Here is a 70,812-nt window from a genome sequence, read left to right on the forward strand (position 1 = left end):
CCACGGACCCGCCTCCCGCAGTCTGGGCTCAGCTGCAGAGCCCGCTGCTTCTTGAAGTAGTAGCTGGGAGGAGAAAAGTGGGGCAGCCGCCTCAGACCACCTCCCTCATCCTTTCCCTCTCCCAGATGGGGAAAACCAAGCAGGACAGGAAGCCACTGGTCTTTGGCTTGGGGAGACTTGGGGTCCAGGAAACTGCCTCAGAAGGCAGAGCTCCTGTCTCTGGGGCAGGAACATCAGAGCCTGCCCGCAGGGGAGAGACTGCTGCGGGGCCCTGTGCCCACCTCATCACCTCCCGCGCAGGCTTGGAGGGCACGAAGCCCTGGCTTAGCAACTTGAACACCATCTCTAAGAACAAGGTCTGCAGGCCCTGGGAGTCGTAGACCCGCCTCTTCCGCACTTGGCCTGGGCACAGTGAACACAGTGGGGGTGAGGGGGGCCCCTGCCAGGCCCTCTTCTGCCGCACCAGCCTTGGCCCTCACCCATGCACAGAGCGAAGCTGTGGTTGTCAGTGAGGACCCCCAGGAAGTCTTTGAAGCTTACGATTCCATCACCTGGAGGGAGAGAGAGAAGAGGGTGCCCTTGGGTGCCTGCCCCTGCACACACAGATCCCAGGGTCCCCCTGCTTGCGGTCACCTGGCTGCCTGTCCCCCTCTTGACCCTCAGCTCTGCTATTCCCAACTGTTCAGCCGCAGCCCAATGGGCATGGCATGCGATAGTCACCTGGCTCCACGGGACAAGCCAAGGGTGGACCCCAGTTTGAGTAAGGGAGTAACAGCCCTCAGCGTGGGGGAGCCCTACTCAGGATGAGGATTAATTTAGCAGTGATGTTCAAGCCATGAGGTAGGGGTGTTGATCAGGGCAGTCTTCCTGGAAGAGGGAACTTTAAATAGGACAGGCTAGGGATTTTGTGGGCAGGGCAGCATTCATGCGTGCACCTGGAGGCGGGAGAGGCCTGGGGGCAGGTATGGGGCACCCACCATCCAAGTCTGCCAGCCGAAGAGCCTCACACATCTCCTGTGGACCCAGTTGGATGCCCACATTGCGCAGGGAAGTTTTCATGCTGTGCATATCCACAGTGCCCGTTGGACTGCAGCTGAACAATTTGAAGATATCCTGGAAGGCTGAGGGTCGAGGGGGCAGGCGGCAAGGTGAACCACACAGGTGGGAACCCCGAGATCTTCCCTCTTCAGCCTCAGGTGGCATGGACAGCTTGGGCTGTCCCCCTGACATCATAATGCCAACCTCCTGGCATTATAACTCTCAATCTGAAGAACAACAGTTGTGTGTTGGCACCTGAGAGTCCATTCAATCCTTGCATGTGTGTATAAAACGCATTGCAGCCGGGCATGGTGGCACACCCTTGTAATCCCGGTACTTGGGAGGCTAAGACAGGAGGATCTCTGGTTCGAGACCAGCCTCAGCAACTTAGTGAGACTCGCAGCAACCTAGCAAGACCCTGTTTCAAAACAAAAAATAAGCCGGGCATGGTGGCGCACGCTTGTAATCCCAGCATTTGGGAGGCTGAGACAGGAGGATCGCGGTTTGCTGGTGGCCTCAGCTACTTAGTGAGGCCCTCCGCAACATAGTGAGACCTTGTTTCAAAATAAAGAATAAAAAATAGGGCAGGGTGTGTAGCTTGGAGGCGGAATGCCCCTGAGTTCCATCCCCACCTACAAAACAAACAAACAAACAAACAAGTCTAGGGGTGTAGTTTGGAGGTAGAATGCCTCTGGATTCAACTCCCTAGTACCACACACAACTCCCTAGTACCACACACTCAAGAAAAATTTGGAGAGTAAAAAGCTTTGAAAACTCGTGTCCAAGGTCACAGTTGGTTGTCTGGTTCTGAAACTACAGTGCTTTGGAGTCCTGGCATGTAGCCAGCACTGGGAAAAAAAAAAAATGATACTAGGTATTGAACCCAGGAGCATTCTAGATCTGAGCTACATGCCCAGCCTGGTTTTATTTCTTATTTGGAAACAGGGTCTTGCTAGGTTGATGAGAATCTCACTACACGTGGAAGCAGTCCTTGAACCTGTGATTCTTCTGTCTCAGCCTCCCAAGTACTGGGATTACAGGTGTGCGCCACCATACCTGAGTTATATTTTTGTCTTGAAATGGTCCCACTAAGTTTGTGAGGGCCTTGTTAAATTGATGAGGCTGGCCTCAATCCTGCAATCCTCCCATCTCAGCCTCATAAAATTGATGATGCAGAAAATAATTCTGAGCCAGGCATGGTGGTGCACGCTTGTAATCCCAGCATTTGGGAGGCTGAGACAGGAGGATTGTGGTCCGTGGACAGCCTCAGCTATTTAGTGAGGTCCTTTGAAACTCACTGAGATCCTGCTTCAAAATAAAGAATAAAAAATAGGGCTGGAGATGTAGCTCAGAGGTAGACTGCCTCTGGGTTCCATCCCCAGTGCTGCAATAAATAAATAAATAAATAAATAAATAAATAAATAAATAGAAAAACAATTCTGCTTTGAGGGACCTTTGAAGACCCCTGGACAGTGAATAATTCTATCTTACCCCAAAACCCTGCAACCCTGACCTTTGGTAGTAAATGAACTTGCTTCTTTGAACCTTTCTCCCTGGATTCCTCTTCCTTTCTCCTTTCCATCCTCTCCCTCCATCTAAATATTTTCATTTAGTTATTCACCAATCTGTCTAGTTTGCTTTTTCTTTACTTTGTGTACACACACACACACACACACACACACACACACACACACACCTGGGCGCTGGCACATCAGTGAGTCCTCAGTTGTAGAAATGAACTTAGACTGTCATGAAGGGAAAGTTAGAAATGCTGGCTTCTTGCAAAGTTTGTAAGTACTGACCCCTCCTCGAGGCAGGCAACCCTTGCCGTTTTGCTCTGAGCACCCCTGACTTCCCTCCCTACTCCCAGCCCTGAGGCCCTTACCTGCCAGCTGCCGGGGTGTCAGGGGCAGTAGGTTCTCATCTGTCAAGCTGCCCCAGGGACAAGAGGTTGGATAGGCCTTTGCACCTGCTGCAGAGAGATGCCAGGGCCAGGCAGGCCTTACCCCAAACCCCGCGCCCCTGGTCTGGCTTGCAGACCCCGCCCTCACCTCTGAGACCCGGTTTCTGAGCCTGACCAAGCTGGGTGGGTAGCCACGTGGCCCTTGAATTCTCTTGCCCTCCACATGGCCTGCTCAGCCTTGGTGGCCATGCCGTCTGCTGGCTCCAGCTGGGTCGGCTGGGTGGTACGCACCAGTAGCTTCCCTTTCCGCATCCTGCCGGCCTGCTCGTCTCCTGGGTCTCTTGTGAGCCGCCTTCGAGGCTTCTGTGGAGGCCTTAGAGGCATGGGGAAGACAAGGCAGAGGGGCCTGGCCCACCAGGGTACTCAGACTCCAGAGGACCAGGCCTGTGGGGGTGCAGGTCCATCTCTTCCCAGGCTGCGCCCACAGCCCTCCCTCCAGGGAGAAGGACCCTCCTCGGGCCCTGCCACCTGTACCTTCTCTGTGTGGACGGGGATCTCTTGGTCTTCTGCCCTCTGCTGTCTGAAAGGCAGAGTCACAGGCTTTGAGGCTGTTCAGGGCCTCAAACCTGCAGCCTCAGGCCGCCTCCTGATGGGTTTTCTCTTTTGGCAAGAGATGTTCTTACTCCCTTACACAGGCCTGCGTCTCCCTACAGAGAAGCAGCTTGATTCTCAGAGAAGCTCTATTCTTCTGAATTTCTGCCTCTCTTACGGCATTTGACCTTGTGAGTCTACTCTGGATGCTACAGGATGGTTTAAAGGGTGGGATCCAGCCCAATATTAAACCCACCTAACACATTTTTAAAAATATTCCACCCTAGGCCTGGTGGTGCACACTTATAATCCCAGTTCTTGGGGGCTGAGACAGGAGGATCGTGGTTTGTGGTCAGCCTCAGCTACTTAGGGAGGCCTTTTGTAATTTAGTGAGAACTTGTTTCAAAATAAAGAATAAAAAATAGGGCTGGGAGTGTAGCTGGAAGGTAGAATGGTCCTGGGTTCCATCCCCAGTACTGGAAAAAACCAAACCAAAACAAAACAAAAAACAAACCCTCCATGAAGCCTTAAAAATCAGTGTCTGCTCCAATATAACAATGGGATTAAAGTAGAAATCTACAACAGAAAAATAGGAATGCAGGTCTTGTGGTACATGCCTGAAATCCTAGCTACTTGGGAGGCTGGGGCAGGAGGATCAAAAGTTTGAGGTCAGCTTGGGCAATTTAAATCTCATTTTTTTTTTTTTTTTTTTGCGGGTCTGGGGGTGGAACCCAGAGGCATTCAACCTCTGAGCCATACCCCCTGCCCTATTTTTTATTCTTTATTTTGAAACTGGATCTCACTGAGTTGCAGAGGGCCTCACTAAGTAGCTGAGGCTGTCTGCAAACTGCAATCCTCCGGTCTCAGCCTCCCAAATGCTGGGATTACAAGCGTGCGCCACCACGCCCGGCTTAAATTTCATCTTAAAGTGAAATTGTAGAACAGGGATGAGGAGGTAGCTCAGTAGTTGAGTTCATTTTTTTTTTCAAAAATATTAGCAAATTGAATACAAATGTATTAAAATTATATATCATAATCAAATGGAATTTATTCCAGGAATGAAAATATGTTTCAACATTTGAGAATTACTATAATCTATGACATCAACAGGTTAAAGTCACATATTCACATAATTATGTAAATAGATGCAGAAAAAGCATTGGCCAAAATTCAATACTCATTAATAATAAAACTCTAGGATTAGAGAAGAATTTCCTCAGCTTGATAAGGAGCATCTAAAAAGACCTACGGTTAACATCAGACAAAATAGTGGGGGAAAAAAGCTTTTCTACCAAGATGAGGAACAGGGCAAATATATCCTTTTTAATCATTGTTTTTTTGGGGTGGGGGAATTGAACCCAGGGATATTCTAACTTCAAGCTACTCCTTCAGCCCTTTTATTATTTTGAAGAAGGGTTTCACTATTGTTGAGGCTTCACTTGAGCCTGTAATCCTCCTGTCTTCCCTCCCAAGTATTGGGATTTCATGTGTGTGTCACCACACCTGACTCTATTCACGGCCTTTAACATTGCACTGGAACTCCCAGATAATGCAATAAGACAAGAATATGAAATAAAAGGAAGAAAGAAATAGAATTCTTTGCCAATTTTTTCACAAAAGAAAATGAATCTAGACATAGACCTTCTACCCTTCACAAAAATTAGCTCAAAATAGTTAACAGAACTAAAACTATAAATATCCTAAAAGAAAACACAGGGGAAATCAGTACATGGGATTGCATGAAACTGAAGAGCTTCTGTTCAGCAAAGGAAACTGTCAAGAACCTCAACCAAGAGCCAACAGAATGGGAGAAGATTTTTGCCACCTACACCTCCGATAGAGGACTAAGATCTAGAATATACAGAGAACTCAAGAATCTCAACACTAAAAAAAAAGGCATCCAATAAACAAATCATCCAATAAAAAATGGGCAAGCGAACTAAATAGACACTTCATGAAAGAAGAAATTCAAATGGCCAATAAATGCATAAAAAAATGCTCAACATCACTGGCAATCAGAGAGATGCAAATCAAAACTACCCTGAGATTTCACCTAACTCCAACTAGAATGACCATCATTCAAAACACAAACAACAACAGATGCTGGCGACGATGTGGAGAAGATGGAACTCTAAGACATTGTTGGTAGGATTGTAAATTAGTGCAACCACTTTGGAAAACAGTATGGAGGATCCTCAGAAGAATGGGAACAAATCTACCATTCAATCCAGCAATACCACTTCTGGGTATCTACACAAAAGATAAGAAGCCAAACTACCAAACTAATGCATGTGTATCTATGTTCATAGCTGCACAATTCACCATAGCCAAACTATGGGACCAGCCAAGATGTCCATCAACAGATGAATGGATTACAAAACTGTAGGATATGTACACAATGGAATTTTACTCAGCCATAAAAAAAAAACTCAATTACATCATTTTCAGGGAAATGGATGGAACTGGAGGACATTATGCTAAGTGAGATTAGTCAGGCACAAAAAAATAAGAAATCAGATGCTTTCCCTAATATGTGAGAGTTAGGGAGAAATGGGTCATAGGAGGATCTCTAGATGAAAAAGGAAATCCTATAGAGGAGCAAACAAGGCAACCTAAAGGAGGAGAAAGGAGGGGTAAGAGGAAAATCTCTAAAACACACAATGTACTTAAACATATCGAAGTCAAACACCAAGCCAAGCAAGGGAGGGAGGGAAGGGGAGGGAATGGGGTGGGAATGGGGTAGGGGTTAAATAAGTGATGTGTACATGTATGTCCACAGGTTTTTTTTTTTTGCCTCAATATGATGTATGAATATAATGCACCAATAAAAAATAAAGAATAAATAAAAAAAGAAAACAGGGGAAAATCTAAGCAAACCTGTTTATAGCAATGACTTTTAAGATACAAAACCAAAGACATGATCTGTGAAAGAAATCACTGATAAGCTGGACTTCATTAAAATTAAAACTTCTGTTCCACAAAGGACAATGTCAAGAGAATGAGTAGACAAATGAGACTGGGAGAAAATATCTGCAAGCACACATTTGATAAAGGACTGTTCTCCAAAATACACAACCCTTAAAACATGTCAACAATAAAATGAACTTATCAATTAAAAACGGGCTAAAGATGTGAGTAGATGCACAAATGGAAAGTAAGCGCATGAGAGGACGTTCAACATCATCTGTCATCAGGACATAGCAAATTAAAACAATGAGACCCAGCCGGGCGGGTGGCGCATGCTTGTGATCCCCCCCCCCCCCCCCCCGCTTGGGAGGCGGAGACAGGAGGATCGCGCGGGTTCGAAGCCAGCCGTGAGTGCTTGCTTAGGAGACCCTGTTTCCAAATAAAAATGTAAAAATAGGTCTGGGAGTGTAGCCCGGAGGTAGAAGGGCTTCCAGGAACCCCAGTACCACAATAAATAAATAAATAAATAAATAAATAAATAAATAAATAAATAAAACAATGAGACCCAGTCGGGCGTGGTGGTGCACGCTTGTAATCCCAGCATTCGGGAGGCTGAGACCGGGGGGATCGCGGTTCGCGGACAGCCTCAGCTACTTAGTGAGGCCCTCTGCAACTCAGTGAGGCCCGGTTTCAAAATAATGAATAAAAAGTAGGGCAGGGGGTGTAGCTTGGAGGTTGAATGCCCCTGGGTTCCATCCTCAGGCCCGTAAAAAAACCAAAAAGAAAACAACCAAAACTGAGACCCACTCAGTACATGCCTATTAGGATGCCCCCATCCAAAATACTGACGTCACCCAGTGCTGATGCCGATGTGGAGTGACAGGAACGCTTACATTGTTGGTGGGAATGCAAAATGGCATAGTTACTTTGGAAGACAGTTTGGCAGTTTCTTATACGAGTGAACAAACCTTTAGCATATATGTGATAAAGCAATCACATTCTTTGGTATTTACCCAAATGATTAAAAAAACTTAAGTTCACATAAGAACCTGAATGTGGATGTTTATAGCAGCTTTATTCATAATTGCCCAAACTCGGAAGCAACCAGGATGTCCCTGAGTAGGTGAATAAATAAATCATGGTGTGTTCAGACAATAGACTCTTACATGTTAAAAAGAAGTGAGCTGTCGTACCATGAAAAGATATGGGGGAGCTTTAATTCCTATTTTTAAATGAAGAAGCTAATATGGATATGAGAAAGCTACATACTCTATCATTCCAACTCACTCAGGAAAAAGCAAAACGAGATAGTTCATAGATCAGGGGTTGCCCCTCAGATAGGGGAAAGGAGGGATGAATAGGCCAGGTACAGAGGGGAGCTTTGCTAAACTGCCGAGGCTGGTTTTGAACCTGCGATCTTCCTGTCTTAGTCTCCTATCTACTGAGATTACACGTGTGTGGCATCATGCCCAGCTACAGTGACACTGTTCTGTATGATGCATGTCACTGTATATTTGTTAAAGTCCATGGAATGTATAACACCAAGAGTGAACCCTAAAGCCGGGCGTGGTGGTGCACGCTTGTATTCCCCGCGCTTGGGAGGCTGAGACAGGAGGATCGCACAGGTTCGAAGCCAGTCGCACACGCTGGCTTAGGAGACCCTGTTTCCAAATAAAAATGTAAAAATAGGTCTGGGAGTGTAGCCCGGAGGTAGAAGGGCTTCCAGGAACCCCAGTACCACCAAAAAAAAATTTTTTTTTACTTGATTTTATGATTTATTTATTTGGTACTGGAGATTGAACCCAAGAGTATTTTACCCCCAAACTACATCCTAGCCTTTTTTATTTTGTTTTATTTTGAGACAAGATCTCGTTAAGTTGCTGAGGCTAACCTCAAACCTGTTTCAGCCCCCAAGTACTGGGATTACAGGTGTGCAACACAGCACCCAGCTAATAATGTATTTTTTTAAAGAGCAGTTTTAGGTAGTAAAACTAAACTGAAAGTAGAATTACTATATATCCCTGTTCCCACCCCATACACGCACCCTTCCCCTCTATTGACATCCCCATAGTTTAGGGTTCTTTTTTTTTTTCTTTTGGTGGTACTGGGGGTGGAACCCAGGGGCTTTCTACCTCCGGGCTATAATCCCAGACCTATTTTGTATTTTATTTGGAACAGGGTCTCACTAAGTTGCTGAGAGCCTCACTAAGTAGCTGAAGCTGGCTTCGAACCTGTGCGATCCTCCTGTCTCAGCCTCCCAAGTGCGGGGAATACAAGCATGCACCACCACGCCTGGCTTTAGGGTTCACTCTTGGTGTTATACATTCCATGGACTTTAACAAATATACAGTGACATGCATCATACAGAACAGTGTCACTGTAGCTGGGCATGGTGCCACACACGTGTAATCTCAGTAGATAGGAGACTAAGACAGGAAGATCGCAGGTTCAAAACCAGCCTCGGCAGTTTAGCAAAGCTCCCCTCTGTACCTGGCCTATTCATCCCTCCTTTCCCCTATCTGAGGGGCAACCCCTGATCTATGAACTATCTCTTTTTGCTTTTTCCTGAGTGAGTTGGAATGATAGAGTATGTAGCTTTCTCATATCCATATTAGCTTCTTCATTTAGAAATAGGAATTAAAGCTCCCCCATATCTTTTCCCGGCTCAAATAAAATTTATATAAAACAAAAACTCTAGAAAGATGGGTCTCAAGATCCTAAGGACACTCACCTCTGCCACTGTCCCTCCTTTCAGTCACCTGCGGTCCCTCCCATTCTCAACCAAAATCCCACTCCTGGGGACTCTGGACACTGCCTTCCTTGGCCCCTTTCACACTCCTGAAGATGTGCAGGAGCCGGCTTTCCCTTGGCAGGGAGTCTGACACCCCGAGCAGGCCGGGAGGCTGGCCAGAGTCCAGGCTGGCCACTTCTCTCTCTCTCCCAGAATTCCTTCCCACACCCATGCCAACCACACTCCTGGTTCCGTTCCCTTCTTTGCCGCCATCTTGCTTCTGCCAGAAGCTTGCCCGCATTGCCTCTCCCCTGGGCCTCCAAGTCCCAACCCCGGACACAGCGAGGGAAGCTTGTGCATTTGTTTGCGTGTTTTGTGCGTGTGTGGAGCTTTCTCTGTGTGCATGAGTGTGTTTTGCAAGGGCTAGGCTGGTGGTGCCGTGTGCATGCACATCTGGGTGGCGTCCCATTAAATGTCCGCTCTCCCCTACAATCTGGGGTCCCTCCAGCTCAAGGCTGTGACCCCCTAAAGGACCAGTTCCTTGGGCTCCCTCTCCCTCCTTCAAGCCCCCAGACACCTCCCCTTTTCCATACTGGGCCTTCCCCTGGGGAGATGCAGGGAGCATATAGACGAGTTTCTCCCTGCCCAGTCTCACCCCAAGGCCCCCTCCTCAGAGGATCCCAAAGTGCCCCTGACTTCAGGCCCAAGAAACTGAAGCCTTGGAGAGGGCTCTGAGGTCTCCCCAACGGGGTGACAAGCCCTCGGAGGGCAGGTGGGGCTGGGGCATCTAAAACATGGGGGTGTCATCCCTAAAAAATCGAGACCAGCATGCGGCAGCCAGGTGAGCTGGCTGGTCTGGGAACTTTTGCACAAAAAGTCTGAGCCGGGGCCAGCACTGGAGGCTTTACTGGTTTTGTCTAGTCATTTCTCTGGGGTTGAGGGGGATGACAGCTTAAAATGGATTTTCAGCAATAATGGATTCCCTTTCTTGGTTCCCGGCACCGAGCTGCAACACAAAAGAGAGAGTGTCATGGAGTCCAGGGAGGGGGCTGGGAGGGGGCGAGCTGGGGCCTATCCAGGGAAGGAGGTGAGGTAAGGGGGCCTTCGCTGTGCGCTGCTGGGCCGCTGGCTCCTGTTCTGCTCTGTGTCTGCCTGCTCCCTCTGCCCTCACACCAGTGTCCTGGGCCCAGGAAGCAGCTGTAGGCTTTGAGCGGGGCAGACACAAGCAGAACATTTGCACCTACTAGGGCCACATGGCCTTTCACACTCTGAACCCAGGTCCCCGCCCCAGCCCCCGGAGAGCTCACCCTCCATGGTCCCCAAGCCTCCTCTGGCCCTCGCCTTGGCCCTTCTCCTCAGCCCACTGGAACCTTGTTTCCAGTAGCCTTTATGAGGTCACTGAGGCCGAAGTGTCACTGGGGGGCAGCGTTCCCTGTCCAGCCCCCATTCCTCTGCTTGCCACCCCCACCTGGCGGTGGAGGATTGACCCCTCCCCACACTCTCTGCCCCCGACTCACTTTTCCTTGGCTTCCTGCGGCTGGGGGGACATGGCCTGTGGCTGGAGGAACTTCACCTCCCCTTCTATGGTGGTCCTCTTGACCCCCGGCTTGCTGAAGTCTAGGAAAGGGCAAGGGAAGCCCTTGTTCTCCTGAGCCTGAGCTTTCTGCGGCTCGGCGGCCCCAGGAGCTTGCTCTAGCAGCTTTGCCTTCCCCGTGGCCAGCTGGACATTCCGTGGAGGAGCCTCCGGCGACTTGTAGGGTGGGGCTTTGATCATTTGCTCCAGGCAGGGCAATTCGATGCTGTTGGAGGACGCAATGGCCAGGGAAGACGCGAAGTTGATCAGTTCCTCCAGGCCGATGGCCGGTGGGGGGCTGGTGGAGGGCAGGCCGGGGCTGGGCATCATCTGGGAGCTTGTGGCCGGGGGGTCCGGGTGGGCGCTGAGGGTCTGGGGTTTCCCAGAGCTCGGCGTGTCCTTGCCGGTGGGCTTCGGCTCTGGGGGGCCGGTGGGCTGCTCTGCGCCGCTCTTCCCGCACTGCATGTGTATTGCCCGCTCCAGGCTGTGCTCTGAGGCCTGGATGAGCTTATTTGCCCAGAAGAGGTGCTTGGAGGTCTGTGTGCGGATGGAACGGTGCTCGGGGGACGGCCAGCCCTTCTCTCTGGAGCACAGGTCGCTGATGCTTGAGCTACCGCTCCACTGCTTCGGAGGCAGCCTCTCCGTGTAGGGCTGGAGAGACGCTATCCGGTAACCCTGGTGCTCAGAGTTTTTGCTGCTACACTCCAAGACGGTCACTTTCCACTTGGGCTCCGTGTCCCCCTCGGGTTCAGGACCGGACTCCAGGATGTCCTCTGCAGGCTCAGGACTGGATGCCAGGTTGTCCCCCTCAGGCTCAGGACCGGACTCCAGACTGTCCCCCTCAGGTTCAGGACTAGACTCCAGGTTGTCCCCCTCAGGCTCAGGACTGGATGCTGAGTATAGCTCTGGTTCTATTTCTAATTTCTCCTGATTCGGGCCTGGATCTGGATCCTCGTCCAGGTCTACTTTGAGCACGGGCTCCTGCTCTGCTGATTCGTCCTCCAGCTGAAAAGTTTCACTTAAAAGCTGAGCAGGCAAGAGCCGGGCATCACCACCCCCCGGACCCCCCTGGCAACAAGTCCTGGCTCCATCATTGCCCCGCCCCTTCCCCACTCTTGCCTGTTCCCAGAGACCTGCCTGGGGCAGGGAGGCTGTATGGGCAATGGAGAGGAGGAGGTGTGTGTGTAGCATGCCCATACTGGGCTGGTACTAGGTCTCAGAATTGTCACAGATAAGGGATGGTCAGGGTTTAGGAAAGATGGGCCTCAAAGAACCCTGTCCTTTGCCTACTATCACCCCATAGGAGTGACCCCAACATCCTCACCTCTGCCTCCTCCTCTTCTTGTGCCGCCTGGGGATGGGTCTGGGGGCAGTTGATCTCGTTCCTAAGATGGAAGGAGTCAGAGGGGGTGATAGGGATCCGTGGGGAGTGCGGCGTCAGAGGCAGAGGAGGATGTCTGAGGCCCTCAAGGACCCCTGTCTTGTATAGGGGCTGACAAGATGCCCCCCAGATCATCCACTCCCCACTCCCACCAAGGTCTTCAGGGTGGTATTCTTAAGCTCTGCTGAGCTTCGAAGCTCCTAGAGAGCTTACCAACTCATCCCCACCCCCAAAGAAGGATTCTTGTGGTTGGAGGAGACATGAGAATCTTCATTTTATCAAGCATTGCAGGTGAGACGATGCAGTGCACTTTGAGAACCAGTGCCCAGAAAGTGGCTCCCTAAGGAGGGGAAGGCCCAGAGCCATGCCCACCGCCCACCTGCGCGACCCCCGCTTGGCAAGTCGGAAGAGCCAGAGACAGGTGTGGGTGTGGAAGTCTCCCTGGTCCCCGCGGCCTTTGTCCTTAGTGCTTAGCCATCGTGATCCCTGCTTCCTCCCTCGGCACCGCCCGCCCTCCTTGCCCAGCCCCATCCACAGTGATGGGGAGGCTCCACACGGTCAGCTCCTATCTGGTCCCCAGTGTGCGCAACCACCTGTCAGCCTTCCTCCTGTACCAGGGACTGAAGGCAGAGGCAGGGGGGATGGTAGCTCCCCTCCCCCAGCCTTTTGGCTTGAATACTGGCCCTGGGGGGAGCTTGAAAATGGGGAAAATGGGGGGAGGGAGGGTCTAGGTGTGGGAGGTGCATGGTGTCAGGGACAGAGGGCTGGGGTCCTAAGATGAGGGGACTGGTTCTCACGGCATCTCCACGATCTCCACCGCCTCTTTGCCACAGCAGGGGAATCCACTGGCACCTGGCAGGGAGAAGGATTTGAGGGCGGGAGCCGCGGAGTGGGGACGGTCCCCAAGGGATACTGGTGCCAGGGCGGGTGCTGCTGCTCCAACACCTCCTCCACCCAGCCTGTCTGCGCTCCCTGCTCCCATCATGCCCTTCCTCTCCTCGCTCGCTCACCAGCTCCACCAGCCCTGGCCTCCGCATCCCCTTCCCTCTATTTGCCATCTCCCCCACCACAAGGGGGACAGCTGACCCAACTCCCCGCCGCCCAGTGCTCCCACAGCCCAGCACTTTATGCGCCCGTCTCATCGACTCTGCACAAAACATTAGCTGGGCTTCATTTGCCCGTGGCCCCACGGCCAATGGTTGCTAAAGTGAGGACAGGAATGAAGAAACCTTCATTCCTTGCCCCTGCCGCTGTCTCCCACAGGTGAGCCTTCCTCATTCCCATCCTCGTCTGTTCCTGCTCTTCTGCCGCCTCCTGCTGGGCCACCTGTGCCAATCTGGTGAAGAGCCTCCTTCCAGGTGTGCTATTGGAGGCCGTGCCAGCAACTTGCTCCGGGGCTTGGTGAGCAGAGGGGGCTGAGTGACCCCTGGGGGCTGTCCCCACACCAGGCCTTTCCCTGGAGGCTATATCTTCTAGTGCAGACGCCGCTCATCTCCCGGGGCTGGGGGACCAGGCTGTCCTGTTCTCTTCTCTCCAGACTCCAGGGTAAGGACTGGCGAGGGTGTACAGGGAAATCACGCCCCATGATCCAGGAGTGGGGCAGGAGGTGACAGCCTGGTTCTGGCTGAGGCGGCTTTCTCCCAGGATTTTACCAAGAGCATGAGACTGTGCGTGGTCTCTTCCTAGAGATGCAGAGGCTGGAGGAGGGCTGGTCCTTGCAAGGCTGATCTTGGGATTGCGATTTGGGTACATCTGTGCTTCGGCCTGGGCCTGGGGATCTTGGATCAGCTGAGTGGTGAGCTTTTGAGGGCACACACCACCTGCATGCTCAGGACTCCAACAGCCTCCCTGACCACTTGGTTTCCTCCATATGTCTGTCTTCTAAATCTCCAGCTCTCCCTACCCCCACAGGCACCCCCTGCTCTTTTGCAGTCTCTGCCCACAGAGCCTTAAAATGGTTGCTTTACAGGTTTCCTGGGCAATCTGACCGACACCCACAGCTTCAGCCCTTCTGTAAACTGCAACTGAGTATGGATAAGAGGAGAAATTACTATGGCTTGTAGAAGCAGGAAGAAAGCCTGAGATTGAGCAGGGTAGGGAGGCACATGACTATAATCCCAGTAATTTAGGAGGCGGAGGCAGGAAGATGGCAAGTTAGGGGCTAGCCTGGGCAACACAGTGAGACCCTGTCTCAAAATAAAAAATAAAAGGGGTTGGGAATGTGGATCAGTTGACAGAGTGCCCCTGGGTTTACTGAAAAGAAAAAGAAAAAGAAAAAAAAAAGGTCTTAAGGTAGTTTGGGACCTCTGTGCTTGATTTAGGAATGTCCTAGTAAGGATTCAAGTGACATTCTGTGGCATATAAATAGTTATAATTTCCAGTTGTTGCTAGTTTATAGAAATAGACCAATCTTATATTCTGCTACCATATTAAAATCTTTCTGATTCTAGCAGCTTTTCTTAAAAATATGTATTTTGCAGGATTTTCTACAGACCATAATGTGTCTGAATCAAAACAGTTTTATTTCTTCCAACCTGGGTTTCTCTTCCTTTTTTTGCCTTATTGCACTGGAAACAATCTATATGGCGGTGAATAGAAGTGAGTGGGCATCCTTGATTACTTCTTGAGTTTGTGGTGGAAGGGGAGGTATACAGTGTTTCACCATTAAATGTGATGTTAGCTGTATTTTTTTTTTTTTTTTTGTAGATGCTTTTTAACAGGTTGAAGAAGTTCTTTCCTGGTTTGCTTAGGTTTTGTTGTGTTTTGTTTGATACACGGGATTAAACCCAGGGACATTCTACCTCCAAGCTACACCCCCCAGTCCCCCCCTTTTTTTTTAAATTTTGAAACAGGATCTTTCTGAGCTGCTCAGGATCTCTGAGTTGCTGAGGCTGGCCTGGAGCCTGCAATGCTCCTGTCTCAGCCTCCCAAATACTGGGATTTCAGGCATGCGCCAAATATCTGCTGCTTCTTGAATGAGCTTCTGGAATTTGTATCTTTTAAGGAATTGGTCCATTTTATCTAAGTTGTTAAATTTCTCTGCCAAGTTGTTGAGTATTTCCTTAGTATTCTTTTCACACGCATAGACTCTGTAGTGATATAATTCCTAACAACTCTCATCACCTTTCTTCTTGGCTAGGGATGTCAATCTTAATGATCCCAAAGGACCAGTCTTCAGTTTCATTGCTATCTCTATTATCTTTTTTCCCATTGATTGTTACTTAGATGTTATTTTTCTTTTGTTTACATTGGGCTTCATTTGATTCTTTCATAGTTATATTCCTTCCTTCCTTCCTTCCTTCCTTCCTTCCTTCCTTCCTTCCTTCCTTCCTCTTTATGGTCCTGGGAATCCAACCCAGAACACTTTACCACTGAGCTGCTACCCTAGCCTTTTTGTTATTTTATTTTATTTTATTTTATTTTTTTGTGGTGCTGGGGATTGAACCCAGGAGGCATTCTACCTCCAAGCTACATTCCTGGCACAGTTTTTATTATTCTTCTTTATTTTGAAACAGGGTCTCACTAAGTTGTGGAGGGCCTCACTAAGTGGCTGAGGCTGTCCGTAAATCCAAATCCTCTTGTCCTAGCCTCCCAAGTACTGGGATTACAAGCGTGTACCACCACACCTGGATTTAAAAAAAATTATTATTTTGAGATAGATTCTGGCTAAATTACCTAGTCTGGGCTTGAACTTGTAACCCTCCTGCCTCAGTGTCCCAAGTAGCTGGGATTATAGTCATCTGCCACCATGCTCAGCACCCCCCTCTAGTTTCTTAAGATGGAAGCTGTTGTGGTTGGTTTGGTGGTACTTCTTTTCTAACACAGGAGTTCATTGCTGTTACTTTATTATTATTACTCCGTGGTACTGGGGACTGAACCCATGGGTATTTTATCTCTGAGCTATACTCCTGGACCTATTTTATTTTATTTTTGAAACAGGGTCTCATTAAGTTGTAGAGAGTCTCACTAAGTTGTTGGTTACAGTACTGGAATTATAGATTTATTTATTTTTACTGAAGATATAATCCAGGGACATTCTACCTCTGAACTACATCCCCAACTCTATTTTATTTATTTTGAAACAGGTCTCTAAGTTGTTGAGGCAGGCCACAAACCTGTTATCCTCCTGTCTCAGCTTCCCAAGTACTGGGATTATAGGCATGTGCTACCATGCTCTGCTAGTTATTTTTATTATTTAAATTTTTTTTGGTGCTAGGGATGAAACCCAGGGGCATTCTACCTGTACCACCAGGCCGGCTTAGCTATGACTCTTTATCGTTGTTTTAGTTGCTCTGTAACATATATCTTTAACTTATCATAGTCTCCCTTCAAATGACAGTACACTGTTCTGCATGTAGTGTAGGAACCCTGCACAGCATGTCTTCATTTCACCCTCTTGGCCCAGCATTTAAAATAAACCTTACAAAAATGATAGACAGCTTATAAACTCCCAGTAATTAAGTAAGTCAGGGGACCAATAGCACACAGCCCACAAGAGAGGTCATCTTGTTTTTTTTTTTTTTTGTATTGGGAATTGAACCTGGGCATTCTACTTCCAAGCTGCACCCTCCAGCCTTATTTTATGTTTTATTTTAAAATGGACTTTTAAAATGGAGTCCATGGAGCCGGGTGTGGTGGTGCACGCTTGTAATCCCAGCGCTTGGTAGGCTGAGACAGGAGGATTGCGCAGGTTCGAAGCCAGCCTCAGCTACTTAGTGAGGCTCTCAGCAACTTAGTGAGACCCTGTTTCCAAATAAAATATAAAATAGGTCTGGGAGTATAGCCCGGAGGTAGAAAGCCTCTGGGTTCCACCCCCAGTACCACCACCAAAAAAAAAAAAAAAAAAAAAAAAAAAAAAATGGAGTCCATGTTGCTGGGGGTCTTGTTAAGTTGCTGAGGCCAACCTTGAACCCCTGACCCTCTTGTTTCAGCCTCCACGACCTGGGATTACAGGCAGTAATGCTAGCTCCTGGCTATCCTATGTGTTAGACAGTGGCTAGCAGCGGAGTCGTACCTGGTGAAGTGGTGTCAGAGGTAACTAGCTGAGACGGGGAGTGTTACGTAGGCAGAGAGCGAGCCAGTCACCTCTGTCCAGGTGAGACCCAGAGGTGCCGACACAGAGGCCAGACATGACCAAGGGGCCCCACGGGCTGGAAATGCACCTGCCGCGCTGCGGGTGTGTACTCACAGCCGCGGGGTGGCCGCTATCCAGGTGACTGCCACAGTCTGGCACTGGGGAGTCCCCCACAGTGTCTGGCTTCTTCTTGGTCACCCTGAAATGATCTGTGCCAGGAAATAAGTCCTGCAGCCGCGGGGCTCCCACTCAGCTTTCTTATGATTTCACTCTCGAACACGGACAGCCAAGGATCACCAGGCATCGGATCGCCACGCCAACTTGCCAGTGACAGACCAAGAGAAAAAAGATGAACCCAGAGGACCGCAAGTAACTTGAGAAACAGAAGAGACTTACACGGCAACTAAGCACTGCCAGAGATTCAAGGATAAAGGTATTCAGTAAATACTACACAGAAAAAAAAAAAATAAGAACAGGATGCTGCCAGGCATGGCGGCAGAGACAGGGTATTGCAGATTTGAAGCCATCTCAGTAATTTAGTAAGAACTTCAGCAACATAGCAAGACTCTGTTTCTAAGAAAGAAAAAAAAAAGACTAGGGGTGTAGATCAGAGGTAGAACCTTGGACTCAATCTCTGGTACTGGAGCCGGGCATGGTGATGCACGCCCATCATCTCAGTGCTTGGGAGGCTGAGTCTGGAGGATCACAGGTTCAAGACCAGCTTCAGTAACTTAGTAAGGCCCTCTGCAACTTAGTGAGACCATGTTTCAAAACAAAAATAAAATAGAGTTAGTAGTTCTACTTTAGCTGAGAGGTAGAAAGCCCTCAATGCCACACACACACACACACACACACATACACACACACACACACACACCCCAAAACAAAAACCAGGATATGATGACAATTCTAGAAGGAAATAACTTTTGGTAAATAGAACTGGAAAATAAAATGGAGAGTATTTCCAGAAGTGGAATCAAATATCAAGATAAATTGAGAGAAAATAATAAGGGGTCCATTTTTGTATTCTAGAAAGGAGCTAAAAAAATAGAAAACATGATAGCTAGGTGGTGCGTGCCTGTTATCTCAGTAACTTAGGAGACTTAGGCACAAGGATCATATATCTGAGGCCAGCTTGGGTAATTTAGTGACATCCTGTCTCTAAATAAAAAAATTTTTTTTTGTGGTACTGGGGGTAGAACCCGGGGCTTTTCTACCTCCAGGCTATCCTCCCAGACCTATTTTTATATTTTATTTGGAAACAGGGTCTCACTAAGTTGCTGAGAGCCTCACTAAGTAGCTGAGGCTGACTTTGAACCTGTGTGATCCTCCTGTCTCAGCCTCCCAGGCGTAAGGATTACAAGCATGTGCCACCACGCCCGGCACAAAATAAAAATTTAAAACAGGTTTGAGGAAGCAGCTCAGTAGCTAAGCACTCTTAAATTCAATTTCTAATAGAGCAAGAGTGAGTGAGAGAGAGAGAGAAGAGTGAATTTTAACTTTTCCTGAATTGAAGGATAAGAATGTCATTGGCTTAAAAGATTCACTACCCGGCATGGTAATCCCAGTACTTGGGAGGCAGAGACAGGAGGATTACAGGTTGCATGATAAAAAATAAAAGAGTCTGCGGGTAGAATGCCCCTGGGTTCAAATTCAGTACCACCACCACTACTGCAAAAAAAAAAAAAAAAAAAAAAAAAAAAGAGTTCAGTGACTCCTACTTCTTTTGACAGATGTCAAAAGATCCTTGCTGTGAATGCTAATTATACCAAAGAACAAATAAATGCTTCTAAAGGGGAGAACCCAGTACCTATAGGGGAGGAATCCCATGAATCCAGTAACCTATAGGGGAGGAATCACATAACAGAAGCAGAATCTTTTTTTTTCAGTACCGGGGATGGAGCCCAGGGGCATTCTACCTCTGCGCTACACCCCCAGCCTTATTCTTTAGTCTTTATTGTGAAACAGGGTCTCACTGAGTTGCAAAGGGTCTCACTAAGTAGCTGAGGCTGTCCTTGAACCATGAACCTCCAGTCTTAGCCTCCCAAATGCTGGGATTAAAGCGTGCACCACCATGCCCAGCTTGGAGAATGGGTTTTAACCTAGAATTTTATAGCCAGCCATGGAAAGAAAGAGAACACTTACTTCTCTCTCTCTCTCTCTCTCTCTCTCTCTCTCTCTCTCTCTCTCTCTCTCTCTCTCTTTCAATACTGGGGATGGAACCTAGGGCATTCTACCTTTAAGCTACACCCCCAGCCCTATTTTTTTCATTCTTTATTTTGAAACAGAGTCTCACTGAGTTGCAAAGGGCCTCACTAAGTAGCTGAGGCTGTTTGGGAACCATGATCCTCCTGTCTCAGCCTCCCGAATGCTGGGATTACAAACGTGTGCCACCACATCTGGCTTTACTTTCTCTTTTTCAGGAAATTATTTGAGGATGTGCTGAAGTAAGATGAATTTTGTGCAACAAGGAAGCCCGGAAGGAAATGATGTGTCCACTCCAGAAAATCAGACACGTCCCAGACATTTACTGGACAGAGGCCTATAACCAGTTTAGATTGATACAGGAGGATGAAGGTTTCTGGATAGCAGATCTGAAAAAAGAAAACCTGAGAGAATAGTTGACTAGATGTACAGGTCCAGGAAAACTCAGAGTATGATAAAGCCAAATGGTATATATATTAAAAAAAAAAAAGGCAATTTGAAACTCCAGGAAAAACAAAAAGCTACAGAGCAAAGAAAAGGTAATTGTGGTACCTTTCCTAGCACTGAAATGAATAGAAGTTAGTCATGATGAAGTAGACCTTATTAAGTTTCAGGTTTTACACTCAATATGTAGACAATATTTAGAAAACATGATTGTACTCATGGAATAATGTAAATGTCATCACTCTTGATATTAAAAGAAACACACAGGTTAGAGTTTGGGGAGGAAGAAGGCAGAGAGGAAAGCTCCAGGGAAGGGCAGAAGGACAGAGGCACGCAACAGCACCTTACTTTGTGGGACATCAAAAGATACTGTCTAGCGGCTGTGGTGGCACATGCCAGTACTTGGGAGGCTGAGACAGGAGGCTCTCAGGTTCACAGCCAGCCTCAGCAACTTAGGCCCTCCACAACTTAGTGAGGCCCTGTTTCAAAATAAAGAATAAAATAGGGCTGGGAGTGTAGCTCAGAGGTAGAATGTCCCCTGGATTCAACCACACACACACACACACACACACACACACACACGATATTGTCTAAATTTGATGAGAAAAGGCTATTCAGGTTATTTAGGAATCAGCAGATCTATAGCAATTGATGGGAAGACGGGGAAAGCAGTGCCTTGAGAGCAGGAAGTCGGTTGTTCTCTAGAACTGATGAACCAAGAAGGAGCCTGTGAGCTTGTAGAGACAAGAGGGTAACTCGGCAGAAAAACAGTTCGAATGAATCAACCACTCTTGCTGTGAGGAGCTGACTGGGGGATGTGGGGAGCCTCGTGTTTCTTCACTCAGAACGCTCTTCACTACTCTTGAGACATCTGCAGAGTTCTTTGATCAGGTTGGAAGAAAATGTTGTCACCAGCTAGAGGCCAGGCGCTGCACGGGGCTGGGCACCCGGCCAGGATCAAGCGCAGGCCCGGCCTCACGCTGCTGTCAGGCTGTGGCTGTGCTCTCAACTGTTTCTTACTTGCATTTCCCCTAAGCTCTAGACCCAAACTGCAGTTGGTGGTGGCTCATTTTTCCCTGAAGGGCCCTTAAAGTCATCATTTTCAAGACAATACACATTCTTGGTCTCTCCTCCTCCTCCTCCTCCTCCTCCTCCTCCTCCTCCTCCTTCTCCTCTTCTTCTTCTTCTTCTTCTTCTTCTTCTTCTTCTTCTTCTCCTTCTCCTTCTTCTCCTTCTCCCTCCTCCTCTTTTATCTTCTCCTCCTCCTCCTCCTCCTCCTCCTCCTCCTCCTCCTCCTCCTCCTCTTCCTCCTCTTCCTCCTCCTCTTCCTTCTTGTAGTACTAGAGATTGAACCCAGGGGCATTCTACCTCTGAGCTATACTCCTAGACTGATTTAGACTGATTTTTTTTTTTTTTTTTTGGTGGTACTGGGGTTCCTGGAAGCCCTTCTACCTCCGAGCTACACTCCCAGACCTAGTTTATACTTTTATTTGGAAACAGGGTCTCTTAAGCCAGCGAGGCTGGCTTCGAACCTGCGCAATCCTCCTGTCTCCGCCTCCCAAGCACGGGGATTACTAGCGTGCACCACCATGCCTGGCAACTGATTTTATTTCTTTTCAATACTGGGGCTGTTCTCGAACCTGCGATCTTCCTGTCTCAGCTTTCCAAGTACTTGGATTACAAGTGTAGTCTACCACGCCAGGCTTCACATCCTTGTTGAGTGCGAGCCGTCTCCTTCTGGAATGTTCCTGGTTTCCTGTTGTGAGCGCTCACCATCTCCTGGAGGCCTTCCTGACCTCCCCCCGTCATGCTAGGTTAGGGGCTGCTTCTGCAGTTCCCCCAGGCACACCCCTGCGGACCCTCTGTGCGACCCTTGGTGGAATGTGTGTTTGCTTTGAATCTCAGATTCTCAGCTCAGAGTCTGGCATGCAGTGGATGCTCAGCAAATGTCTTTGCAAAAACAAACTAACAAAACCCCAGAATTCTTGGGCTGGGATGTAGCTCAGTGGTAGAGCAAGCCTAGTATGGGCAAGGCCCCAGGTCTGATCCCCATCACCACACACAAAAAAGAGAAAAATGGAATTCCTTATTTCTCTCACTCTGCCAAACCCTGCGGTTTATTCTACACTTGGTACCTCCAGTTCATACCCTGCACATCCCGACTCTAGCCTGGCCAACAATGTTCTGCGTGGCAGAAGCATCTTCCTTTCCAGCGTCATGTCCTGCTATCCAACCCGCCTCGCTCAGATTCATCCTTCATCCTGTCACCTAAATTAAACCCCGGTCGCCCGCAGCTCCCCCTCACCTCTGCAGCCCTGACCTTGCTGACTCGGATCCTTGGCTACCTTTCTGCATCTCTCCTGGTCTCCCAGTACTAGAGCCAGCATCCATTGGGCTCCCTGCCTGCTGGCCCTGGGTGCTGAGCGTGGGGCTTCCCTGTGCTCGGTGGCAGCAACTCTCCTTGAAGAGGGAACACGTGCAAGGTCATGCCAACTATTAAGAGCAGCACAGGACCTGAGAGCAGGTCTGGCTGGCTCTCACCTCCAGGACGCTAATCACAGGGCTTCAGAAATTCCTCCAGGCCTCCAGCTGGATCACTGCAACCCTGGGCTTTTCCTCCAACCTGGGCTTCTCCATGGTCCTGGAGAGAGCAGCTATACGCTTCTCCATGGTCCTGGAGAGAGCAGCTATACACCTGCCATGTCACGCCTAGACCTGGTCCTGCCGGGTCTAGCCTCTGCCTTCTTTTTACATCCCGGCATCCTGCTCCCTGACCTTTGCTCCAAGCTCTGCAGGCCCCTTGGTGACTTTCCACATTTTTTTTTTTTTTTTTTAACCTCCGGAAAGCCCAGTCCTGGCAAAAGCCTACACATGCCCAACAGCCCAGCTGCAGCCTCTGGTGTCACCTTCTTTGATAAATCTAGCGGTGCCACCTACATCTCAAGCTTTGTTTAGTCAACCCAATAGAGGCAGGGCCTGGCACAAGAGGGAGCCCTAAAAGAGGTGCAATAAATGTCAGAGTTGGAGCTGGGCGAGGTGGCCCAGTACTTGAGAGGCTGAGCTAGGAGAATCACTGGTTCCAGGCCAGCCTCAGCAACTTAGTGAGACTGTTTCAAAATAAAAAGGGGGTCTGGAGTGTAGTGTGGAGGTGGACTGCTCCTAGGTTCGATCCCCAGTACACCCTACCCCCCAAAATATTATAGGAATTTAAGGTGCCTGATACTTTCTTGCCCCATGGATTCTGGGAAGGGAGAGAGCTGCTCTCTGGTTGTTGCTGCTTGGCACATTTTTAATATTGGCTCATATCCTGAAAGAGACAGTTTCAAGAATAAAGTCCTGATTTCAGTGAAGATCTGAGCCTGAGACGGAAAGGGCGGGCAGAGGGGAGATCTCTTGGCACACGGGCACGGCTTAGAAAAGCCCAGGGCACCACGGAGGTGAGCAGTAAATACTTGTTGAAGAAGACTGCTCCTCCCTGCAAAGAACGCTCTCAGCACCAAGCAAGCACAATCCGCTGCGAAGGTTTTGGGGGCGGATGTGCAGTTTGGGATAATTCATGAGTCGTTTCCTGGGCACACGGCCACTGCTGCTGTTGGCGCAGAACCCCTCCCCCAGAACGCGCTGAGCTCGGCCCAGGGTGAGCGCGCGGGTGTGCACACGCGTTTGTGCACCTCAGTGGGGCGGGGGAGCTGTCTGGGCTGGGGTCGACGCTCCTTTCCGGTCCTTCCGTGCCGCCCCCTCCCTTTCCCTTTCCCTTTCCCCGCCCGGCCCCGCCCGGTGCGCGCCTGCCCCATCCCACCTGTCAGCCCCATGCTGACCGAGGCTCTGTCCTGGAGGCGGGGAGCGGGCTGGTGGCTGCGGCCCCTCCTCCCCCAGTGCGCTTTGCTGGGCGGTAGGGGGCGCTGGAGATGCTGGGGGCCCTGGCGCCTGTGATGTCGAGGTGAGGTCTCTGTGACGCGCTCGGGATCCCGGACGGCGTGGGTGGGGGCGGCCTGGGGAGGCTCCGCAGAGGCAGCTGGGCGGCCAGGGTCGCGTGGAGACCCGGGGCTGCAGGCGCCTCTGCAGCAGGCCGAGCGTGGGGAGGGCAGCCCGGGGAAGCGGGACTGGATTTTGCACTGGCTCTGGGGGCAAGGTCGATGCCCTTCCGTGGGCCCAGGACCCTCTGGATCAACCCAACGCGCACACACTTGTGCGTGGCTTTCAGGGGTGGAGCCAGATCAGACGTCCCCCCGCGTGCCTGTGAGTGATGTCCGTCCTCAGCCAGCCCTGCTCCATTACCAAAGAACTCTCCAGCAAAGCCATCTTCCATCCCATGCAGGTGCTCTGGGGGCGGGTGGAAGGGGAGGAGCCTCACCCAAATTCGGTTCTTTTTCTTTTTTTGTGCTAGTGATGGAACCCAGGGGCATTCTACCTCCGAGCTACACCCTCAGCCCTATTTTATTTTTATTTTCATGTATTTTTGCAGTACTGGGGATGGAACCCTGTGGGATGGAACCCTGTTCTGGGGATAGAACCCTGGAGCATTCTACCTCCAAGCTACACTCCCAGCCCTATTTTTTATTATTTATTTTTAAACAGGGTCTCACGGAGTTGCAAAGGGCCTAAGTAGCTGAGACTGTCCAAGAACCATGATCCTCCTGTCTCAGCCTCCCGCATGCTGAGATTACAAGCGTGCGCCACCACACCTGGCTTTATTTTTATTTGTGGTACTGGGGTTGGAACCCAGCTTTGCTACCTCCAGGCTATACTCCCAGACCTATTTTATATTTTATTTGGAAACAGGGTCTAAGTTGCTGAGAGCCTAAGTAGCTGAGGCTGGCTTCAAACCTGTGCGATCTTCTTGTCTCAGCCTCCCAAGCGCTGGGATTACAAGCTTGCGCCACCATGCCTGGCTCTTTATTTTTAAACAGGGTCTTGCTAGGTCGATGAGTCTCACTACTTGCTAAGGCTGTCCTCGAACCTTGGACCCTCCTGTCTCAGCCTCCCAGGTACTGGGATTACAAGGCTGTGCCACCACGCCCTGCTTAAACTCCCCTGGGAGGGGGCAGGCCTCAGGGGCGGAGGTGGTAGCGGAGGCTTGTGCCACCTACTGGTGCCTGTCCGTGCCCAGCATCCCGCCTTTCTTCCCTTCTGGCAGTACTGGGCTGCTGGCCCTGGCAGTGTGTAGGACTAGTGTCCCTCCCACCCCCGGCAGGCGTCTCGTATAACTGGTCTGAGTGGATAGTCCAGAGGGGGATGGGAAACAGCCAGTGGGAGGAGACTTGAAGAAACCCGCCCAGGGGGTGAGGCAGGCAAGAGAAGAGATTCCAAGGCCTAGACAGGTTGTCACCCCAAACTTTATTGCTCACAGAGTTCTTATGGCCCAACGCGGCAGCACCACGCCAGCCCACGTGCGGGGCTGGCCTCTTCCTGGAGCAGTCTGGCCCCGTGTGGATAGCTGGACAGAGGCCACCTGGGCTGTGTGGGGGACAGTCTTCTTCTGAGGAGGGCCTCAGGGCCCCTCCCCACAATGATTCACAGTTGATTTAATGCTACATGAGTCCTGAGTAGCTCCCTTGGAGAACAGGCTGGGCTGGGGCAACGGGAAGGGAGCGCTCACCTTCAATCTGAAGAGGTTTGAGTGGTCACAGGCGTGTGGACTGGTTCCCCGCTGGGGCCCAGGCAGAGCCACCGCCCTCCTGGAGGGCAGCCAGGAAAGTGCTTTGAGGTTGCTGAGTGCAAAGTGGAGCTGGCAGTGCCCTGGGACCGGGGCAGGGCAGAGCGTGTGCGCTGGACAGGACGGTGTGGCCCGGGCTCAGAGGCAGCAGCACCCACGTCTGCCACTTTCTCCAACATCAGTGGTGCCCCATCCTCAGCTCTTGTCAGCTGGGTCTCACGACCCTTTTTTTTTTTTTTTGCAGTACTGTGAATTGAACCCAGGGGCATTCTACCTCTGAGCTCCACCTCCAGCCCTATTTCATTCTTTATTTTGAAACAGTCTCACTAAGTTGCGGAGGACCTAAGTATCTGAGGCTGGCCGAGAACCTGTGACCCTCCCATCTCAGCCTCCTAAGTACTGGGATTCTAAGCATGCGCCACTATGCCCACTGCACCCTTTGTTTTTATAGACCAAGGAATGAACTGCCAGTTAGCTAGGGCCAGGGTGTGGTGTGTGCTGCTCTGGGGAATGGTGGAGGCCAGAAGGGGAGGGACATGAATGTGCTTGGGGCTCAGGACCACTTCACTGAATGCCTTTTCTTCTTGGCTAACTGGAGCTTGACTGAGGACCTGGGTTGCAGCACCCGTGAGGTGGCATATTCTACCAAGGGGCCTTCCCAGTATCTGGCGTTCCTTCTTCCTCCATCCCCAAAGGGTCCATGCCAGGAAGGCCGGGCAAGGAGTCAGAAGCCCCCTGGCCCGTGGCCCCCTGGGTGAGGGCCCTCAGACCCTCACAGCAGGGCCCCCAGGGCTCTCCTGCCCCAGGCTGGAAGCTGCTCTCCTGACTGCTGGCCACCGATCCACAAAGGTCAGGCCAACTTGTGTGGAGCAGTGCAGAAAAGACCCTCTCGGTCCCCGAGGAAGAGTCCTGCCGTCCTCCTCTGTCTTCTTGGGGGCTGAGCGTTCTCTTGGCAGGGGCAGCAGGACTTGAGTGGGAAGTCCCAGGGGGCTTCATCTGCCCCACTCTGCTGCTGCCAGCCCAGGTTCCCCGCTGAGCAGGGGAGGCAGGCCCCTGGGTCTCAGGGCAGCACCGATGGCGGACGGCTGCTTCGGGCAGCGCGACATGAGGTGTGAAGGCAGGGCTAGGGCCTGTTCTCCAGCTGGCCGTGCTTGACCCTCCAGCTCCAGGCAAAGCTGCTGTCGGGGGCCGGGGTGCACTGAAGGTCGATGCCCGAGTCTGGCACCTCCATGTCGTAGCGAACTGGCTGCCCGTCTTTGGTCACCAAGCTGAAGGCTGTGGCTGGGATCTGGGGGTGTCGGGGACCATCGGTCAGGAGCCACCTAGAGGTCTAGAGCTGATGGTCCCCGACACCCAGAGCCCCGAGGGCACCCATGTGTGGTCCCGAGCACCCCTCAGTCGCCAGTGCCAGTCTTGCCCACACCCGGGGCACATCAGAGACCATATCCAGCCATTCCCTAGGGGGCCATTTCTATTTACTCAAAAGCCTCCCTCCTGGAGGACGGGGACTCTACCCTTAAGCGCGCCCCTCTCACCTGGCTGCTGATGCCGGTGGCGATGTCTCCCACCTTGACCCGGTGGAACTCCCGAATGTGTAGGTGCTCGCCAGTGAGGGACTGGATCTGGACTCTCACACCTAGAGGGCAGCAACTGAGTCAGGAGAGTAGCCGCTGGCTCTCCAAGGGGGGGGGCTGGCAGAGTGTGTGTGTGTGTGTGTGTGTGTGTGTGTGTGTGTGTGTGTGTAACCTTTTGTTAAGTCACTCTGCCCTCTGAAGAGGGGAGCATGCTGGCTGTGTGAAGCGGCAGAGGTGATATTTAGGTTGGAGCGGCTCTAATATACAGCTGCCCGCTCTTCCCGGCCGCCAACACCTGGAATTTGGCCTGCACATTGGAACTGAGCTTACTTTCCAGGGGTAAGGAGCACTCCAATTCAGAGCAAAACAGAAGACAACGGAACATAAAAACTCTTAAATCAGATTGCAGGCACTCAGACCGCTCCTTGAGCGGGATGGCCTCTGGCCTGGGCAGTGGGCCTGGCCCTGTGAGTTACACGGGTCCTTGGGGAGGGCGGGGACTAACGGAGGAAACCCTAGTTCTGGCAAATTCACAACATTGCCTTTGCAATCAAGCTTGGAAATGAAGAAATGATAGATTGTCTTTCTCATCTTCTGACCTCAAGTCCCAGGAGAGGATTCCAACAAACTTGTTGCCGACTTCTTGATTAAAATGCTCATGGGTCCTTTTCCTTTCGTTTCCCTTCAGAAGACATTAATGACTTCTTTTCTTGTCTCCAGGCCAGGAGAGCCTGCTCTCCTTCCCAACTAGGGGGCCTTCTGGGACCCCATCAGCAGCCAATACGGGACAGTGGTCCTTTGCTGTCCCTTGGGAAAGGCCTGTGGACGACTAGGACCTTGGCTTTAAGCCCGACTCCCTGGCCAAGGATCCTGTTCTGGGCTCCACTGTGTCAGGGGCCCTGACCCCATCCCTGGTCCCAGGAGGCTCAGCTGCTGTGGGGGCTGCCGAGCAGGGAGAAGGGGACTGTACCATTGAAGTAGCTCGGGGGGTCAGTGGGCCGCCCCCGGGCCAGCACCATGTTGCAGCTGGAGCTCCGAGCCTCCGCCTGGCTGCTCCATGAGTGTACGCCAGAACTCAGGGTGTCCCGTGAACTCTGCGAGGCCTTGGATGAGTTCTGAAACGCAAGAGTGGGCTCAGGGGGCTGCCTCTGGCCTCTGCCTCCTTAGGGACAAGGGGCCTGGGCCCGCCCCTGCGGGGACCTGCTCGTGTCCTCTGCCAGGGAGGGCAATGCCTTTCCATGGGGGTCGAGGCCTGCCTCCCACTCTCCTTCGTCGCTAACCCCTTCCTGATTCCCAGGTATGTTGAAGATGGGTTGTTTCACTTTGAGAAACCGTGACCCCTGCCCCAGCGGGGACCCCTCCCAGGAGAAAGGGGTGACCCCATCACCCTCCCTCTACCCGCCGCATGAACACAGCCCATCCCCTCTGCACTGGGGCTGGTCCACGGCCAACTCACCTTCTCACTGTCGTCTGAGAGGGAAAGGCTGTCGATGCTGAGGCACGAGAGGATTTGCTCCTGTTCTTCCAGAGAAAATGGCTGTGACAGGCTGTTTAGGAAGAGTTCTGCAGGGGAAAGATGAACGTGAAGGCTGAGAGGAGGCTCTGTCCTGGGTTTTTCCTGTGTGTCTTGTAGGAGCTGGAGGTCGGTGCCTGGGGCCCGGGCCCTGGCAACAGCTGGACGCCTACCTATCTCCAGCTGCTGCAGCTCCAGCTCAGGGACGGCTGCTCTCCGCTCTGGCGAGCTGGTGCTCCTGGCAGGGGCTGGGTACAGGGAGGACAAAGGCAAGGGTTCCCAGGTGCCAGATTCCTCCTTGCTCAAGTTCGGGGCTGGAGACTTGTTCCGCTCTGGGGGCTCTGGTGGTAGAGGCGGCTGAAGCTTAGGGGCGCCGCCGCCCTCTGCTGGCAAGTTCTCCCTTGGCTGGGCAGGAGGGCTCTGGTCAGCCCTGGCGTGATCTGGCGGTGGATGCCTTGGTTCTTTATATTCTCCCCGCCAAGGGCTTTTCAGACCTCCCACTGTAAGACAGAGAGCACACAAGTGAGGGGAGCCATGCTGGCAAGGACAGGAGGGGGGCTGGAGGCGCGTGAGGACTCCCCTGGAGGCAGCAAGTGCGCTCTGAGGGAAGTCTCTTCCATAAGATGACTTAAGTGAACAGGCTGTACTTCTGCCTTTATTCCATTTTCCTTCTAGGTATGAATTAAAAAACTTTAGAATCAGCTCCGGGGACTAACTTTGTTGAGAAAAGAGAAAATAGAAAATTTCAAAAAGGCCGGGCGTGGTGCTGCACGCTTATAATCCCAGCATTTGGGAGGCTGAGACCGGAGGATCGCGGTTTGCAGACAGCCTCAGCTACTTAGTGAGGCCCTCTGCAATTCAGTGAGACCCTATTTCAAAAAAAAAAAAAAAAAAAAAAAAGAGAGGACTAAAAAATAGTAATGGGCTGTGGCTCAGAGGTACAATGTCCCTGGATTCCATCCCCAGTATCGTAAAAAAAAAAAAAAAAAAAAAAAGAAAAGAAAAGAAAAAGACTCTGAGGGCGGGATGTGGCTCAGTGGTGGACGTGAGCGCCTGCCCTGTATAAGTTTGTCCCTAGCCCTGGGTCCATCCCCAGCAACGCAGAACAAAACACAGCTCTGGTTCTGGGCAGGGTGGCCTCCCTGACCCACCATCCCTCCCTGCTTCTCCCCTAGACAGGTGCTTCCCAGGGCGCAGTTCCTCTGGTGGGGGAGCTCACCCGGGCCCACCTTGTAGCCGCTGCTGCCTGGATGGGGGTTCTGCCTTTCCGCTTCCCACCACCAGGGGAACATGCTGATATTTTTCACGTGTCATTTTTGATTTGTTCCTTGCAAAATGTGTGTTGTTCTCATTTATTGATTTTCCCCCTTTTTTGTGGTATAGGGGATTGAACCGTGGGCCTCTACTACTGAGCAACATTTGCAGCCCTTTTTATTTTACTTTGAGCCAGGGTCTCTCTGTACACTGCTCAGGCTGACCTTGAACTTTCCTTCCTTCCTTCCTATGCCTCCTCAGTAGCAGGGTTGTAGGTATGCCCAGATCATTTGTGGATTTTTGATTTACAATAGAGGCATCAGGTTCCTGGTTTCCTGCAGGTTCCTTTTTGTTTAGCATGATGCCCCAGCATGGGTCAGTCTTTGCTGCTTGTGAACATGGAGTGGCACTGAGAGGTACCCCGCCCACCACCTGCCCCTCCACTCTCCAGGTGAGGGACCCCAATGCCCTTCCCATGGATGAGGCTGCGTGTGTCCCCCCATGGAGCTGGTGGAATTCCCTTGGCAGTGCACACCGGTGTGGAGAGGCCGGGTCCCAGGCCTGGGTCCAGATCCGTGTCCACGCACCCTCAGCAGTACCCAGGGATCCGCTGACCCACAGCCCCACCAGCACTTGGTGGTACCAACTTCCCGGTTTTTCTCAGTAGGATGGCTGTCAAATGGTACCTGGTTTATTCTGCACTCTCTGATCCCTCATCGGCTGGAGCCCCCTTTCCATGTTTCTTTGGTTCTCTACCTCCTGAGCGCTGCCTCTGCTCTAGGCATGCACACACACACTTCAAAGTTGCCAGTACCCCGGAGTCCAGAGGGTGAGACGGAGGCTCCTGGAGGCTGAGTAACCTGTTCTTTTTGTCATTGTTCATACTGGGAGTTGAACCCAGGGGCATTCTACCTCCAAGCTACACCCCCAGCCCGATTTTATTCTTTTATTTTGAAAGAGTTTCACCAAAGTTGCTGAGGCTGGCTGTGAACCTGCAACCCTCCTGTCTCAGCCTCCCAAGTACTGGGATTACAAGCCTGTGCCGTGATGCCTGGCTACCCCTGGGGCATTCTACTTCCAAGTCGCACCCCCTTAAGGTCTCACTAAGTTGCTGGGGCTGGCCTTGTCTTAGCCTCCCAAGTATTGAGACTGCAGCCATGCAGCACCGCTCGGCTCCTAACCCGTCCCTGAGCACCCTGCCCTCTGCCCACGACACTTACCCTGCTGCAGGGCCCAGCCGACCTTGCCCCGCAGCTCCACGGCAGAGGCTCGGTGGGCCGGCTCTTTCCTCAGCCCCTCCCGGATGGCGTGTGCTGTGAGAGGGGAGCAGGCGGGTGGGATCTCCCTCAAAGGGGGAGGCTCGTTGGCAATCTGTAGGCCAAAAGACAGCGTGTGAGGCCTGCCTCCTCTGGTGCCAGCATCCAGCCTTCCATTCTTTCTCTCTGCTACTTCCCTCCCCCCATGCTGGGCCAGCATCTGCTACGAGGAAGGGAGAAGCCTAGAACAGAGCCAGGGCTGGGGCTCTTCCCAGAAATGGGAAATAAGAAACTGGGCAGAAGACGCCACGTCCTCCACTGGTGGACAGGAGGTGGCCAGTGAAGAGGGTCCGACTGGCCATGAACTAGGAGACCCCCCCAGATGTGGGTGGTAGGCGTTTTCATCGGGATCTCCCTTTTAGAGTGAAGCCTGCTCCTGCTCACGGCTGCCACAGAGGAGTGGCCTGGCAGCGAGCCAGGCCCCTGCTGGCGTGCCCCCGCTGTCCCAGAGCCACCGACCTTGAGGCAGAGCGGCCCTCGGAAGTACTGAGTCCAGGGGTGGCAGCCGTTGAGCATGTGCAGCATCATGCAGCAGCTGCTCCAGATGTCCACCTTGGCGTCACAGGGCTTCCCCATCACCACCTCCGGGGCCATGTGGGTCTCTGTGCCAGGGATGTAGTCCCCTGAGAAGGCCAGAGTGAGAGACACTGCCCGTGAACCCAGGCGGGCAAGAGCCCGGGCGGTGCCGATTCCAGTTCATTCCGGGAGGGATACTTGGAATGTGTCTCAGTTGCAGAACTTTAAATAACTAAAGCCTCTAAGTCAAACTTGCTGGGGATGAGCTCAGCGAGGGACTCTGCTGGGACCAGGTGCAGAGCAAGGTACCATCCGTGACATGGCTCTGCCCTTTGGGTGAATTCTTAAAATGGGAAGGGGCTGGACATTGAAAATTCGGCTGTAGAAGACTAACTGCTGCTATGATGTTCCTAAAATATTAATTAAATGAAAAAATATTAATGATTATCTCTCTCAGCAAGTGAAATGGTGAGAAACCTTTATTCCTCTTTCATGCCACTTAATTTTGTATCTGCTAAATAATTTATAATAGGCATGGATGATTTTAATAATAAAAATAAGACATTTCACCGGCTGAGGAGCCTGGGGCCTAGGATGGGGCCTGGGCTGTGTAACGGAAGCGTTGGAACCGAGCACCTAACATCCATTACTGCATTTACACATAAAAAGAGCCTTGTAATGGCCCAGGCTGCTTGTGGGGCTCAAATCTACTAAGGGACACGAAGTGCTCACATCGCTTATTCCCATTCAGTAAGGGCGGGAGGCACGTGGCTAAGCTTAGTAAAGGCCATGGCTTCTGTCATCGTGGGAGGAGTGGTCCGGGGGCCTCACCTGTGAGCAAGGACTTCCCCAGGCCGTCAGGATGCAGGCACACGGCATGGCCGAAGTCGCAGAGGGCGGCTCGGCTCCCGTCACTGGACAGGAGCACGTTATCAGCTGCAGGCCAGCGCCCGGCACAGGGAGGAAGGGGGACAGGTGAGTCAAGTCAGGCCCCAGGCCCCGGGGCTCACCGTGGCCTGGCCTCTGCCGAGGTGATTTCCTGGCTGAGCCACGAGGATTAGTTTCAGTAGCCATGGAAGAAGGCTAGAGATGGGCGGGTCTCTGAGGGCATGGGAGCAGGGTCTACTCCTGGGGACGCTGTCACTCCATCTGCTGCTCCACATTCTCCCAGAGGTCACTCGTAGATGGTACCACCCGTGGGTACCACCCGCTGGCAAATGCACCAGTCCCTTCCCAGCTCACGTGGCCCTGTCAGCGGGGCTCAGGCTCTGCCTCTGGATTTGCCGAGCAGGCCCAGCACAGGGAGAAAATCAGACACGAAGCCACGGGGGGCACAGCTGAGGGACTAGGCCTCACCTTTGATATCTCCATGCAGAATCCTTTGTGTATGGAGGTACTCCAGCCCCTCCAGGGCCTGGCCCAGGTAATAAAGGGCCCGGTCTTCTGGCAGACAGCCCTTCTGCTTTATGAGCTGGCCCAGCGAGCCACCTAGGAGATCAAGGGCCAGTCTTCACACGGGGCTTTCCCAGGCCTCCAGGCAAGCCAAGGGCAAGAATAAAGGGCAGCTGTGGAGAAGCAGGCCTCTCCTGCAGATGTCACAGGGCTGAACGGTTGGGTTGACCGGAGGCCCAGGTCAACCTTGGCAAGATGGAGAAACCCTGGGTCTTTAATCAGGAGGGAGAAAGGAAGGGACCAGGCTCCTTACCTTCCAGCAGCTCCATGAAGATGTTGACCCAGGGACCTTCCCTCACAGCACCATACAGAGGGACAATTTGGGGCGAGGTCAGTCCTGCACATGCCATCAGCTCCTCTGCCCGAAACACCTCGACTCGGACCTGAAAGGGCCCAGAGGCAGCTTGAGTCAGGGAAGGCGGCCAGCTGGGTGCCTTGCATCCTGCCGGGCCCTTGGCACACCACATTTAGAGGCTGCTGAGGCTCCCAGTGATGACGCCCAGGCTGGTACTTAAAGCTCCGCAGTGCTGACCACATGTGAAAAGAGTCACACAAAACCACACTCCTTATCCAGGCTCTGGGCACGTGGCCCACCCTCAATCCTCGAAACACAGAACATTCCTTCCCACCAGCCTAAATGTCTGGGCAACTTTTAGGTCCTGGGGCCTCTGTTGGTCAACATCCATGTCTCCTCTTCAGAAGCAGGTTTCTCTTCTATGTGACCCTGTCAGGTGTCCCTGGGCCCTCAGTGTCCCTCTCAGCCTTTTTCTTAACTCTTGTGTCTCTTTCCAGAGGACTAAAGTGTCCAGGTAGAAAGGTTGGCATTTATATTTACTCTGCTTGTACCCCTTTTCCTGGCATCTGGGAACACGAGAGGCTTCTGGGGAGGGGTTTGGCCAGGGCCACACCCGCCGTGGACTGGCAGGACGAGGAACACCCAGTCCTTTCTGCAGGGACCAGAAGCTTGGCTTGGCAGGAGGAAATAGGCCTTGGATACAGACACCCTGGGCTTGGATCCTGGCTCTGCAACTTAAAACAACGCCACACACGTTCATCAACCACGTTCCCATGTGTCGGGGGGGGGGGGCAGTGGTATCTGTTCCAGGTAGAGGGAGGGCTTGAGAGGATGCTGCCAGCTCCATGTCTAGTGGCCTCTGGGTACTCAGGAAGTCTAGTGCCCCACTTCCTCCCTTCAGCTCACAGAACCACTTATTAAAACACCTAGACTTCCTTGCAGCTGCTGCTGGTTCTCCTGTCAGCCTGGAGCGGTATTGCCAGGGGGCGCCAGAGGCAACAGACCCTGCCTGGAAGAGAAGTGTTAGGGATCCCACAGTTTGGTCTGGGGACTGGCTGACTTGGCAAACAGCACCCAAGATGTGGGGTTTTCGAACTTTTTTTCCCCCCATCAGTGGAAAGTGTCTCTCTTCTGTGTACTTAAAGAATATCTAGTTCTGTTAATCAGCTCACATGAGCTTTGACTTTTTGTCAAAAGGCCACTGAAAATGATTGGAAGGAATTCACCAACAGGACTTGTATTAGCCAATGTCTTTAACCTGGGTCCCCTTCCTCAGGATGCCTCAGAGAACTCAGAAGGGCAACATGGGATATTCTGCCTTTGGCATAAACAGGTCAAGGTCTGCAGGAGACAGTGTGAACTACTTTCTTGAAATGGTTCAGTTCTAACACTTTTATTTTATTTGTGTGTGTGGTACTGGAGACAAAACCCAGGGGCATTCTACCTCTGAGCTAACTCCCAGCCCAATTTTATTTCTTATTTGGAAACAGGGTCTCGCTAAGTTGTTGAGGCTGGCTTCAAACCTGTGATCCTCCTGTCTCTGCCTCCCAAGTACTGTTAGAGTGTGCACCACCACGCCCAGCTCTATACAATGACACATCTTCAGGAAGCTGGGTTTTCGGAGGTTGCTGTGATGAAGAATTCTTGGGGGGAATGTGAAGAGGAAATGAAGGTAGCGTGGTCTAATCTGATTTTAACATTTGAGAAGCTGTGCATTGCCCACAAGGCCTCAGTCTCCTTAGTAATGTGGTTCTTTAAGAATGAAAGAATGCTTCAAAACAAAAAATAAGAAAGAGGATTTAGAAGCCAGGCGTGGTGGCGCATGCTTGTAATTCCAGCATTCTGGAGGCTGAGACAGGAGGATCACCTTTCATGGACAGCCTCAGCTACTTAGTCTCAGCTATTTACTTGCAACTCAGAGAGACCATGTTTCCAAATAAAAAAGAAAAAAAAAATAGGGCTAGGGGTGTAGCTCAGAGTTCATTAGAATGCCCCTGGGTTCCATCCCCAGTATCAAAAAAAAAAAAAAAAAAAAAAAAAAAAAAAAAAAAAAGGATTTAGTTCAATCTCCAGTAACATCAAATAAAAAATAATAACAATTATGGATATTTTTCTTTCAACTTTTATGTCTTATTTTTCAAATGGCTGGCAAAGTTTAGGATAAGGTCTTATTACTTGACCTGTTTAATAAACTGTTAGAAAATTTTTTTGGCTTGGGGTGCTATGAAAAATTGTTTGCGCTATTAAGGACTATAAACCAAGACAGTGTAGGAACCTTGTTTTAACTTTTAAGAAATCTCCATGTCCTCTAGAGTGTCCCAGCAATTCTAAAAACATTTCTAACACCTAGACCAAAGGGAGTGAGATAAGAAACCTCAAAAAACAAGATATTTTAGAAATCTGGGTGAAACTGGGTATGGTAGTGCATGTTTGTAATCCCAGTACTTGGGAGGCTAAGGCATAAGGATTGTGGGTTCAGAGCCAGCCTCAGCAACTTAGTGGGGCTCTCCACAACTTAGACCTCATTTCTCTTTTCTTTCTTTCTTTCCCTCCCTTCCTTCCTTTCCTTTCCTTTCCTCTCCTCTCCTCTTTCTTCCCGCAGGTCTGGGGATGGAATCCAGGGGCATTTGACCTCCGAGCTACACCCCCTGCCCTATTTTTTATTCTTTATTCTGAAATAGGGTTTCATTAAGTTGCAGAGGGCCTCACTAAGTAGCTGAGGTTGTCCACAAACCGTGATCCTCAGGTCTCAGCCTCCTGAATGCTGGGATTACAAGCGTGCGCCATCACGTCTGGCTAGTGAGACCTCATTTATTTTATTTTTTATTTTTTAATTTTTTGGTGGTACTGGGGTTCCTGGAAGCCCTTCTACCTCCGGGCTACACTCCCAGACCTATCTTATACTTTTTTTATTTTTGGAAACAGGGTCTCTTAAGCCAGCAGGGCTGGCTTCGAACCAGCGTGATCCTCCTGTCTCCGCCTCCCAAGCACGGGGATTACAAGCATGCACCACCACGCCTGGCGTGAGACCTCATTTAAAAAATAAATAAATAAAGTTTAGGTGGGCCTGAGGAAGCAAGGTAGAAGGGCTGTCCTGAGATGGAGAAAGCACGCCAGCCTCATGCTCCAGGCCAGCTGCCCACCCGGCCCACCTCTCCCTGGACTTGAGTGTCCTCATAACCAGAGCGAGAGGCTGGACTGTGACGAGGACTGAGGACGTCTGACGTCCATTATCCTATGCCAGGCACGGTTTAAGCCCTTCCTTCTTCCCTCTGTCCCTCCCTGTGGTACTGGCCACATCCCTTTCATTTTAACTGAATAAAACGAAATAAACACAAATAAGAATACCAAAGAAAGCAAGAGAGTTTCAAGGAGGAAAAAGCAGTCCCTATTGTCAGGCACGCAGCCATGGAGAGGAGGGAGTGGCTTCTGGATCTGGCGGCTGCTGACTGCTGTCGCCATTCCTGGGAGATGCCCTGATGCATGCAGCCATGTGCAGGCATAAAGGCTAAGCTGGCAAAGTTCTTCAAGAGATAGAGTACCTGGCAGCTCTGGGGTCAGGCTTCCCTGACTGAAGCCCTGCCTGGGACACTCTACTCCTAGTGACCCTGGACATGTTACTTGTCCAGACATCAGCTTCCTCTCTGTGAAATAGCAGTAATGATGCCACCTCCTCACAGGCTGTTGTGAGATGTAAATAAATAATGCCAAGCCAGGTGTGGTGGTGCACATTTGTAATCCCACCACTTGGGAGGCTGAGACCGGAGGATTGCAGTTCGCAGCCAGCCTCAGCTACTTAGTAAAACCCTTTGCAACTCAGTGAGATCCGGTTTCCAAATAAAGAATTAAAAAAAAAAATAGGGCAGGAGTTGTAGCTCGGAGGTCGAATGCCCCTGGGTTCCATCCCCAGACCCCCGCAAAAAAAAAAAAAAAAAAAAAGCCTTTAACAACAGGTGTGGTGGCGCACACCTGTAATCCCAGTGCTGAGAGGCTGAGGCAGGATGACTGCAGGTTGGAGGCCAGCCTGGGCAACTTAGTGAGACCCTGTCTCAAAACATAGAAAGGACTGGAGACGTAGCTGAGTGGTAGAGCAGCTGTAGGTTCAATCCCTGTACATCCTCCCCCTCGCATACACAAAGGGTGATATAAGCAGCCAACAAGATCTTAGGAAGATTCCAAGAATATAAACTACGGGAAAGTGACTGACACCGGGGACTGGGCACACAGGTGTCCAAGAAACAAGAGATGCCCCCATTTCCTCATCGCCATCGAGAGCCTCCCACTGATTCTTGTCCTGTTTTCATTCTGAACACGTGTCCGGGGGGGGGGGTGGCTCCTTTACCTTTGTGCCACGTAAAAGCCCGTCCCCGGTTACAACTCAAGTCTCTTCAGGTCAGGCCTGTGGGCTCCACATCCGTGCCCTGGCCCCGCACGGAATCTGGCGCACAGTGGGTATGTAGTGACAGCCGGCTTCTCTTGGCCAAGGCCATGCCATCCCAGGTCAGGGGCTGGGCCAAAGAGAGGCTTCCAGAACCCCATGCTCAAGGCAGATGTTCTAAAACAAACAGTTCTTAACTCTCTTTGGGCTACAGAGAGTCTGGCCTTCGAGAGTCTGATAGATGGTACGGCCCCTTCTCCGTCAGTGTGTGCCCACCTATCAATTCACACACTTGAGTCACAGTCCAGGAGCTCAGGGGTCTGTGAACCCAGCTCATTATGAACTTATACATTGGTAGTTAAAATGCACAAAAAACACATAAAAAGGATCACGGTATAGAATAATCTATAGAGTAGTATCTTCTTTTCTCTTTTTTTTGGGGGTATACTAGGGACTGAAACAAGGGGTGCTGCACCTCTGAGCTATACCCCCAGCCCTATTTTATTTTATTTTTTTATCTTGAAACAGGGTCTCATTAAGTTACTGTGGACTGGCCTTGAATCTACAATCCTGGTTTCAGCCTTTCAGGGAATGGGATTACAAGTGTGTGCTATACACCTGACTTTGTTTTTATTTGTTATTTATTTTTTTGTGTGGAACTTGGGTTGAACCCAGGGCATTCTACTTCTGAGCTACACCCCAGTCCAATTTTTTATTCTTTATTTTAAAACAGGATCTCACTAAGATGCAGAGAGCCTCACTAAGGAGCTGAGGCTGACCTTAAACGTGCTGTCATCTTCTGGTCTCAGCCTCCCAGGTACTAGGATTAATTACAAGCATGTGCCACCAAGCCCGGCCTGACTTCACTTTTATAAAAGAAACAACCAAACGCTCATATATGCATAAAAAATGTAAAAAGGTTATGTCAAACAGTATTTACCTCAAAATAGAATAGAGTAGCTGGGTTTGGTGGCACACACTTGTAATGCCAGTATTTGGGAGGCTGAGACAGAATAGTGATTCTTGGACAGCCTCAGATACTTAGTGAGGTCCTCTGCAACTCAGTGAGACCCTGTTTCAAAATAAAGAATAAAATATAAGCTGGGCGTGGTGGTGCATGCTTGTAATCCCAGTATTCGGGAGGTAGAGACTGGAGGATCATGGTTCAGAGAGAGCGTTCTGCTACTTAGTGAGGCCCTCCACAACTCAGTGAGACCTTGTTTCAAAAAATAAAAAGAGGCTGGGCGTGGTGGTACATGCTTGTAATCCCAGCATTTGGGAGTCTGAGACAGAAGGATCGCGGTTCACGGACAGCCTCAGCTACTTAGTGAGTCCCTTTGCAATTCAGTGAGACTCTGTTTCAAAATAAAAGAATAAAAAATAGGGCTGAGGGTGTTGCTCAGAGGTAAAATGCCGGTAGCCGGGCGTGGTAGCACACACTTGTAATCCCAGCATTCGAGAGGCTGAGACAGGAGGATTATGGTTTGCAGACAGCCTCAGCTACTCAGTGAGCCTCTTTGCAACTCAGTAAGACCCTGTTTCAAAATAAATAATAAAATATAGGGCTGGGGGTGTATCTTGGAGGTAGAACGCCCCTGGGTTCTATTTCTAGTATCACCAAAAACAAACAAAAAGAATTGGGTAGCAGGGAGACTTGCTTTTTTTTTTTTTTGGTATCACTTGAATTCTCTTATAATAAGCCTGTATTTGTTTGCAACTAAAAGTAAGATAAAGTGTACATGTATGTCACTGTCAACATAATTTATGTTATGATATAACATAATAATGCCCCAACAAAAGCATATAAAAAACTAAGATAAGTCAGGTGTGATGGCGCACACTTGTAATCCCAGTACTTGGGAGGCTGAGACAGGAGGATCGCGCAGGTTCAAAGCCGGCCTCAGCTACTCAGTGAGGCTCTCAGCAACTTAGTGAGACCCTGTTTCCAAATAAAATAGGTCTGGGAGTATAGCCCAGAGGTAGAAAGCCCCTGGCTTCCATCTCCAGTACCAAACATACACACAAAAAGTAAGAGAAAAAAATCTTTTAAAAACCCCAACTCAGCTGGGCGTGGTGGCGCACCCTTGTAATCCCTGCTCTTGGGAGGCAGAGACAGGAGGATCGCGCAGGTTCGAAGCCAGCCTTGCTGGCTTAAGAGACCCTGTTTCCAAATAAAAATATAAAATAGGTCTGGGAGTGTAGCCTGGAGGTAGAAGGGCTTCCAGGAACCCCAGTACCGCCAAAAAAAAAAAAAAGAAAAAACAAAAAAAAAAAAAACCAAAACCCAACTCCCCACATTAAGAACAAACCTGTGGTCAACCAGCATGAGAAGGAAGACCAAGGCAATGTGGCATTACCACTTGACATCATCCATCTGGATCCTGGAGGGGCACAGACTTGCTCTGACGCCCTATGCAGCCTGATATCTGACCCCTGGCCCCTTCCCCATCCACACCCTCATGAGGGAACTGTGTGTGTGAAGGGGGTGCCGGGAATGGAACCCAGAGCCTCAAGCATGCTGGGCAAGTGCTCTACCACTGAGCTACAGCCCTAGCTCAAGAGACTGTTTCTCATGTGGTCTTTCATTTGAAAATCCTAAAGGATTTTCATTTGAAAATCCTAAAGCCTGCCCTTCCTCTACCCTTGAGAGAGTGGGGCGCGGCTGCTCAAGCATCAGCAGCCTGGGTGGGAAGGGGCACTCTGCATAGGGCCGGCTCTGGTGCTGGCTGGTCCTTACCCTGTGTCCACAGCCTTCCCCACCGTCCTGGGTGCAGGGGAAGAGGTGGAGTATCTGTCCTCTTCCCTATATTAGGGTTGTTTACCTTGTTGTCTGGGACTCTGAGGACCTCGGCAGAGGACAGCTGAGACGCCCAGTGACTGAGCCCCCAGCACTGGGTGCCTGTCCCTAGGACACTTCACACTCTCGCCCTCCTCCCTCCTCCTCTCAGAAGGGACAGCTGAGCCTTCTCCGGTGGCCTGTGTGGGGGAGCTGCAGCTGCGGAGGTCAGCCCGGGGCCCAGGCAGCCAAGTGCAAGCGGAGCCACGCTGGCCAAAACTCATCACGTCTCCATGCCAGTGAGGGTGTGGAGGGTGACAGTCTGTGTGAGCTCTGGGGTAGAACCTACAGATGGATCCCTCTCACCCCACCATCCTGGGGGTCACGGCCGGGCTTACGTATGAACCCAGGAAGCCAAGCTTCTTCACAGCCCAGCTGGAGCCTCACCCCTAAAAGGACAGGGAGCCCACAACTGCAGCGGCAGCGTCTACTCTGCGTGGGGCCTGAGTGCTGGGCTTGTCTGGGCTGGCTACGTGGTCCCTTTCCTTTTGGGACCAGTCTTTGACATAAGCCCTGTGAGACGACATCTTATTTCACCCTGATCCATAGGCCAGGAAAGCAGTCCACAGAAGTGCTTCTGGGGTCCTGAGTTTGGGCTGTAGACAAGGGGGCTTCCGATTGAGGGGAGCTCTGAGTCAGGGTGGAGACCAGGTGCTGGAGGAGCAGGGTGGACATGCTCCAGGTCTGTGGACCCACAGGTGCCGCCAATTCTCACCTGGGCACGTCACGGGGGATGAGGGTGGGAGCGGTGATGCCAGCCCTCTGCCCTTATCAAGACCCCAGGACTACGTGCCTTCCCCTCCTAACCCTCTTACTGAAGAGGGGCTCAAAGCCACTCTCTAGGCCACACAGACCTGGGCTGGAACCCCGGTTCTGCACTGGGCCAGCCCCACAGTCTCTTGCTAGGCTGCGTTTCCTCATGAACTCATAGAACTGTGCCTGGCTCATAGAACTGTGTTGGGCAGGGCTCAGACTCAAAGAGGATCTGTAAAACTCCTAGTGCCGGGGCTTGTCCTGGGGGCCCCTTCACAGGAGGAATCAGAAGCTCTAATTCCCTTCTGGTCCAGGTGTGTAGGGCGCCCCACTGCGCGGCTTAATGGTTTTAGCTTGGCACAGAATTCACGCGGCTCCGAGTATCTTCCAGGCTTGGACTTGCCCCTACAGGCCCTGGTGTCGGCAGTGGCCGGGCTGTATTCAGACCCAGGAGCTGTGCGCTCTCAGACACGCGCACCGAGGGCAGCGACCTGCCACGTGACAGTCTCCGTTCCAGTTCCAGCTGACCAAGGGCAGCCAGCGGTGGCCAGGCGGTTATCAAGCCAGAGCCACAGCCAGTCCTTGCATGCACGCGGCAGGCGTGCAGCGGCCCCTGCCTGCCTCCCCCGCAGCCCTGGGTCCAGTGGCACTCTCCTCCGCGTACCTTTTTGACGGCACACTGGAAGCCTGTCTGCTTGTCCTTCATCTCGTGGACCTCCCCGAAGGAGCCTCTGCCCAGGCGGGGCCGCTGTGTGGCCCAATGCACTTCTTCGCGGTACTCGTAATCCACCGGCTTGAGTTTCTGGGGTTGGCAGGAAAGAGGCCGTGTCAGTGGCCAGGGCAGCAGAGGGACAAAGGGCTGGTGAGCAGGTGGCCCCGGCCTGGGCTGCTGGGGCTGAGAACCACTGGGCCGGCGGGGCGGGTCAGGAGGGGCTCGCGGGATAGGAGAAGGCAGAGGAGGGTGTCGGAGCTGCCTGGCTGGCCCACCCTCGGGAACCAGATGGAATGGCAACAGCCTACACAGTGACTCAGGAGCCAGATGGGGGAAGAGAGGGAGGAACCGGGAAGGGCAGGGATGGAGGAGTATGTTCAAAGTAGATGGATAAAATCCAGGGAGCAGAGTAAAATCATTTTTGTGTGTGTGATACAAGGGATTGAACCCAGAGACATCCGACCTCTGAGCTACACCCCACCCCTATTTTTTATTCTTTATTTTGAAACAGAGTCTCACTGAATTGCAGAGGCTGTCCGTGACCCGCGATCCTCCTATCTCAGCTTCCCAAGTACCGGGATTACGGGCATGCGCCACCATGCCTGGCTTGAGTAAAATTATTTAAAGTACCAAGTTAACCTCTAAGAGCCCTGGAGGGAAAGTAAGGCAGGTGTAGTGAAGAAAGCAAAATATGCATCCTGTCAGGGCATGAGACAAAACCTCATGTTGCAGTGTGTTTATTCCTGCTTCCCAGTATGTGTATTATTAATAAAATACACACAATTCAGTAACAACAAGGTAACCGATTGGAAGAACTAAAAAAGAAACAGCTAGAAAAGCTGTGGAGCCAGGTGTGTTGGCACACACCTGTAATTCCAGTACTGGGAAGCTGAGGCAGGAGGATCGCAGGTTCAAGACCAACCTCAGCAACTTAGTGAGCAGCCTCTCAGTAACCTAGTACGACATTGCTTCAAAACAATAAATAAACAAAGGGGCTTGGGGTAGAGCTCAGATGTAGAATGCCTCTAGGTTCAATCTTCAGTGCCCCACCCACACACAATAAATAAATAAATAAATAAATAAATAAATAAAAAAGAAAGGCTGTGGAAAGTGAAGCTGCAGGTGGAAGGGGACATGACTGATTTCATTCCTGTTCAGTTTGGATTTTTTTTGGTACTGGGAATTAAACCCAGGGGCATTCTACCTCTGAGCTACAGCCTGAGTCCTTTTTATTTCTTATTTTGAAACACTGTTTGCTAAAGTTGCTGAGAGTCTGCTAAGTTGCTGATGTTGGCCTTGAACCTATGAACCTCCTGTCTCAGGCTCCCAAGTACTGGGATGACAGGCATGTGCATGTGCCACCATGCCCAGTCAGTTTGGATCTTTTTTTTTTTTTTTTTTTTGGTGGTACTGGGGTTTGTGGAAACCCTTCTACCTTCGGGCTATACTCCCAGACCTATTTGATATTTTTATTTGGAAACAGGGTCTCTTAAGCCAGCTGAGGCTGGCTTCGAACCTGCGCGATCCTCCTGTCTCCACCTCCCAAGCGCGGGGATTACAAGCGTGCGCCACCATGCCCGGCCAGTTTGGATCTTAAATGCCCCCATTCCCCTGTGTTGGAGGCAGCCTATCGGGAGGGGTCAATCTTTAGGTGGCACCTCTTGGGAGGAAGTCAGGTCACTGGGGTGTACCCTGAGAGAATGTTGAGCCCCTAGCCCCTTCCTCTGCTTCCTGGTCACCATGAGGTGAACAGGCCTCCTCTATCAGGCACTCTTCCCATCCTGATGTTCTGTGCCACCACAGGCCTAAATCAAAAGGGCCGAGAGACCCTGGGCTGAAACTGTGAGCCAAAATAAACCTTTCTTTCTTTTAAGTTGATTAATTCAGGCATTTTGTTGCAGTAATGGAAAGCTAACTTGTTACTCTAACAGGGAAAATACATCCCCAGGTCTGCTGATTTGGGCATCACTCTGCTCCTGTGGTAGGCTACACTCTGACGCCCCAGCTGTGGCTCCTGGCCTGGGTGCCAGTGGTGGAGGCATGTGTGGAGGAGTTTGGGGGTTAGTTACCTCAGTAAGCAGGACCCCCTCGTTGTCCTCAGTTTCAGGGCTGGGCCTCTGGGGTCTGGAGCCACCTGCTGACCAAGTCTTGGCCAGGCTGGCAAGGCTGTGGGCCTGGCCTGAGCTCACGCTGCCCTGCAGAGCATGCACCAGGTACTCCTCCACAGAAAACTTCTCATGTGCGCCGCGAGATGGGCAGCTGGATTCCAGGTGTGGGCCAGGCAGGGGTTTCTGGCTGTCTACACAGGCCAGTTTGTTGAGGTGTGGGATATGAAAGGGCTTGGGGCTATCTACACAAGCCAGCTTGCTCAGGTGTGGGCCAGGCAGAAGCTTCTGGCTGTCTACACAGGCCAGTTTGTTCAGGTATGGGCTAGGCAGGGGCTTCTGGCCGTCTACACAGGCCAGTTTGCCCAGGAAAGACTCCAAGGGATGAGGTTTCCAGGGCTGGAGCGGGTGGAATGGGAAGGGATGGGGCAGTCTGCTGTAGGGGAGGCGGTGCGTGGAATGGGGCAGAGGGCCGCCATCCTGTGGGTGGTGGAGTTTCCACACGTGGCTTAGACACTGCAAGGGGCTGATGAGTTTGTGGAGTTCTGGTCGAGGTGGCACGGGCTGGAGGTCCTCGCTGAGCTTCTTAGAGCAGAGGCGGCCAAGGCCCAGTTCCTTCAGAGGCCTGGTGAACTGGGGGGTATGTCTGACATACAGCGTGCTCAGGGGAGGATCATCCTCCTGTGGGGAGAACACAGGTGTCAGGGCCGGGGGCCGGGCACAGGCTCCATCCCATGGGCAGGGCCGGGCAGGGGGTGGCGGGCCTCACCTGCACAGGGACCGTGCAGCTCTCCTGCTCTGGGGTTCTGGGCAAGGGTCTGGCCACGGCCCCTCCTGCCCGGGCCAGGGGCTTTGAGCTCTTCTTCTTCCGCTTCTTCCGGGCTTTGCTGTGACACCTTCCCTTCCAACCCACACGGGACATTTTGCCTTCAGTGGCATGGGCCACATTGTTGGGGATCTGATCGAGACTCTCGGACTGGCTGTCAAAAAAGGGACAGATCACGCATTGTGAGCACAGGAAAGCAAGAGGATGGAATGGCTCAGATATATAACTATTTGGAGGGAGACAGACCAGTGCAAACCCCAGCTCTGTTGGTATAGTCATGCATCATGTGATGACAGGGTACATCCTGAAAAACACCATCTTAGGTGATTTTTGTCATGCTAATGTCACAGCTTGTACTTATACAAACGCAGACAGCTGTGCTGTCTCTAGGTGATAGGATCTCATGGGATCCCTATCGTGTGTGTGGTCCACTATGGACCAAAATGTCATTATGTGACATATAACTACAGACTTATATGAGTGTGGGCAAGTTCCTAACCCCCAAGGAATGTCAATTTTCTCATATAGAAAATGAGGTATAGCTAGGCACAGTGGCAGGAGTATCACAAGTTCAAAGCCAGCTTCGACACTTAGGGAGGCCCCGACTCAAAATAAAACATAAAAAAGGGCTGGAGGGTGTGGCTCAGTCATAGAGTATTGTCTACCACGAGGCCCTCAGTACCATCCCCAGTACCACAAACACACACCGGGGCAGTATATTTCTGCCATGCGGGGTAGCAATTAGGCTTAAATGAAATAGTTCACTTAAAAAGCCTAGCTCAGGCTGGGCGTGGTGGCGCACGCTTGTAATACCCGCGCTTGGGAGGCGGAGACAGGAGGATTGCACAGGTTCGAAGCCAGCCGCGCTGGCTTAAGAGACCCTGTTTCCAAATAAAATATAAAAAATAGGTCTGGGAGTGTAGCCCAGAGGTAGAAGGGTTCCATCCCCACATCCCCAGTACCACAAAAAAAAAAAAAAAAAAAAAGCCCAGCTCAGTGTCTGGGAGGGGGCAGGCTGTCTATAGACTGCCTATGTCCACAGGCTGAGTGAGGTGCAATCTCAGCTCTTCTCAAAGGGAGTCTCAGCACCCACAGTTCTCTCTGTCCCTGGACAGGGACTCCCAGGAAGGGCCCATACTCAGGGCAGAAATCCTCCTCCGTTCTGAGGGACAAGAGTGAGGCTGTGCCCACCCCATTGGTTCCTGGGGCTGCCTGGCTGCTGTGGGAAAGGGGTGGGGGGCTGCTAAACATGGTTCCTCTGCCTGGTTGGCACCTGGCTACCAGGGTGCCTGCCCTTCTCTCGTGGCCCACAGGCTTCTCATCATCAAGGCTCTGCCTGGCTTGTGCCCCTGCCAAGTAAAAGAAACTGGCTAGAGGAGAGGTTTGGAAAGGGCCACTTCAGAACAGTTGTGGAGCAGACAAGAACTAGCTTCAGCCATCCTCCCTTGGCCTGGCCTTCTGCCCCCACAAGGGGCACCAAAGCCTTCGCTCAGCAGCTGGTAGAAGTGGGTGCCACCTCTGGCCCCAAAGGCTTCTGGGGTGATATAAGCAATTCACCTACACGCTGGGCTTTCCCCCTTTAATTAATTAACTAATTAATCTTGAGTGTGGTACTGGGGATGGAACCCAGGGGCTTTCTACCTCTGAGCTACACTCCCAGACCTATTTTATATTTTATTTGAAAACAGGCTGAGAACCTCACTAAGTAGCTGAGGCTGGCTTTGAACCTCTTTCTCAGCCTCCCAAGTCCTGGGATTGCAAGCATGCACCACCACGCCTGGGCTTCTTTGCGTTTTAAAGAAGGGATCTATTTATGTTGCCCAGGCTGGTCTTGAACTCCCCGACTCAAGGAGTCCTCAGCCTCTGAGCGCTGGGATGACAGGCTGAGTATTTCTTGGTTCCTGGGCAGTGGTCCCCTTGCAACCCTGGTCTTTTTATCACTATCTGGTTCCAAGAGCCAATGATAAAAAGTTCACCTGAAGCTGGGCGTGGTGACACAGGTGTGTAATCCCAGCACTTGGGAGGCTGAGAAAGGAGGATTGCAGGTTCAAGGATCAGCAAGTAGTAAGACTCTCATCAACTTAGTGAGACCCTGTGTCAAAATAAAAATAAAAGTAAAATAAGGCTAGGGGTGTAACTGGGAGGCAGAATGCCTCAGGGTTCAATCCCTAGTACCAAAAAAAAAAAAAAAAAAAAAAAGGTCCACCTGGTGGTAGAGGAGGGAATTGTGTATAGGTTGCGCTCAGTGCTAAAAAGCATCTTTGGGAGCCTAGGGCATTGGGGGCAGATGGAGCCTGGCCTCTCCTGCTTCTTCATGCTTGCTCCCTACAGGACAGTCAAAGTGGCCCCTGTAGGGCGGCGCTCACTGCCGCACCGGGGCGGGAAGCAGTAGCTGTTCCCAGCACCCTCCCTGCTGACGGGAAAACGGGTGCATCAAGGACTCGGAGAATAAAAATAAAATGTCAAGCTGATGGGAGCCAGGGGCAGCCATCCACAAGCCTGAGGAGCTTTTGAAAAGCTTACTTGGCTGAGAGAGCGGCTTCGCGAGAAACGCTGGGCGGCCGCCAGGAACGGAGCCCAGGTGCTGAGCAGGGAGCCCCGTGGCCTGGAGGCCGGCGCTCTCAGCCCCTCCCTCCTGTCCCGCTGGCTTACCTGTACTGCTTAGACCCTGCGATGAAAATCCGCTCGGAAAAGGTGGGGCTGAACTCTTGGCTGTTTTCACCTTTAAAGTCAAGGAAAAAAGGTACTATCAGCAGAAAGAAGAGAAAGAACAGGAATTCAGCACGTTTTGCAGAGAGCCTCTCCTGGGAAGCTCCTTCCCTTCCCAGACCACGCTGTGTGGCTGTTACCTCCAGCTAACACCTCCTGCCCCTACTTGTGGTCCCCTCCCCCAGCCTAAGGGTCAAAAGCAGAGGGACCACCTACAGGATTGGAACAGGTGCTCGCCCCACCTCACTGTGAGCCTCCCTTACGTGAGACAGGCTACCCACGATGCTGCGCACGGCACACCGGCTCAATAAACACAAGCCGGGTATATTAAGTGCATGTGTGTGTGTTCACGCCACTTAATTTTTATTCTCTCACAGCTTTTAAAAAACTAGCCAGAAGCCAGGTGTGGTGCACATGCCTGTAATCCCAGTACTTGGGAGGCTGGGACAGGAGGATCCCAAGTTCGAGGACAGCCTCAGCAAGTAGTGAGACTTTTATTAACCTAGTAAGGCTCTGTTTCAAAATAAAACAGGCCTGGGGATGTAGCTTGGAGGTAGAATGCTCCTGGGTTCAATCCCCAGTACACACACACACGCACACGCACACACACACCACCCTAGCCAGAAGGCAGCTGGGGTGAAGCAAGGATGTGTGTATGTGGAGAATGCCACCAGGAGCTGTCAGTTTCCACCCAAGAACTCCTAGACTGGGGGCTATGTGAGGAGCAAGAGGGGGACTCCTGACTCGCCGCCGTGCCCCTGGGAGCTTCTGTCTCCTGGGGCAGCCACCATTACTAGTCATCTTGAGGCATCAGGGGCCAGACTCAGCCTCACCCTGCGGTAGCTGACTGCCCGTAGACTGGTCCAGCAGGCCCAAGCGCAGGGTGTTCATTCTTTGGGGGTGGGGCCACCTGTGTGGAAGGGATGAAGGGCTGGTAGGCCCTGGCGGGGCTTTCCAGGGGACCCGGCCTTTCCTGTCTGGGCCTCTCCAGGTCTGGGCTGCTGAGGTCGCAGCAGGTTAATGGCCTCCTTGAAGATCCTGCTGAGCCCAGCACTCTGCTCTGGTCACCATGAGCCCCACCTACTCCCGTGGTCTTCTATCCTGGCACATCACTGACTCTATGCTTAGGCCCCTGATGTGTCACCCTGACCCCGCTTCCACAGGTAACCCTGAGGCTGGCCCCCGTGCCCAGCCACCCACCCCAGGCCCTTACACTCAGCCTGGGCAATGATGGAGATGGCGGCCGGGCCACCCTGGGAGCCCTCCTTGGCGGTGCCTTTGGTAATCACGTCATTCAGGATCTCCCACTTCCCGCAGAACACCGGGCTCTTCTCCACCACCTCCAGCTTGTACACGCAGCTCTGCTGCTTCTCTGGCGGCTGAGTCTTCTCTTTGGCCTTGGCGAGCTCCTTCTGCTGCCCGACTGCTGGGCCAGGGGCACCTGGGCACGCCACTTCCATTACTGCCATCTCCCAGGCTCGCGCTCACCCTGAGGAGACCAGACACAGACGTCACTGCTAACCCTGGCCCTGATGGTGAGGACAAGGCAGGTGTGGGGGAGAATGTGGGGTGAAGAGTCGCTGCCTCCCGTGATGGCCTTCCACGCCCCGCGGGGGAGAGCAGGCAACCTCTCCACATCTCCTCATGTGGAGCCCAGCCCTGCTGCGCCCCGACATGAGCACACCCCTCCACCAGGCCAACCAGGAGGATTCCAGGCTTACCCGTCTAGGACAGCAAGGGCATGGGCATCGGGGCTGGTTAGCTCTGGCCTTACAATGGCCCAATCTTTTTCTGTTGTTTGGCAAACTTTCCTTCCCTAAAACCATCTAAAACCATCACCTCATCGACTCTCCATGGCCCTGCCTTCATAGGACACCCCTGTACCCCACAGTGGCTTTTCTCCCAGGGGAGAGGAGCAGGTTCTTTTTTTTTTTTTTTTTGGTGGTACTGGGGTTCCTGGAAGCCCTTCTACCTCCGGGCTACACTCCCAGACCTATTTTATTTTTTGAAACAGGGTCTCTTACGCCAGCGCGGCTGGCCTCGAACCTGCGCGATCCTCCTGTCTCCGCCTCCCAAGCGCGGGGATTACAAGCGTGCGCCACCACGCCCGGCAAGGAGCAGGTTCTGTTCTGTCTTCTAGCTGGAAGTTAGAAGTGGACATACACACACACACACACACACACACACACACACGTGTGTGTGTGTGTGTGTGTGTATGTGCATATATATGTATATATACGGCTGTGCAGCACTTAATGACATTCTGAGAAACACACTGTTTGGCAACATAATCATCGTGTGAACATCATAGGGTATATTTACATCAACTACAATGCCCATGACATCACTAGACAATATAATTTTATGAGGCTACTGTTGTATATACCAATACTGATGGAAATATTATGAGGTACATATAAACACATATATATATTACAAAGTCTAATACTCAGCCTGTAATGGCACTTAGCACTTGGCTCCCTTCCCAAGACGCATCTGTTTGTGGCTCTCCAAAAGGGACGGATACGTTTCCTCCTTTTTTTTTTTTTGGTACTGAGAATTGGACCAGGGGCATTCTATCTTTGAGCCACACCTTGGCCCCTTTTTTGTGATACTGGGGATTGCACCCAAGGGAATTCTACCTCTGAGCTACACCCCTACCTCCATTTTTATTCTTTATTTTGAAACAGGGTCTCACTAAGTTGCAGAGGGCCTAAGCAGCTGAGGCCGGCCTTGAACCTGGAATTCTCCTGTCTCAGCTTCCCAAGTACTGGGGTTACAAGCATGTGCCACCACACCTGGCTCTCAGCCTTTTTTTTTCTTTTTCTTTTATTCTGAAATAGGGTCATTAAGTTGCTGAGGCTGGCCTTGAACCTGCAATCCTCCTGTCTTAGCCTCTTAAGCACTGTGATTATAGATGTGTGCCACCCTGCCCTGCTATGTAGATGTTTCTTCCTCTAATGTTCAAACTCATTAGCTGAGAAACCTTAGAGACATAATTTTTCTTTCAGGCAGTGTTGGCAGTGGCAGTTGGACTGGAAACCCTAACATTTAACTAATACCTCTGGAAACCTGGGACAAAGCAGGGGGCTCTACCTTTCTCTGGGATCTCTACTAGCCCTTCGTCTTCCCACGGAAGCTGCCTGGGAGAGCAGGCCCACACTGCTTCCCGTCATGAAAGACATGGCAGCCTGAGGTTGTTAGCATTTGGAAGCTTCTTTATAGACAGGGACTTTTTAAAGGGCAGGGCCCCACTAGGGTGTGTCTTGCTTTAGACAAAGCCTGAGAAGTACCCAATGCAGATAGGTCTTTAATAATTGCCCTCTGATGGTGGGTCAGTCTTAAAGCCATCTCTAGCAGATGTAGTCTTCCCTGCTGTAAATCCCATTAAGTGGGATCGTACCTTTGTTTGCTCTTGGGGCAGGAAGGCAGACCACATGAAGCCAAACCTCTAGCTCTGTCAGGCCCCCAGGTTAAAGGAAGACAGTGGGAGGCTGGAGAACACCAGCCTAAGCTGCTTCTACTCCACCTGCCTCCCCCACTTTTTCCTGCCTTGATGGCTGTGTATACCGCAGCTCACTGGGAGATGGGTGGGTCTGCTGGGCTCTGTTAACTCTTCCTTGCATCTCTGCCGGTCAAAGACCTCCCAACTCTGAACCCAGAGCACTTCAGCTGCCAGCGGGACGGCCTGAGGCCAGGTCCTGATCAGACTGAATGAACAACCTGTTTCTCGCTCACCTTAAGAAGGGGAATTTTGACTTTCAATTAGGCGAAAGGTGTTCAGGGCAGGCTATTTCCTTTTTTAAAAATATGCTACTGGGGACTGAACTCAGGGGCAGTCTACCTCCAAGCTACACCCCACTCCCTTTTTATTTTTTATTATTATTTTTTGTTTTGAAACAGGGTCTTGCTAGATTGCTGAGAGCCTGACTAAGTTGATGAATCTGTCCTGGAACCCGTGCTCCTCCTGTCTCAGCCTCCCAAGTACTGGGGTTACAGGTGTGTGCCACCACGCCCGGCTCAAGCTATGTTCTTATAACCATTTTCCCATCTCCCTACATACTTCCCCAAACCTTGTCATTTACAGAGTAGAACTGACCCAAGGCCTAGATTAGAGTCCACCCTCCTCAGCCTCTTTACCCAGGGAAACGCAGTCTTAAGAACAAACCAGAGCCGGGTGTGGTGGCGCACACTTGTAGTCCCAGTACTTGGGAGGCTGAGACGAGAGGATGGCAGGTCCGAGGACAGCCTCAGCAAGTAATGAGAGATTATCATCAACCTAGCAAGACCCTGTTTCCAAATAAAAATAAAATTAGGTTTGGGGGGGTGAGGCTTGGAAGTAGAATGCCCCTCGGTTCAATCCCCAGTGCCACACACAAAAAAAATAAATAAATAAAAAAGAATAAATCCAAAAGCCTCCAAAGCCAAGAGTAGTGCGGGTATGTTTACAGGGAGTTCAAGGTGCCTGACCCCTTGTTTTCATTTGAGGAATGAGACCTAATTCAGGGGAGACCTTCCCAAGGTCACCCAGATCACTAGACCCCACACTCCAGGCCCTTTAGGCTGTGTGCCCCCTCCCCAAGTCTCTTGACTTACAGGTAAACAAAAGGAGAGGACACTCGCTCCCCTGGTCAGAAGGCTCCTGAGGGGAGACGGGCCCTGCACGGGGTGGGCCTCAGGGTACAGCAGAGCAGGGCACAAAGGGGACAACTGATGTTGGCTGAACACGGGCATCAAGGGACCAAGAGTGCTTCTCCATGACCTTCAGGGACAGGATGACCTTGAGCACCAAGGATGAAGAGAGCCAAGTCGATAAAAGAGAAAAGTGAGGCCAAGTGGAGGCCCAGCTGCTCACAGAACAAGCTGTGCTCGGGCTCTGATAGTCTGTGTTCTGCAAAGCCCATCCTGAGATAGAGCTCCCCCACAGAGGACGGGAGGGCCAGACCTGTAATCCCAGTACTTGGGAGGCTGAGACGGGAGGGTCACAGGTTTGAGGATGGCCTCTGCAACTTGGTGAGGCCTTCCACAACTTAGTGAGACCCTGTTTCAAAATAGAAAATAAAATAAGGCTGGGGGTGAGGCTTAGAAGTAGAGTGCCCCTGGGTTCAATCCTTAGTACCACAAAAACATAAACAAAACAAAAAACATAGAAAGGCTGTGGGGCACTCTCTGTCCCAGAAGCAGGCCCTACATCTTGGTGGCTAGCTGGGCAGTGGGCCAGGGCCCTGCCCCTCCCTCCATGTGCACCCTGCCCCCTCTCTGGGGAGAAGTTGAGGCGGAGGTGGAGGCTGCCCGGCTCAGAGCCTCCTGTCTACGTGCTGCCCAATGACTCACTCCCAGCCTAGGCCTGGGGACACGGAGGCCATTGAGAAGCTGACCCTGAGAATGGCAGTTGGACCTCTGAAGGACATAGGGGGAAACGGGCTGACCCTGGCCTCCCAGGGGCACAAAATCTCAGCCTAGGAGCGGCGAAGCGTCTCCTGTGGCTGGCTTTCCTGTGCCACGTGACCATGACTCAGACCCTCGCTGAGGCCTCCAAGTTCAAGAGGGAAGCCTGGTCTGAAGGCAGCTCTCCCACACACAGCTCTGCTCCCTCCCTCCTTCTCTCCTTCTTTAAGGTCTGGTCCATAGAAAGCACTGCTGGCTAGGTGGCTTTCCCAGCCCTGGGCTTAGGGGGCTGGCTGTTCCCCCAGCCTGCAGCCCCTCCCAGCCATGCGGGGAGTGAGGACTAAGTGGGAGCTAGTTATGCCTCTGCCTTTGAAGGCAGCTCAGGGTTGGCTCCGTTTCTCAGCCTGGGCACTCTTCCTGGTGGCGCTCTGACCTGCAGTGAGCTCAGACCCCTGTTCCTGGGACCCTGTGGAAGCTGAGGACAGAGAGCACTGGCACGGGCCACCCCCACAAGCCTGTGAAAACAAGGGAGGAAAGGAAGGGAGAATTCTTTCAGGCCTGAAAAGAGAGCACTGCCTAATTTCTTTTTGCAGTGGCTCGATGGCCCCAGGTCCACCCTGGGCCATTTCTGTAACAGAAATTCTTAGTTTGGGTTCAAGGAGGCCTGTGAGCCTAGAAATAAGGTGCAATTTGTATTTTTCCAGGGAAGAAGTGCACGCCCTACCAAGCTGCTTCAGGCTCCCTAGAAGCTCCGGGCCAGGACACTGCCGGATTCGGGATTTGTGTACTTCTGCTCCAAGGACGATCTCTAAACACAGCCTTGCTAAGCTGAGTGCAAGTTAGAATAACCAGATGAGTTCTTAAAATGCACTCATCCGAGACCTGCTGAATCAGAGTCACTGGGCATTAGGCCCAGAATCTGTGCTTCTGACAAGGTCTCTGGATGCCTCTGATAGCGAGGGCCAGGGACTGGACTCCTGCTCAGTACTTTAAGACTGCGCTGTCCAAGATAGCAGCCACGGGTAACAGGTGACTATTTATATTTAATTAAAATCAAATAAAATTAAGAACTGGTCCCTCTGTTACAAGAGCTCTCATACTGGATAGATAGAGATGGAAAACTGTTCCATTACTGTAGAAAGTTCTAAGGCTATGTCAACAATATTTTCCCTGAAAATATTTGTTTTTCTGCGAAATTTCTGTTCCTAGGAATCAAGGACAGGAATTAAGTTTAGGTTAATGGAGTGTAATGTTTTAAATGCTGATCTTTAGAGAAGATAACCTCTCTAAAATGCATTATATTTCAGTTCCCTCTTTTGGGAAGTACAGTACAGTGGAAACAGCCTGGGAACAGGGAGCTATGAGTTCTACCCTGGGCCACGTGAAGGGCGGGCGTCGGCATGGCCATTTAAAAATCACACCTCGACACTCAATATAGAACAGCTAGAAGAGAGCAATTGGCGTGTAATTCACATTAGGAACAGCTGCTCTGGCTGTAGGAGCCCAGAGCGCCACCTGCTAGCATCCCTCCGTCCACCAAGGACCCCTGCGGAATCCTAGGGCTCCAAGAAAAGAGTTGGAAGCCTGGCCTCAGAAATCTTTAGAGTTCTGGGAAAGTAACTGACTTATCAGAATAATTTGAGGGCCCCATGACTCTAATCCAGAACAATAACGGTCAATATTTATTAAGCACCTACCATTATCAATTTCATTTTCAGATGTGAAGATGAGGCTTAGAGAAGTTCAGTGTAGCCTGTCAAAAAAGCTATGCAGCCACAGGGTAAAGAGGCGGGCTGAGCTTGGCTGCTGCCTCCTGGGCCTGCGCCTTCGCCTTGAGTAGCCCACCCAACTTCTCTCAGCTCCTTCAGAGTTGTTTTGGCAGCTGAGGGAGAATGCGTGAAATGCCAGTGAGTTGTCCCGGCCAAAAGAAGACGCTAATGGAATGTTCATTCCTTTGCCCTTCACCAGGCTGCTTAAAGCCATCACAAGGCCACTGGGACTTCTCTGCTTCAGCATCATAGAGTCCGGGTGTCAGCAACTACCTGAGGCATTCCATCCTTGGAGCCCTCGGTTCTCTATATAAAAAAGGGAAGTAAAATTCTCCATCTTACAGAGCCATCTCAAAAACACCCACTGAGGGATCAGAGCAAATCCTTCTCACAACTATTTAATCTGGAAGTAAAATCTTGTCCCCCTCTCTGAATGCCCAGAGAGGATAAACAGCAAGGAGCCGAATGACTCGACTTCCTTAAGAAGATAGTGTTTGAAAGCAGTGTCACCCGATGCTCCCTCTTCTCAGCCTTCGGCTGGCCTGGCCGCCAGGCTTCACGGGGCAAGCTTCTGCCCATCAAAGACAAGGGGCTGTGCAGAAAGGGGAACCAGGGGCGAGTGCCAGGCAGAGTGAGCTGGCCTGGCAAGAATGCTGCCTGGCCACGCAGAGCCACAGGTGCCTGTACACTCAGCCCTGGCTCCCTTTTCAGCCCTGCCTACCTTTCCCAAGCCCCTGCCCGGCCTCTTTCTAGCCAGACCGATCCCTTCGCCGGCCTGCGCAGGGGCGTCTCTGGTTCCCTCCCTTGGCTTGTTTCTCTCACAGGGAATGCCTCCTTACCTCCTCCTTTATGATGTCTGCCTGGCTCCTACCTGTCCTTTCAGACCCATGCCCTTGGTGGAAGCAGTCTCTGGTGTCTCCTGCTTTCACTCAGCAAGCGCTCCCTGAGCCTCTCTAAGAGCTGGGGAGTGCGACAGCCACTGCCACTCACAAAGTCTCTGTACTGGGCACCGTGCTCCATGCTGTCTCTGCGTTACTCATCTGCCTCGTAGCAACTCTGCAAAGTTGGTATCGTTAGTCCCATTTCACAGCTGAAGAAACTACAGCTGAGAGAGGCAAGTCACTTGACGAAACAAACGCAGCTCGATTTACAAACCAGAGCGCCTAACATGGGGTGAGGGCGCAAACCAGGACACCTGCCGTCCTTTCCCTGGAGCCAAGGATGCCAGTTCTTTTCTAGGAGAAGAGCTAGTTGACAAATGTATCTGGGACTTCAGGAACTAGCCACATCACCACTATTACCCAAACTTCACCCCTAAGAGAATCTGCCTGTCTACTATTTTGTTTATGTTGTTCGTATTGGGGATTGAACCCAGGAGCATTCTATCTCTGAGCTACACTCCAGTTGTTTTTATTTTTTACATTTTAACTTTGGAACAGGGCCTCACTAAGTTGCTGAGGCTGGCTGTGAACCTGCGACCCTCCCTTCTGGGATTACAAGCACTGGCTACTGTTGACACCACTTCTCAGCCCTTCTATCCTGTAGGCTGCAGGCACAAGAACTAAGAACCAAGGCCCATCAGGAACGTCTGAATCCGTGGTAAAAATGTCAGACTGGCCGAGTCTGACACCAAGACATTCTCCTGAAGTGATGTGATTTTTAACTTGTTTAGTTTATGTGGATCATTTCTTTTCCTCTAGACAATAAAAAAAACCCACACATAATAAACATATACACAAACAAGAAGCATTCCAGGTAAGTTGGTGCTGCCTTTACTGAAAGAACCACTAAAGGATGTTCTTTGGAAAGAAGAAAAGTAAGCCACAAAACAGAAATGGGACGCAAGACACAATGGTGGGCACAGCAATCTGGTGCAATATACTGGTCAAATTAACAACTGAGTAGAAAAAAATTAGTTGAAAACATGTTAAAACATAAAAGTCTAGGCAATAATAGTAAGAGAGTTCTCAAGGGTTGTTAGTGGTTCAGTTACAGAGTAATAAGAGCCTTGCCTTTTGGGGAGATTTATATATGAAAATGTTTAAATTTCATCAAAAATTGTACTTATGTATGTTAAAATTTAAGAGCAACTACTAAAAGGATAGAAATATAATTGAGAACTTCTAAACGTAAAGGGTAAAGAAGGAAAAATAGAAAAGTTTGTTATTCTAACAGAAGGAAAGAAAAGGAGGGTAAAAAAGGAAGTAAAAAGGACAATAAAGCCAGGCGTGGTGGCATGCGCTTGTAATCCCAGTGCTTGGGAGGATGAGACAGGAGGATCTCAGATTCACAGCCAGCCTCAGCTACTTAGTGAGGCCCTCCGCAACTTAGTGAGACCCTGTTTCAAAATAAAGAATAAAAGATAGGGTTGGGGTATAGCTCAGAGGTAGAATTCCCCTGGATTCAATCTCTAGTACCATAAAAAAAAAAAAAAGACAGAAAAGACAGTAAGTAAGGAAAATACAAGTATACAAGTCAAGGTAGAAATTAGTCAAATCATTAATACAGCATTAATCATAACACACATGAATAGATTAAAAACAATCAGGATTTAAAAGATGTAGCTAGATGCTGACTAAAAGAAACAAACAAACAAAAAAATACAGAGAAGTTGAAACTAAAGGGATGAAAAGAGATATGCTAGGCCATTACTGTCCCAAAGCAGGTAACATTCACATCAGACAGAGCCTCGTGACCATACACAGACCTACCCATCATTTAAGGCACCCAATAAAGAGCCTCAAAGTCAAGGAGTGGAGGCAGGGCGTGGCTTTGGTGAGTCCCTGTGGGGTCCTGGGCAGGCCCTGGGAGAGCAGTGAGGGAGACTGTGGTTCCTGGAGGCGCTTGCAGCCTCCTGGGGACAGAGTCAGTGATCAGAAAAGCACATATGACAGAGTGCAGAGAGAGAGACAGACAGACACAGCAGGTGCTGCGAGGATGCAGCCCCGTGGGGAGTCAGGAAAGGCTTCCTACAGGAGGTGGTGCCTGGGCTGAGCCTCAAGGGGTGAGCAAGTATCACCCAAGAAGCTGGGTGTGGGGGCACATGCCTCTAGTCTCAGTACTTGGGGGCTGAGACAGGAGGATCACAGGTTTAAGGCCAGCCTCAGCAACTTGGTGAGACATTGTTTCAAAATAATATAAAATAAGCCAGCATGGTGGCACATACTTGTAATCCCAGCCTTTGGGAGGCTGAGACAGGAGGATTGTGGTTTGAGGACAGCCTCAGCTACTACTTAGGTCCTTTGCAACTCAGCGAGACCCTGTTTCAAAATAAAGAATAAAAAATAGGGCTGGGGGTGTAGCTTGGAGGTAGAATGCTCCTGGGTTCCATGCCAGTACCGCAAAATATAAATAAATAATAAAATAAAATAAAATAAAAATGGGCTGTGGAAGAAGCTCAGTGGTAGAACCCTCTGGGTTCAATTGCCCAAGAAAAGGGAGTGGGTGTTTCAGGTGGAGGGCATGGCAAAAAGTAAGGCCCAGAGGTGAGTTCTAGAGGACTCAAATGCCCTGAAGCGGCTGGAAGGTACACGTGAGTCACACAGTTGGTGAAATGCAGGCACCAGTTCATTAAATGCAGAAGAGCGAGGGGACTAAAACTCTGCATTCTATGCTCTTGGAGGCCAAGTTCCAGGCGGAGGAGCCCAGGGTGAGGCAGAGGAGGGTGCTGGCATTACATAGAAACCTGGCTGTCAGTACAGAATCTCCCAGCAGTCTGGCACGACGGCATCACTAGCTACAGGGCCGGGGAAGGCTTGCTTAATTCTTTTCCTCAGATGAGAGACAAAGTGGAAAAGTAACCCTGGAGGAAGGAAGGGGCATCCTTGTGGTCCACACTAGGGTCCTGTTATGGAAGCCTCTTAGAACCTGCGCCTGGGCCAGTGTGAAGCTTGCTTCCCAGGAGAGCGATTTCTGCATATGCATTCCCATTAAAGAGGAGATGAAATGTGATGGTTCATCCATCATTAAAATCTTCCCGATCAATTATAAAAAAAAAAGAGAGAAAGCTGACATGCCCACAAAACCTAGTCTCCCTGCCAATTGCACAGGTCACACTGCAGGGTAAACAGAACTCGTGAGTGTCCTCCAACCCTCACCGCTGTCTGGCTGCCCCAGGCCCCTTGGACGCCGAAGGCAAGCACCTCACCTCTGGCCTAGCTATCGGCACGGGTTTTACCGCTTCCAGCTTCTCCCTGGCCTCCGCCCATCCACACTCTGCAAACATCATGGCCTTCAGACAACCTCAACTCAAAGACAGCTGTTGGCTTGGCACTGCTTATGGCCCGTCCCAAGTCTGTGGTCTATCATCTATCTGACCACTGTTTCCCTAAACACAGGGTTTGGCTCTGGCCAGTCTGATCTCCCACAAGCCCACAGCTATTCCCCTGAGCGGGTCTAGGGAGGCCAGGCCCTTCCTGCCTGTCCTTGGTTGGCGGTGTGGCGATGCTCAGCCCACCCCCCAGAAAGCCCCTCCCAACAGCTCAGCCTCTTTTCTGAAGGCCTGCAGCACCAGGCTGGGCTGGTCTCCTTTCTTCTCACACTCATCCTGGCCCTTAGTCGCCCTCTCACTCCCTTTTACTCATGAAATAAAATAATCCAGCTGAAAGACATTAGAGCATTATACAAGAGATGATGGCCACTTTTTGTGCACACAGCTCAGAGAACTGCAATCTAGAAATGGAACAAATAGAAATACAGAAAAAGATACCCAATCAGAGTTTGGAGGGTTTTTTTTTTTTTTTGTGGTACTGGGGATGGAACCCAGGGGCAGTCAACCTCCGAGCTATACCCCGTGCCCTATTTTTTATTCTTTATTTTGAAACAGGGTCTCACTAAGTTGCAAAGTGTCTCACTAAGTAGCCGAGGATGTCCGTGAGCCTCCCGAATGCTGGGATTACAAGTGTATGCCACCACGCCTGGCTAGAGTATAATAATAATAATAATAATAATAATAATAATAATAATACCTGGAAAAAAGTGTCTAATTACAAGGGAAAGCTAATTAAATAAATCACTGCACATCCACTAAATGATTATAAATATTTTTTTTAGCAATACAAAGAAATGCTTATGGGATACAATGTTAACAGAAAAAGGAAAATATTATATATAAAGTATGACCTCCACACAGTACAAATCTATATAGTCTATTAACATTTATTTATTATTTTTTGTGGTGCTGGGGATTGAACCCAGTGGCATTATACCTTTGAGCTATACCCCAACCTTATTTTATTTTTTATTTTGAAACAAGGCTTCCCTAAGCTGCTGAGTCTAGCTGCACACCTGCGAGCCTCCTGTCTCAGCCTCCCAAGTACTGGGATTACGAGTACTTACCACCACACCCAGCTGTATATTAACATTTATAAAACCACAGACACTTAGCACAGATACATAACAATAGTTCTGGTTTGGCAGTGGGTTTATGGATGTTTTAATATTTCTATACGTTTCTAATTTCCCCACATGTTTTTCAGTAAGTATATGTTAGTCTTCTCAGTTTTCACTTTTTCACAGATAATGTTTTCAAGTGGTTAAAAAAATACAGAAGGGATATACTGTCAAAAGCCTCGGTCCCTCCCACCCTTCCCGCACTCCTCTGAGGGGATCCCAGTCACCAGTTTCTTGTATATCCCTCCACAGATGTTCTCTGTAGGGTATTACTTTTATAATGAAAACACGCTATAACTAAAAAGGCTCTCTTGGTGAGGGATACGAATTTAGAAGACATGTAGTCATGCTTGTGAGTGAGGTTTGGTACATTTGGGGTGATCTGCTCCCCTCATCCCCAGAACCTCGGAGGCGGCCTTTGAGCTCTGGCAGCTGGGCCACTAAAACAGGAGGCTGGAGACAGGAGAGCTCGCCCCTCCTGGTTTTGATTTTCATTTCACTGGCTTTCCTGTTCTCCCTGGGGACTGAGTTTTATCAGAGTGACTCAAGGAGAAAGGTACTCAGAGACGGCTCCATCAGCTCCCCCAACTCCCATGGCCACCGCTCCCTGCTTTAATCTATAATCATCCAATGATGAATCAGGCACTGGTTGTAGGCCCGGCTGCTGCTGGATGTAAGGGATGCTCTTGGGTACGAGCGGTCCCCAAAGAGTAACTAACTAGCACAGCAGAACTGGACCACAGAGAAAAGCATCAGCTCCTCCTCCACTGCTTCCATGAGGATGGGAATGGAGGGCTGGTCCCAGTCAGGGAAACCCAAGGAGGGCAAGCTTTTCTGGCTAGGTCCTCCTACCTTCCTTATAAAATATAACCTCTGACCCTTTTTTTTTTGGTATGAAACACTTGTTTAAAAACAAAACATCAGCCGGGCGTGGTGGCGCACGCTTTGTAATCCCCGCGCTTGGGAGGCAGAGACAGGAGGATTGCGCAGGTTCGAAGCCAGCCACGTGCGCTGGCTTAGGAGACCCTGTTTCCAAATAAAAATGTAAAAATAGGTCTGGGAGTGTAGCCCGGAGGCAGAAGGGCTTCCAGGAATCCCAGTACCACCAATAAAATAAAATAAAATAAAATATAAAAACAAAACATCTTAATAGCACCAGGTACAGTGGCGCACGCCTGTAATCCCAGTACTTAGGAGGCTGAGACAGGAGGATCGCTGGTTCACAGCCAGCCTCAGCTACTTAGTGATGCCCTCTGCAATTTAGTGAGACCCTGTTTCAAAGTAAAGAATAAAAAACAGGGCTGGGGGTATAGTCAGAGGTAGAATGCCCCTGGGTTCAACCCCCAGCACCAAAGAAATAAAATAAAATAAAATGCCCGGCGTGGTGGTACATGCCTGTAATCCAAGTACTTGGGAGGCTGAGACAGGAGGATTGCAGGTTTGAGGACAGTCTCAGCAGCATAGTAAGAATCTCATCAACCTAGTAAGACCTTGTTTCAAAACAAAAATAAAAGCAGGGCATGGTGGCGCATGCTTGTAATCCCAGCATTCGGGAGGCTGAGACCTGGAGGATCACGGTTCTAGGACAGCCCCAGCTACTTAGTGAGGCCCTCTGCAGCTCAGTGAGACCCGGTTTCAAAATAAAGAATAAAAAATAGGGCAGGGGGTGAAGCTCAGAGGTCAAATGCCCCTGGGTTCCATCCCTAGACCTGCAAAAAATAAATAAATAAATAAAAATAAATACATAAAAAGGGCTGGAAGTGTAGCTTGGAAGTAGAATGCCCCTGGGTTCAATCCTCAGTACCACAAAAATAAACTAATTAATTAATTAAATACAAAATAGGGGTGGGGGTAGAGGTAGAATGTCCCTTAGCTTAGAAAAAAGGGACTTCCAAAATTATCTTGGGATCAGAAGGGCCTTTGGAAGTATTTTATTCCAATATATCACTTACTAATGCCGAGGGAATGCCACCCAGCTACGTAACAGAGTGTCCTTGGAGCTGAAAGAGCAAGTTGAAATCTTAGTTCCTCAACACTGTGTGTGATTATGGGCAGGTCATTAATCTAAGACTCAGCTCATCTGTAAAGTAGGCACCATCGGACCTATGGAACAGGATTTTACACAATATTTAACTGCAAGAAGCAAAGGTTAGTTTATATAATACAGTGGCTGGTATGCAGTGGGCACTCTGTAAATGGCACTGGAAGCTCACTGGATGTGGGACTTCGCTGAGATGGAGCTGTTACAGGTGAACAGTCCTTTCTAAGACTGCAGTACAAGTTACTTAAAGTCCTTGCCTACGCAGAGCTGAAATCTAACCCCCTACACAGTGTCCAGCCAGCAGCCCTAGTATCAAACAGAAAGTCTATTTCAGAGGCTGGCGGTTGGAGGAGAATCCTGAGGGGAGAGGGGCAGAGCAGCCAGCGAGACAGGGACAGCCCTTGAGGATGTCGTTGAAGGGCGCTCTGCATGCCCCACCTGGCCTCCGACCCCGCCGGCAGTGCCCAGCCACCAGGAACCGAGGATGGCCCAACGGTGCATGTGGAGCCACCACTCCTTGGCAATACAGCTGAAACTAGTTGTGCTGTGGTCATCTTGGGTGCTCTCAATATCTGCTACTATTTGCATATACATAATCACACACAGACCGTCAATAGCACAAATTAAAAATGGCAACTAGCTGGGCATGGTGGCGCACGCTTGGGAGGCGGAGACAGGAGGATAGTGCAGGTTTGAAGCCAGCCTTGCTGGCTTAAGAGACCCTGTTTCCAAATAAAAGTATAAAAAATAGGTGTCTGGGAGTGTAGCCCGGAGGTACAAAAAAAAAAAGGGCAGCTATTATTATTTGCTATATGTTAGGTAATGCATGTACTATTCTTGAATTGTTACTGCTCGGTGAGCAAGGCACTAATACGATGCTTTCTGTAAGGGGGAAAGAAACTGGGCTCAGTAGGTTTTGCCCAAGGCAGGGAAGTGGCAGTGGCAAAATTTGCACATGGGACTTTTATGTCAAAGCCCACACTCTTAGCCATGACAGAGTCCTTTTCAAATGACCTAAACTTAAAAATTGGGACCTAATGCAGAAGCAGTCACAAGTCACAGAGCTGTTAGTGAGAAACCCAGGGACTGACCAGGAGGAAGCGGAGCACAGCTGGCCTATGCTGGTGCCGCCTAATCCCTAGGAAGGACTGAGGAGAAAACTCCCCCACTGGTCAGTGCATACTGTGCTCGGTCCAGTCACGCTCAGCGCACTGGGCCCGTCCCAAGGGCCAGTTCTAGGACGAAGTTCAAATCTGTCTTTCATTTCATAGTTGGGCTCCAGCCTCCTTTTCTTTTTTCCCCCCTTTTTCCTTTTTTCCCTTTTTCTCTCAGTACTATGGATTGATCCCAGGACCTCATGCATGCGAGCCAAATGCCCTACCACTGAGCTGCATCCTCAGCCCTATTAAAATTTTATTTCGAAACAGAGTCTTGCTAATTTGCCCAGGCTGGCCTTGAACTTGTTGATCTTCCTGCCTCAGCCTCCTAAACAGCTGCAATTACAGGGATGTTATTGAGCCTGGCTTCCAGGCTTCTTGAGAGTCTATGGTATTGTTCATTTATAATAAAGCCTTGGACATCAGCTGCCATGGTCATAAGTAAGATCGGTACTTTGTCTCTAGGCCCTAGACACAGGGTATTTGATAAACTTTGAAAGAATACTATTACAATGTGTTACATTTTCAATTCAACTTTAAAATCCTGCATACAAAGACAGCCAATAGCAAAATAGAAAGGATGCCACAGAGAACATCAGTGATCCCAGAGACCAACATGGAACTGAGACTCAGGAGAACATAGAAAAGTAGCATTGTGGAAAACACACACACACAGACACACAGACACACAGACAGACACACACACACACACACAGACACACACACAGACACACAGACACACACACACACACACACCCCTACATGTGTTCTTTTTTGGGGGGAGGCTTGTATATGCTAGGCAAGTGCTCTACCACTGAGCTGTGCAAGCCCCAGCCTATGTGCATTTCATTTTATATAGTAAGTGGCAAGACATTTTTTATGTATGTTATGCAAAAAACTTTCAAGCGTCACTGCAATGTGTAATTCTGTGTACCTGAATAGTCTCATGAAATAGGTCTGCAGGGATACCATTCAAGAACGACCAGTTTCCAAAGGTTACAGAGCTATTTGCTCTCCTTGACACTAGAATTCTGCCAAACACTACCAGTTCTTTGATAAGTCAAATGTACTCTGTGATCTTGCCAAGCCCTGAAGTCATCGCTACAAGCAAGTCTCTAACCTTTCGGATCCTTGGACTATGGCTGATCCTGCTGAAACACAACCCTCCTTTTTGGGGGTTATAAGTCTGGTTTTCACAGGTGGGGCTGGCCTCAGGCAGGGCACCTGTATTAAGAGAAGGTGAAGAAAGCCAGGCTCAGGCTCCCTGTAAGGGAGGAGGCTTCATGTTTATGGTAGTTACTAGTGACTGGTTCTGAAATTGAGGAACTAATTTGAGGAACTTCAGAATAAACAAGAAACCCAGACAACATGGCTTTTCACAGACTTCCAATGCATGCTGGAGAACAGAAGGAAGCACACGGTCCACTCTGTCCTTGGGCAGTAGAATCCTGACCATCACCTAGTTTCAGACACTGGTCTACTGACCAGCTGAGGACATGAGAGGCAGCAGCTCATCTGACTTTGCGTGTGTGTGTGGAGGGGTGCTGGGGATTGCACCCAGGGGCATTCTACCTCCAAGTTCCACCTCAAGTCCTTTTTATTTTTGTTTTGCAACAGGGCCTCACTAGGTTGCTGAGAATCTTGATATATTGCTGAGGTTGGCCTGGAACCTGCGATGCTCCTGTCTCGGCTCCCAAGGGCTGGGATTACAAGCATGCACTACCATGCCCGGCTGCATTTGACATATCTGATGTGTCCTTTATACTAAGGGTTCATATTCTTTTTTTGGTACTGGAAGCTGAGCCCAGAGGATGAGTCTTCCACTTAAATCCACTTTCACTCAACAACAAATCCAGTGGCTACCACATTCCAGGCGCTGTACTGGCCAGCTGGAATACAGTGGTGACCAAGTCAGGCAAGAGTTTTCCCTGCTGTGAGCCTAAAATGCCCTCTTGGGATGCTGACCCAGTTATCAGGAAGTACTGTCATGGCAGGCATGGTGGTGCACACCTGTAATCCCAGTACTTGGAAGGCTGGCACAGGAGGATCACAGGTTCGAGGCTGGCTTCAGCAACATAGCAAGACTCTAAGTAACCTACTGAGACCCTGTTTTAAAACAAAACAAAACACATATAGGGCTAGGGGTATAGCTTGGAGGTAAAATGCTCCTAGGTTCAACCCTCATTACCTCCCGGCCCCCACACACAGAAGCACTGTCCTGGGTCAGACCTTGGGCCATCTGCCCATGATTCAGTCTGCACATGGAATATGCCAGTGTGGTCTGTGCCTTTTCTATTCCAACCTGAAAAAGTAGGAGAAGTTGGCCCTGTTTTCTTTTTGGTTTTTTTTTTTTTTTTTTTTGGCGGTACTAGGGGTGGAACCCAGCGACATACCTCCTAGCTACACCCCCAGCCCTATTTTTTAATCTTTTTTAAATCTTATTTTATTTATTTTTATTTTTTTGGTGGTACTGGGGTTCCTGGAAGCCCTTCTACCTCCAGGCTACACTCCCAGACCTATTTTATACTTTTTATTTGGAAACAGGGTCTCTTAAGCCAGAGCGGCTGGCTTCAAACCTGCGTGATCCTCCTGTCTCTGCCTCCCAAGCGCTAGGGTTACAAGCTTGCACCACCACGCCCGGCTAATCTTTTTTTTAATTTTTTAAACAGGGTCTCATTGAGTTGCGAAGGGCCTAAGTAGCTGAGGCTGTCCGCAAACTGCGAGCCTCCAGTCTCAGCTTCCCAAATGCTGGGATTACAAGCATGCGCTACCATGCCAGGCTTGGCCCTGTTTTTAACAGTTGACTTCTCATGGTCTGCTTCTGCCCTGAGCCATGTTGGAGTGCATTTCTACTGGCAGTGCCTACACTTCAGAAAATGTTCTCTTCTCCCCAGACTGCTGAAGTTTCCAAATTGTTAACAAATTCCTACTCCAAGCTGAGGCGGCCTTGGGTGAGAGACAGGCTGAGGTGCTCCCACCTAGACGGTGCAGACCAGGAAGCGGCTCCTCATGGCGAGGAGTTATGGGCCAGGTGGAGCACTGGCTCAGGCTGGAGGTGCAGCCACGGGCCCGTTGCGCTTCCTTGCTCCTACGCCACAGCTGTGGTCAGCGACTGGCACCTGGGTTGACCTGTGTGGTGTCTACCCCAGTGGTGAGCTCCTTGAAGACTGTCTCAGCTAGACTTATTTTTACATATGCTCCTTCACTTACGATGGGATCACGTCCCAATAAACCCACTGTCAGCTGAAAATATCGTAAGTTGAAAATGCAAGCTGATCCCAGTGGCTCATGCCTACAATCCCAGTACTTGGAAGACTGAGACAGGAGAATTGCAGGTCTGAGGCCAGCATCAGCAACTTAGGAAGACCCTGTTTCAAAATTTAAGAAAGGTGGATGTGTATTTCAGAGGTAGAATGCCCCTGGGTTTAATCCTCAGTACATGGGAGGGGGGAGAAAATGCTCTGAATAAATCTAGCCTATAAAACATGCAACTTATCAGCGTAAGGCACTGTGGCATGTTGGCTGCATCCCCTGTGATCATGGGGCTGACTGGGAGCAAGCTACATGGGAGGGGGGTCCCCCAACCTCTATCTTTTTTTTCTTTTGTTTTGGGAATTGAACCCAGGAGCATTCTACCTCTGAGCTATACTCCCAGTCCTTTTTATTTTGAAATAGGGTCTTACTAAGTTCCTAAGGCTAGCTTTGAACCTGTGATCCTCTGTCTCTGCCTCTCAAGTACTGGGATTACAAGTGTGCGCCACCACACCTGGCTAGCCTCTCAAAACCCAGCATATGCCAGTTGGGACTGCTGGGTGTGGGCTCAAGGAGCTGGGTTTACCCAATTAAATCCGGGTGTAGTTTTGTTGTTGTTGCTTTTGTTTTTTGCAGTACTGGGATGGAACCCCAGGGGCATTCTACCTCCTAGCTACACCCCAGCCCTATTTTTTATTCTTTATTTTGAAACAGGGTCTCACTGAGTTGCAAAGAGCCTCATTAAGTAGCTGAGGCTGTCCGCAAATCGTGAACTTCCAGTCTCAGCCTCCTGAATGCTAGAATTACAAGTTTGCGCCACCACACCTGGCCCAGGTGTAGTCTTAATTGGCAACTGACTGGAGGATGGCTAAGCCCCCCCCCCTTCCTTCTAAGCCCCCCCCCCCCGGCTATTCCTAGTATCAACCAGAACACTAATTTTGGCCCAGGAAAATGAAAGGTCAAGGTTAGCAGCAGGTGGGTGCTGGATCCCAACTATAATGCACTTAAAGGGGGCCATCATCCAGATGTGACATGATGCTGTGCCCTTAGGGAAAGCCCCTCACTGACAGAAGCCAGGCAGATCCAGCTGGGATGATGCCTGCTAAATACTCTGGCTCTTTTGGCCACCTGAATGCCACAGGCGATGCACCACTTCATCATAGAAGAAAGATGCAGAAGAGCCTGCAGGTGCCCAGTGGGTTGAGAGCCTCACAATCACATATGAATAGCCACCGAAGACCCACCTTTGGTAGGATGCTGCTTGGCGAGGCTAGAAAGTGCCCTCGAGGTGTAGGCGACCTTTGAGACTTCCGGGTAACCCTGCCCAGAACTGCATTTCTTATCAGCCTTGGTCTCCTTGTGATTACATAAGCCTCATGGTACAAGACAGCATCAAATAAATAGCTTTCTGTTTATTTTTTCTTAGACGCTGAGCAGCAGTTGGCTGGGCCCCACCCTTCCTAACCCTGGCAGAGCTTGCAGGAAGTCTGAGTGATGGGGTTGGCATAAGGGCATAAAAGAAGGAGCTGGTTAACTAAATAAAATTCCTGCTCCAGGAGTAGTTCTTTGTCCAGTGGCAGCAGATCACAGGGCTAAAAGCCCGGGTTTTACTTTAGGCTCTGCCACTAGCTAGCTGGTGGCTTTGGGCAACAACTGCTCGGCTTCCTTTGGCCACCATTTTGTTTTCTGCAAAAAAAGGGGAGGGTATATATCATTTTTGGTTTGTGATTCTTTTTTTTTTTTTTTTTGATACCAGGGATGAAACCCCAGGGGTCATGCTAAGTTGATGAGTGCCACTACTTGCTGAGGCTGTCCTTGAACCTACGATCTTCCTGTCTCAGCCTCCCAAGTACTGGGATTATAGGAGTGTGCCACCAAGCCCAGCTCTGGTTTGTGAGTCTAATAGTTCTTTCTCCTTCCTTCCTTCCTTCCTTTCTTCCCTTTTCTTCTCTTCCCTTTTCTTTCTCCTTTCCTTTCCTGTATTTTCTTTTCTTTTCTTTTTTTTTTGTGGTACTGGGGGTTGAACCCAGAGGTATTCTACTTCTGAGCTACATCCCAGCCCTATTATATTTTGAAACAGGGTCTCATCGAGATGCAGAGGGCCTCACAAGGTTGCTGAGGCTGGCTGTGAACCTGTGCTCCTCCTGCAGTACTGGGATTACAGGTATGCGCCACCATGCCCAGCCTAACAGCTTTCTTGACAGAGTGGCTAAGGCCTATGATGCCAGCCCAAAGGGACCAAAGTTAAGCCAGACTGCTGAGGTATGGGCACTGGAGCTTGGAAGGAGTCTGTGACTGAGACAGGAAACCAGACCCCAAGCAAGGGATAATAGTTCCATTGCTGCAGCTCCATTAAAGCCCAACCCATCTTATGGGTGATCCTGAACATGTTTATGGATGTCCTTGACCAGCAATAAGATGTCCTTGACCAGTGTTGACCAGTCAAACTCAACACCAACTGCATTAGTCAAAGACAGGGAATCTGTGCAAACCTCTACTTTGATGGATACCTGCTTGTGGCCTTAGTGAGAATAAGGTCAGCAGAGGCTGCAGCCACCAGAAACCAGGAGGGCAGAGGGTCAGGCGTTCCACCTGAGCCTAAACACTGGCCCTGGAAACACAGACAACCGAGGTGGTGCTGGGCTCAGAATTCTAGAAGCTTCTTGAAATCCAGTGTGAGATGGAGCCTTTCCAGTCACTGGAGCTCCTTATGAGCCTCCAACTCAAGAAGGCAGGCAGGTGGAAAAGGGCTCCCCAAATGGTCTTTCATACCAAAGTACAGTTTGTATTTCTCTGCTCTTTGCCAAGGGATTTCCCAGCTCCCAGGGCCAAAGCTCCCCTCCTGCTGCTTTGCTATCATTGGAAGCGGGCCACTTTCCAGCCTAAGGTGGCCGGCCTCAGGAGCGCAGGACGCTGCTGACCTGGGCTCTGTGCCCCGTCCACATGACCCCCGCCAGCGGATCTGCCTGCCGTCGGCACGCCTGGAGCCACCCACTGGCTTCCGGCTCCCTGCCTCCTGGCCCTGGGATAAGCGTGATCTTTGGCAGAGGGCTCCTCAAGCAGAACTGCTCAGGACTTCCTTTGCAACTCGCTGGGGAACAAATGGCCTCTCGCCTATCACCTACACCCTTGCACGGGTGACTCACCTTCCAGAGAAAGTGCTCTGCTCACCTAAGCAAGGCTGCTTGGAAAGTGACTAAGAGACCTAGCAACAGTCTGCGGGGCCAGCCAGCCGGTGACCGAGCAGGTCCAGAGCTCTGCCTGTGGCCTCCAGCCTCAAGCGGGGCTGGGCCTGCACAGGCTCCAGGCCCTGGCTTTCATTTTCATCTGAACTGAGCTCTGCCTGGGGCTTGACATCCGGTGATCTATTTTTTCTAAAAACTAGGTTCACTTTAGAAATGACTCTTCAGCCAGCAAGACAGCTTCCCCAAGAGAAAACAAAATGTCACTTAAAGGGAACATCAGACTGGTAGCGGCTTGTCTTTTTGCTTTGTATTGGGGGGAAGAAAGAATTTAAAATCTAATATGAAGTTGGATTCTTTCCCCTTAAAATGGGCAATCTACAAGCCCCTGACTGCAGATTCAGGGCAGTATGTTGGGGAAGGAGGGATGTAGTGGCAGCACTCCTAACCAACAGAGCCAAATGTTGCCTCCCCATTGTCTCCCAAACAAAGAATAAGCCCTGTGGGCTTGTATTCTACAAGCACTCTTTTCCCCCTCACCCCCACAGGCAGTGCTGGGGCCTACTTAGCCGTGCAGGACAGTAGGGAGCCCCACAGAGGCCCAGCTCTGCCCAGGGCTTGGAGTCCTGAGAGGCCCTAAGGGTGTCTGTGCTTGAGGGTCACCAACTGTGACAGCGCAGAGCCTGGGCCTTTTTAACAGAGTGCAGTGGTGAAGGTAGAATTTAAGCTGAGAGAACTTTGACAGCTAAAATGTGTAGGCCCCAGAAATGTCCCCCTGGAGGGCCTACTGAGAAAATGATTCCTGGTCCTGTCAGGCAATTTGTTTGTTTGTTTTATTTTTGTTTTGTGGTACTGGGAATTGAGCCCAGGGGCATTCTACTCTGAGCTAC

At 50.6% G+C, this 70,812-nt stretch overlaps 1 protein-coding gene across 2 annotated transcripts; it reads right to left on the reverse strand.

The window, feature by feature from the left end:
* Positions 1 to 26,626: 26,626 nt before the first annotated feature.
* MAP3K14 (mitogen-activated protein kinase kinase kinase 14) lies at positions 26,627 to 49,211 on the reverse strand (the record flags this gene model as incomplete). 2 transcript variants are annotated; one of them, XM_080712412.1, is made up of 16 exons in its annotated part: positions 26,627 to 26,791; positions 27,039 to 27,139; positions 28,048 to 28,192; positions 28,534 to 28,640; positions 28,764 to 29,090; positions 31,065 to 31,215; positions 31,620 to 31,783; positions 32,508 to 32,612; positions 33,033 to 33,164; positions 33,382 to 33,511; positions 42,055 to 42,192; positions 44,172 to 44,401; positions 44,510 to 44,888; positions 44,977 to 45,187; positions 47,686 to 47,755; positions 48,956 to 49,211. In XM_080712412.1, the coding sequence occupies 16 exons, from the start codon at positions 49,209 to 49,211 to the stop codon at positions 26,627 to 26,629; spliced, it is 2,811 nt and encodes a 936-aa protein (XP_080568538.1). The 2 variants fall into 2 exon arrangements, with proteins under 2 accessions (XP_080568538.1, XP_080568537.1); XM_080712411.1 differs by having other exon boundaries at positions 44,172 to 44,888.
* Positions 49,212 to 70,812: the final 21,601 nt, after the last annotated feature.

The sequence above is a fragment of the Muscardinus avellanarius genome (genome assembly GCF_963383645.1).
Source record: "Muscardinus avellanarius genome assembly, chromosome: 16".
Lineage (NCBI taxonomy): Eukaryota > Metazoa > Chordata > Mammalia > Rodentia > Gliridae > Muscardinus > Muscardinus avellanarius.